At 36.4% G+C, this 72,089-nt stretch overlaps 1 protein-coding gene across 1 annotated transcript; it reads left to right on the plus strand.

The window, feature by feature from the left end:
* The first annotated feature begins 21,296 nt into the window (after positions 1–21,296).
* Positions 21,297–53,888, plus strand: ZC3H12C (zinc finger CCCH-type containing 12C). Its single transcript, XM_044669209.1, has 6 exons — positions 21,297–21,320; positions 30,491–31,254; positions 46,973–47,112; positions 50,203–50,437; positions 51,691–51,797; positions 52,492–53,888. Exons 1-6 carry the CDS (start codon positions 21,297–21,299, stop codon positions 53,886–53,888), a joined length of 2,667 nt encoding a protein of 888 aa, XP_044525144.1.
* Positions 53,889–72,089: the final 18,201 nt, after the last annotated feature.

Here is a 72,089-nt window from a genome sequence, read left to right on the forward strand (position 1 = left end):
GGACCTCCCATCTCTAGGCCTGGCTCTCAATCCACTGAGCTACCCAGCTGCCCCAAACACCACAATTTTTAAAATGTAATTTCGTGAGAGCTGTACAGTTCTCACAGTGCGCGCTCCTGTAACAGCGCCTGAAAAAAAATTGACTTTATGGCTCCTGCAGAAAGAGCCATATGTTGCCGACCCCTGATTTAGTTTCTACATCTCCAATAATATCCCCATCAGCCAACCTGCTTATTTTAGATGAAGAAACTAATAACCAAAGATGTCACAGAGACAGGACCAGAAGCTCCTACAGGTAGCCTGACTCCTGATCCAATGTCAAGAAATTTATGAATGTAAAAATACATGACAAGTTTAAGCACATTCCAATTAAGTCATTATAGTAGACATAAAATTGGAGATTATTGATCTGAAGAACCTAAAGTAGAAGATGCATCTCTGTTGCTAGCATTTGATTCTACCCCTCTCAGGCCTCCTTTACTAAATTGTAAAATATTTTAGGGCAGGGAATCTGAGGCTCTTATCAGATGTTTATTTAGGAAAGCAAGAAGCAAAAAGTTGTCACCCTATAAATTAATGCAGTATAGTAAACCAGTTAATTTTATTTAGGTCAAAGAAAGCAAATCTCTTTGGAGAGTTAGTAGTTAAGTAGATTAATTATATACTAAGTTCATCACCACATGCTAATTGGATTTTGTGTATTTGGAGCATCCTACTCTCCCTTTTTCTCATCACAGATTTGGAGTCAGAGGACCAGGGTTCAAATCTTGGCATGACCTTAAGCAAATCACTTAACTTCTTGTCCTCAGTTTCCTCATCTCTAAAGTGAAATGGTTCATTCCAGTTCTAAATCTATAATCCTTTTATATGTGTTACTTCACAAAACTAGTGTCCTTGCTTTTTCCCAGATTGCTTTGAAGATCTCAGTCAATCAGTGAACCCATCTCTTAAGTACCTACTATGTATCCCACTATGAAGCACCAGGGTTATAAAAAAAGAGACAAAAGGCAGTCCCATGCCATAAGGTTCTTATATTCTAATCTCATCACGCTCCAAGTGCTCCACAACACTTGCTTTAGCTGCCTCCATGACTGTTGAAACAAATTGTTCTTATCCACCCATTCCAACTGGGGGGACATCTTCACTTGAGTAGACACCCCTAACTCACCCAGAGGTCTGAGGCCTGTCAGTTGCCCCCAGCCTAGTTTAGCCCATCTGCTGAGACCATCCAGGTGTGACCACTGCATGCTTTTGGAACCACAAGAAAGTTGGGTGAAAGGTGGATGAATAGCACTGAAAAGGGCTATCAAGCCAGCACACCAGCACTGTGTTTTCTCCCTGGATACCCCCATACACCTCAGAAATGGGAAATAATTAACAGAGGAAAGACCCTGGAATTAAGAGGGGTTGGGGAAAGCTTCCTGTAAAGATAGGATTTATAGTCAGGGCTTAAAGGGAGTCAGGGAGGGCAGAAGTTGGAAAAGAGGAGGGAAAGTGGAGGCTTATTTCAGGCAGAGGGGATAGCCAAAGAGAAAGCTGGGAGTTGAGAAATAGTCTGGAAGCTGGGGTTACCATATCTAAGAGTACATGTGGAAGAGTAAGAAAATTGGAAAGGTAGGAGGGAGCTAGGTTAAGGACTTTGAATGCCAAACAGATCCTGGAGGCAATAGGGAGTCACTGAGGTTTAGGCAGTTAAGGAGTGACATGATCAGTGCTTTGGAAAAATCACTTTAGTGGTTGACTGGAAAATGGATTAGAGTTGGAGTAGGGAAAAGACCTGAAACAGGCAGACCCACCATCAGGCTAATATTGGAATAATCTGCGTATATGAGGTGGTGAAGGCCTATACCAGAGTGGTGGCCATGTCAAAGAAAAAGGGACATATAGACAAGAGAAAGTGAAAAAGGTGAAATCAGCAGATTTTTTAAAAAATTTTATTTAATTGATAGAATTTTTCCATGGTTACATAATTCATGTTCTTTCCCTCTCCTCCTCCCACCCCCCTCCTTTAGCCATTGAGCAATTCCACTGGGTTTTACATGTGTCATTGATCAAGACCTATTTCCAGATTATTGATATTTGCACTAGGGTGCTCATCTAGAGTCTACATCCCCAATCATATCCCCATTGACCCATGTGATCAAGCAGTTGTTTTTCTTCTGTGTTTCTGCTCCCACAATTCTTCCTCTGAATGTGGATGGCATTCTTTCTCATAGATCCCTCAGAAATGTCTTGGATCATTGCATTGCTGCTAGTAAAGAAGTCCATTACTTTCAGAAATCAGTAGATCTTCACATCAGGGTGGATATGGGGTTTAAGAAGGAAATTTATATATATATATATATACATATATATATATATTTAAGGTGTGGTCACCAGGAATCAATCAGATCTAGATTGATTCCATAATTAAAATAGACCCAAGTCAGGATGGGTTTTATGGTAGTTTATTTACAATTAGGAAGGTTGAAGGTAGGGAAAGAGAAGGAGAAAAACTCTGGTCCGAACCAGCAGAGGTCCGGACCTGGTGAGAGTTAAAAGATTAATTAAATTAGGCTACTAGCCACAAGGCCTTAGCAATTAGAGAGGCAAAGAAGCCTTGAGGTAGAGACTCTAGAAAGGCCAAGGTAAGTGAAAGGAAGTCAGCCTAACTTACCCATGTGACAATTCAGAGGGGAAGCTGCCTGAGGTCTCAGCAAAGATCCTTCAGCCCCAAGTTCAAAGCACGAACTGCCTCAACAGGAAGTTACCATCATATTTGAAGGGCAGCAGCTTTCGTCACTTCCTGGAGGTCCACCTCTAATTCAAGTGGACACATGGCAGCCTCTACACTGATTTGGACTGCCCAAAGGACAGTCCCTTGCTCTTGATTTGTTACTTATTGTCACGTGTGGGTAACTCATCTCCCCTCCCCACTAAGGGAAGTGGGGATGACATTATCTCTGGTGGCTAGAGTTTTAACTATGAATGGGCTTGAGCTAATTCCATTTACACAATCCCCCCTGGTGATCAATTTGGGTGCCTAGTCACCCCAAGTGATCATTTTACATAATCCTCTTATACCCACAAAGGTCTTCTAACTACAATAGTTAGAGATAAGAGGAGAATGGAAGAGAGAAAAGGCAAAACCAATGTTTGCTAAGCGCATTGACAAGAAACCAATTGGGGGCAGTCCCCTATTGGCATAAAATGTATGTTCAAAGTAACTGTTCAAACCCCATTAGTTCAATCAGTTGTACCCCAAAGTTCATTCTGGATCTCTTGATGCAACAAACCCCATCAGTTCAATCAATTGTACCCCAAAGTTCATTCTAGGGGAGCCTATAGTAGATCTCAAATACCCTCACTGCCCTTCCATTGTAGTGTGTCCTAGATAAAGTACAGTGATATAACATGATGCTAAACAATTTGAATGCCAGTTGAATTAGAATTTCCCCTCTCCTATAACTTGAAAAATATTGACTCAATAATTTTAATGGAAAATGCAATCTTGAGTAGTCCTATTAAATTTTATTTTTCTAATTATATAAAAAAATAATTTTCCGGCACTTCTGATGTTTTGAAATTTAGGTTCTCTTCCTCCCTTCCTTCCCCATTCTCCAACGAGGCTGTCTAATATAGGTTATACCAGTGCTTTCACATAATACGTATTTCCATATTCTCCCTATAATGAATGAAGACATATAATACATATACAATTAAAAACTTATGAAAGAAGATACTTTGATCTGCATAATAGTTCCTTCTTTTAAATAACCATATCTACAAGAAATGATCCATGCTTTTATATATTGTGGTGCTCATTCGTATTATTTCTAGGTGATATAGCCATCTATTGCTGACATTCTCAGTAGGCATTATTTTTTTTAAACCCTAACTTTATGTCTTTGACTTAATACTGTGTATTGGTTCCAAGGCAAAAGAGTGGTAAGGGATAGGCAGTGGGGGTTAAGTGACACATCTAGGAAGTGTCTGAGGCCAGATTTCAACCCAGGACTTCTCAGCTCTAGTCCTGGCTCTCAATCTTCTCTGCCCCAGCATTAGTTTTAGAGTGAGGCAGTTCAGCCTTTATCAAGGACAGATTAAAAATGCAGATAGGCTGCTTTCAGCCCAATAGAGGAGTGTACTGGGCATCCAGTTCAAGATGCCTGAAAGTCATTTGTAGTAAGAGAGTTTGATACAAGATAGGTAGAGTTGAGAATCATCAGAATAGCTATTAAATATAGAATATGGAGATACTAGTCTACCACCCCTCAAGCTATGAAATGATTGTACTGTTGTGGAAAACAATTGGGAATTATACAAAAAAGTTATTAAATTGTTCATGTCTTTTGGAAATTTATACTTCTGGGACCTTATCCCAAGGATGCTGTTGATGGCAAAATTGTTCATATCATTATTTGTAATAGCAAAAAATATGGAAAAAATATGTCAATGATTTGGGAAATAGCTGAACAAATTATTATATATGAATGTAAATTGAATATTTCTGTGCAATTCAAAGTGATTGAATTTGAAGTGCTCTGATTGGATAAAGCCCTAGGTCATTACTGATGCTTCTGAATAAGAGTTTAGCTTAACTGTATACAAAGGGAAAAAAACAAGTGGGTGAAGAAAGCCTATTCTCCAGGCTGAAATTTATAAAGTTGGATGGACCATTCATAGAACTGGTCCAGTAATACAAATGTCTTGTATAGTTGAGCCCAGAATTGAACAGGAGGAACAGAAGAAGCTTATTTACCCTTGGGAATTGTGCATCACTTTTTTTTTTTTTTTTTTTTTTTTTTTTTTTTTTTTTTTAACCCTTGTACTTCGGTGTATTGTCTCATAGGTGGAAGATTGGTAAGGGTGGGCAATGGGGGTCAAGTGACTTGCCCAGGGTCACACAGCTGGGAAGCGGCTGAGGCCGGGTTTGAACCTAGGACCTCCTGTCTCTAGGCCTGACTCTCACTCCACTGAGCTACCCAGCTGCCCTGTGCATCACTTTTAATGACTCCAAAGCAAAGGCTTCTCTTTTTAATATCAGTATTTGTGCAGGGATGCTATATGACTGTATAATGTAATACTACAGACTCTAAAGAATTAAAACTGTGCCCACACAAAGGGCAGTGGTGAGGGGCACAATAGGTACGAACATGTTACAACATTACCAACATATTATGCAAGTTATCACAGAGAGGTAATGGAAGGAGGAGCTGAATAGAGCTGATGTGATGGATAATTAATGCACCATAGTATCCTTGTAATTTTAAGATACCTTGAGAAAGGCCCCGATCACATTGGGATGGATTCCCTTTTGTGACAAGAGTCAACCAGGATGGGGGCAGCTAGATGACTCAGTGGACTGAGAGCCAGGCCTAGAGGCAGGAGGTCCTGCATTTAAATTGGCCTCAGACGCTTCCTAACTGTGTGACTCTGGGCAAGTCACTTTACCTCCATTGCCTAACCCTTACCATGCTTCTGAGAATCTTTGGAACCAATACACAGTCCTAATTCTAAAATAGACAGCATGGGTTTAAAAAAAAAGTTACCCAGGATGAGAAAGTATGGATGAGTTGCAAACTGTGCCATTGGAGTGAATGCCCACATTGAAACCATAGACCCTTCAGACCCAAGAGAGGCAGGACCCAATCAATGTCCAAGAGCCTTGGGAATAACATTGATCTTTCTAGGCTACTAATCCCTGCTTCTAGTCCAGGCCCTGTATAGCCATCATCCCTGGAAAAAACTCTTTTAGAAATAGACCTACCATTCCTACAATCTCTCAAGACCAGCAACTGACTGTATTTTATCCAAAGACAGGCAGAGATGCCAAGGCTAGGCAGCATTTATTTGCCAGGGAGACCAAATGATAGCCACCATCTCTTCTCAAATCCAGGTAGAAGTATCCCAGCATCCTTCATCTAAGAGTTATGAAATAGTACCACCCTCACAACCCCTTGCCACCTGCTCCCAGGCCAGGGAAGCAACTCCTATGATGACTGTCCAAATGTTGTTTCCCCTTTTTTGGAATCTGAACTTCTTGATTAGAAAAGGAACTACCTTGTTTTTCATTTGTATCCCCAACACTTAGCATAGTGCTTTTGTACATGCTTTTCTCATTTATTCATTTATAGGTCTCCGAAAATATCCAAGTATATACAGGCTCTTACATATGCCTTGCATATAGTAGATGCTTATTGAATATTATTATTTTTGTGGAATCCTCAGGAATACATTCTATAATTGAATAATTTTAATTATTATGAAGTTATTCTTCTATGTTAAGCTAAAATCTGCTTCCCTCCATCTATTGTAGTTGTATCCACTGTTGCCTGACAAGAACTCTAATCTGTTGCAGTAATAGCAGACATTCATAAAAACTCTTTAAGTTTGAAAAGCACTTTAAATTCATCTCGGTGAGGTAGGTTTTATTACTTTTATTTTAAAATTCCTTCAGTTTCTTCTCTTATTGCTATAGCTACCATTTCTAGTACAATATTGAATAGTAGCGGTGATAATGGGCACCCATTTCTTGATCCCTATGGGATATTTTTGGTAACTCAAAATCCTTCAGCAGTAAAGTGTTGGGGGCAGCTGGGTACTCAGTGGATTGAGAGCCAGACTTAGAGATGGGAGGTCCTAGATTCACATCTGGCCTCAGATACTTCCTAGCTGTGTGACCCTGGGCAAGTCACTTAACGCTCTACCCCCACCCATTTGCCTAGCCCTTACCACCCTTCTGCCTTGGAACCAATACGTAATATTGCTTCTAAGATGGAAGGTAAGGTTTTAAAGAAAAACCAATAAAGTGTTAGATATTTTATATAGTAAGTAATAGAAAAATAAATGTTTTTCATTTTAAAAAGAAGTGTTGACATGGTTGTAGAAATTTAATTTGACACCATAGAAAGGAAGGAAGGAAAGAAAGAGAAAGAGAAACCAAAAAAAGAAAGAAGGAAACAAAGAAAGTAGAGAAAAGAGGGAAATAAACAAAGAAAAGAAGAGAAAAGGAAAGGAAAGGAAAGGAAAGAAAAGACCAAGAAGAAAGCTCCTTAGCCTTAGTCCCTGGGGACTCTTATCTTCCATTGAGTAAAATCTCTTATCCATATGAACACCTTTCTTATATTTTAAAAGTGTTCGTATCTCCCCTAAACCTCCTTTTTGGGCTTTATATCTTATTTTTGTTAAGCTGATTCTTCAAATGCTATTGTTAAAAGTCTTCTTGCCATCCTGGTTGTCTTCATCTACAGTCCAATAATGCTTGGCCCTCAGTGTCACCAGAATTAAACTGTACACAAAGATTTTGTGATCAGAGAAATATTATAATGGGGATATTATTTTCCTTAATTTGGACACTATACATTTATTATCACATTGTTTTTTGACTACCAAATTGACCGAGCTTGCTCTTACTTTCCTATTCACCCCCACACACACACACACACATTCCCCCCTACCCCCATGGCTGATGTGTATTTTCACTGGTTTTAACATGTGTCATTGATTAAGACCTATTTCCAAATTGTTGATAGTTGCATTGGAGTGGTAGTTTCGAGTCTACATCCCCAATCATGTCTACCTCAACCCATGTGTTCAAGTAGTTGCTTTTCTTCTGTGTTTCGACTCCTGTAGTTCTTCCTCTGAATGTGGGTAGCATTCTTTTCCATAAATCCCTCAGAATTGACCTGGATCATTGCATTGCTGCTAATAGAAGTTCATTACATTCTATTTTACCACAGTGTATTGGTCTCTGTGTACAATGTTCTTCTGGCTCTGCTCCTTTCTGCATCAATTCCTGGAGGTCTTTCCAGTTCACCTGGAATTCCTCCAGTTTATTATTCCTTTGAGCACAATAGTATTCCATCACCAGCATATACCACAGTTTGTTCAGCCATTCCCCAATTCAAGGGCATACCCTCATTTTACAGTTTTTTGCCACCACAAAAAGCAAAGCTATGAATATTTTCGTACAAGTCTATTATCTATTATCTCTTTGGGGTACAAACCCAACAATGGTATGGGATTAAAGGGCAGGCATTCTTTTATAGCCCTTTGAGCATAGTTCCAAATTGCTAGCCTGAAAGATTAGATCAGTTCACAACTCCATCAGCAATGCATTAATGTCCCAGTTTTGCCACATCCCCTCCAGCATTCATTACTCTCCCCTTCTTTCATTTTAGACAATCTGCTAGGTGTGAGGTGATACCTCAGAGTTGTTTTGATTTGCATTTCTCTAATTATTAGAGATTTAGAACACTTTCTCATGTGCTTATTGATGCTTTTGATTTCTTTACCTGAAAATTGCCTATTCATGTCTCTTGCCCATTTATCAATTGGGGAATGGCTTGATTTTTTTATACAATTGATTTAACTCCTTGTATATTTGAGTACTTAGACCCCTGTCAGAGTTTTTCGTTATAAAGATTTTTTCCCAATTTGTTGTTTCCCTTCTGATTTTGGCTGCATTGTTTTTGTTTGTACAAAAGCTTTTTAGTTTGATATAATCAAAGTCATTTATATTATATTTTGTATTTTTCTCTAATTCTTCCTTGGTTTTTAAATCTTTCCTTTCCCAGAGATCTGACAAGTATACACTTTTGTGTTCACTTAACTTATTTATAGTTTTCCTCTTTATATTCAAGTCACTCACCCATTCTGAATTTATCTTGGTGTAAGGTGTGAGATGTTGATCTGAACCTAATCTCTCCCATATTGTTTTCCAAATTTCCCAGCAGTTTTTGTCAAATAGTAGATTCATGTCCCAAAAGTTGGGCTCTTCAGGTTTATCATACACTGTCTTGCTGACGTCACTTACTCCAAGTCTATTCCACTGATCCTCCCTTCTAAGGTCTTTTAGCCAGTACCATACCATTTTGATGACCTCTGCTTTATAGTACAGTTTAATATCTGGTACTGTTAGGCCACCTTCCTTCATATTTTTTTCATTATTTCTCTTGATATTCTTAATCTTTTGTTATTCCAAATGAGCTTTGTTAGAGTTTTTTTCTAATTCGGTAAAAAAGGTTTTTGGTAATTTGATAGGTATGGCGCTAAATAGGTAAATTAATTTGGGTAGAAAGGTCATTTTTATAGTGTTAGCTCGTCCTACCCATGAGCAATCAATGTTTTTCCAATTGTTTAGATCTAGTTTTAATTGTTTGGAAAGTGTTTTGTAGTTGTTTTCGTATAATTCCTGTGTTTGTTTTGGTAGATAGATTCCCAAGTATTTTATATTGTCTAGGGTGATTTTAAATGGTGTTTCTCTTTCTACCTCTTGCTGCTGTGATGTGTTGGAAATATGTAGAGATGCTGATTATTTATGTGCATTTATTTTGTACCCTGCAACTTTGCTAAAGTTGTTGATTATTTCTACAAGCTTCTTAGTTGATTCTCTAGGATTTTTTAAGTAGACCATCATATCACCTGCAAAGAGTGATAGCTTAGGCTCCTCATTGCCTATTTTGATACCTTCAATTTCTTTTTCTTCTCTAATTGCTACTGCTAGTGTTTCTAGTACAATGTTAAATAATAGAGGTGACAATGGGCCAGTTCATCCCATTCACATTCAGAGTTATAATTATCAGTTGTGTATTCTCCAACATTTTGGTATCCTCTCCTAGTTCTATCCCTTCTTCTTACACTATTTCCTTTTAAACCAGTGGTTTGCTTTATGCCAGTAACCCTTGTCCCCTCCCTTGATTTACTTCCCTTTCTACCCCCTCCCTTATTATTCCCCTCGTTTTATTTTTAAGGCCTAATGATTTCCCTCCCCATTCTTCTCCCCTTCCTTTTTTGACCTCCCCACTCCCTTGCTGCCCTTGGTTTATTCCTTCTGACTTTCTCAGTAGGGTTAGATAGAGTTTTATATACCAATGGATATAGCTACTCTTCCCTCTCAGGGTTAATTACACTGAGAGTAAGGTTTAAATATTACCTCTTCATGCTCTCTTCCTCTCCTTCTTATAATAGTATTTATCTCCTCCCATTCCCAAGACCTCTTTCTTTGTGTGTAATAGAATATCCTATTTTTCTTATTCATTCAAGTTTCTCTTGGTGTCCTCTACTATTCCCTCTTTCCCACTCCCCATATCATCTTAGACTATTTAGTGCTTGAACTTCTCCCTATGAATAATTCTTCTAATTACTATAATAATGAATACTATAATAGTCAATAGAATTCACTACAGAGAATTACACATAACATTTTTCCTTATAGGAATACAGATAATTAGATATTATTGAAGCCCTTAAAGAGGCAAATTTAAAAATAAGAGTTTTCTTTCTTTCCCCTCTGTTTCTTATTTACCTTTTCATGTGTCTCTTGTTTTTTGTGGTTGGATATGGAACTTTCCATTTAGTACTGGTCTTTTCTGTGCCAATACTTGGAAATCTTCTATCTTGTATGCCCATACTTTGCCCTGCATGTATATAGTTAGTCTTGATGGGTAGGTGATCCTTGGTTGTAGACCCAGTTCTCTTACCTTTCTGAATATCATATTCCAAGCCTTGTGGTCTTTTAGTGTGGAGGCTGCCAGATCCTGTGTGATCCTGATTGGTGCTCCTTGATATCTGAATTATCTCTTTCTGGCTCCTTGCAAATTTTTTCTTTTACTTGGAAGCTCTTGAATTTGGCTATTATATTCCTGGGTGTTGTCTTTTCAGGGTTTTGTGTAAAGGGTAATCTATAGATCCTTTCAATATTTATATTGCCCTCTTGTTGTAGAACTTCAGGGCAGTTTTGCTGAGTAATTTCTTTTAGTGTGGAGTCCAAATTTTTATTAATTTCTACTTTTTCAGGAAGACCAGTGATTCTCAAATTGTCTCTTCTAGACCTGTTTTCTTGATCTGTCAATTTCTCAGTAAGATATTTCATGTTTCCTTCTATTTTATCAGTCTTTTGACTTTGCTTTATTTGTTCTTGCTATCTTGAGAGATCATTGGCTTCTACTTGCCCAATTCTGATCTTTAGAGATTGGTTTTCTGTTATAATCTAATGATTTTCCTTTTCAGATTGGTCCATCCTATTTTCCAGCTGTTTAATTTTGGTTTCCAATTGGGAATTTCTGTCTTTTAACCTGTTAATTTCCATTTGAGCTATTTCCCATTTCTCTCACCAAATCTCTTCCATATTTCTCTTGATCTCAGATTTGGACTCTTGAAGAACTTGTGACCAATTTTCATTTTTTTGAGAAGGTTTGGATATGTTTACTTGTTTGTTCTTCTCTGCTGTTTGCTCTGTTGTCTGGGTTTTTTCTGTGTAAAAGTTGTTGAGTGTTAAAGATTTCTTCTTGTTGATCTTTTTCTTTGGGGGTTCTTGTGACTGGCTTGCCATTGTGAGCCACATGCCCTTAGGTTTGTCCTCACGCCCAGGGTTTGTCTGTGCTCTTCAGGCTCCTGAGGTCTCAGGTCTAGTTGTTCTCAGGGTCAAGCCTCCTGGTCATCCCTTTGCTTGTTCCTCTGCCCGAAGCTCCTTTAATAGTCTCAGGGTCCTGCTTCCACAGTCGTGCACCCCTCTGCACTGGGTCCCCACTCAAGGTCTGTACCTGCACTCAGGATCTGAGTCCTTGCCTGAGCTCAAGGTCTGTGTTCAATGTCCTCGTGTTCTTTAGCCTCTTGGGGTCTTAAGTCTTGTTGCTCTCAGGAACAGGCCCTGGTGATCCCAGGTAGCTCCCAAGGACTTAATGGATGCCCCAAACTTGCTCTAACTCTTGTGAGCTGGCTTTGGCCCTGCAGTTGAGGGGGAGGGGGTTGTTCTGCTTGTGTTTTAGTGAGAGCCATTTCACCCCTTTATAGCATGAAAATGCCTCAATACCATGCTGCGCCCTGTTGTGGGATGTTTTTTCTGGATTTGTTTTTATGTCCCCTTGAGGAGTCCTATATGTGTTGTTTAGAAGAGGTTAAGCAACTGCTTTTTATTCTGCCACCATCTCAACCCAGGCTTTTTCATAATTTTTAAACTATTTTCATTACTACCTCAGAATCATTGATGACAGCAGTGGTTTACCATTCATCTTTTTTTTTTTTTTAACCCTTGTACTTCGGAGTATTGTCTCATAAGTGGAAGAGTGGTAAAGGTAGGCAATGGGGGTCAAGTGACTTACCCAGGGTCACATAGCTGGGAAGTGGCTGAGGTCAGGTTACCATTCATCTTTGAAGAACTATCCTTTTAAAAATATCTTGATATCAGATTTTCCCTTGTGTTTCCTTCATTGCAGACAAAAATTTTGAGAGTATGCTTTTCTGGTTATGTTTTTCCCATTGCTTTTTCCCCTCTGTATTAGGAATGTTAAGAAATGGGGATAATTGTGGTATGACTTGCTCATAGTCATGAAAAGATTACTAGACTAGAAAGCTAACACTTAACTGTATACCTTACACAGTCACTGTTAATTCCATATTGTTATTAGTTAAAAAAGCTTATTTAGTGCCTACTTTACTAGCTCATAGTGGTATGGTATATTGGAGAAGGATTAGAAACAAGGATGTTGAGGGAACTGAACCTACTAATAATATGAAATTTAATAGGCTTAAATCTTATACTTGGGTTTAAAAGATCAACTTTAAAAGACAGAGGAAACTAGAGAGCAGTTGATGTAGGAAAGATATGAGTCAGCAGTGTGATGTGGTATCCTAGAATAGCTATTACCAGTTTAAATTGCATTCATAAAATTAAAATTTAGTCCATAGCAAAAAAAGAGAGTCTGACTATACTCTGCCTTAGTCAGACTACATTTTACCTGGAAAAGAAAAAGTTTTTTTGGCAGGAGGGAATAGATGTTGGGAGAAGGGGAATATTAGAACATTATAGTTGCCTTCAGATAATTGAAGCTTTCCATGGAAGAAGGAATAGATTTGTTCTATGTGACTTTAGTTGGCAGACCTATGAGCAATGTATGGGAGTTGCGAAAGGAGAAGATTTATGCTGGATTTAAGTAAAAACCTTTAATAGTAGAAATGTACTGCCTTGGGAAATGAATTCCTCTTCAGTGAAAGTCTTTGAGCAAAAGCTGGATAACATTTGTATGATAGAAAAGATTATCGTTCTGTTTGGGACCTTTTAGATGTTCTAGATGGTCTTTTGGAAAATCTGAAATGTTGTCTGAGTTCCCTTTCAGATTTAATAATCTATGATTCTCTGAAAAATATCATAATGAACTTTGACTAGCCAGCCCATTCTTTTCACAACAACAAATAGTGGTTCACTATTACTGATTGAGTAAATTATACATTATTCAGCCTAGTTTTTAAGAGCCTAAATCTGAGCCCTTCTTTTTCTTTCCTTTTTTTTTTTTTTTTTTCAAATCCTTACCTTCCGTCTTAGAATAAATATGATGTATTGGTTCCAAGGCAGAAGAATGGCAAGGGCTAGGCAATGGGAGTTAAGTGACTTGCCCAGGATCACACAGCCAGGAAGTGTCTGAGGCCAGATCTGAACCCAGGACCTCCTGTCTCTAGGTCTGGCTCTCAATCTACTGAGCCACCCAGCTGCCACCTGAGCCCTCCTTTTTCTAATTATATTTTATACTCCCCTCCCAGTCTGTCCACATTCCAGCTATTTCTCAGTTTCACTCTCCTCTCTGCCATCTCCCATTATCTGGAAAGCACTCTCTTCATCTTGCCTTTTAAATCCTCTCTTAAAGGTCCAATCCAGGTGCCATCTCCATGACCTGTTTCTGTATTCTCTTTAAAATTGATCTCACCCAATTTTCTTGAGCATTTTGCCATAATCTTTTCATTGCCTCTCATTTTGTACTCTCGATTACACTTATATTTGTATGTTATATACTCATAATTAGATTGTAAACTCCATGCGATTAGGTTATTTTTAATATTTATAGTGTCTTACACTTAATAAAATTGTTCAAATTGAATTTTGAATGATGAAATTCCAGCTAAGAATTTAAATAAATTTATATAAATGTTTGGCTAAATTACTGTCTCCCATTTCCTGACCTCATGAGAATACTTGCTTAAATTATCAAAAATGAGTGATATCGAGGTCAGTAACCCAAATATTTAACTATTCTGTCTTGAAAGAGTTTAATATAATTATATATGCTCTACTTAATTTCTTTCCATTTAGAAATTGTGTCACATTTGAGGGGAAGGGGCAAAGAATTTAAAGAATTTCTTTCTGCATTTTTCTGGTTTCTTTTATTGGTTTTATTTTATATATTCTTTCTGTTAAATAGAACACACACTTATATTCCTTTATATGTGTATGTATATACATTGATTTTTTTACACAGGATCTTGTGTTATGACCTCTCTTATATAAAAACTCTGTGAGGATCTTTGTGTTACCATGACTAATTAGTTTTTTGTGTTTTGTTTTTTGCAGCTGTACTAACATTCTCTAAATGTCTTTAATGTTCTGTTTATTCTCTCTTCTAGATCACTAATAAAAGTCTGAATAAGCATCCTAGTAAAAGGTAGCATGACTAGATGCATTAACATAAGTATCACATATTTTAATGTAAATTTGTTTTATTACTCAAGGAAAGTTTTTGGTATGTTTGTTTTGAATAATTTTGAATTTTTTGCACAAATTTTATCATTTAAGTTATATTTACAGTTGTTGCTAGGTTGGAAATATCCCTGGATAAAGAAGAACCAGGATCACAGTGTTTTGGTCCTAGTTTGGTCATTAGCTAATGATCTCAGGCAAGTCATTGTGGTTAATTTTTCCCATGTAAAAAAGTGGGAGTGGAGTTAAGTTATCTCCAAAATTCTAATGAGCTCTGACATTCTACGATTCTACTGTTTTGTACATTGGAACTCCTAAGTACTATTTTATATTTTGCTTTTTTTTAAATCATCCCATTTCCTCAGAAGTTTTCTTAAAGTAAGCTATCATATTTGGACTTTGAATGTTATTTTACCTTCTCTAATATTACTTACTCTCAATAAATAAACAGTTTTGTAAAAATATATGGCTATCATCTGTTTTAGACTGGCTTTCATTACATTTTAAAAGATTTTTTTCCCAATTACATGTAATAACAATTTTCAACATACATTTTCTGAAATTATTCACATTGTCTCCCTCCGTCTTAGAGATGGTAAGCAATTTGAACTGGGTTGTATATGTCATTAAACATTTTTTTATAAATAAATTTAAACTTACAGATTAAAAAAAAAGTTCTTCCTGAAAGTGCTCCTCTTCTTTAAATATAATTAACATTGATCAGTAGTTGTACCCTATGGTAATGAAGTATTTTGACCTACAGAATGGAATTTAGCATTCCATTTTTTTTGCAGCCACTTTTTATTTGCCTTGGGATCCTAGAAGTATGGCTAGCTCCTATTTCTCTCTTTAAAGTCTTGGAATATCAACTCAGGAATTCCATTCCCTTTTTTCCCTCAAAAATGAAATTTCTCTTTTAGTTTCTACTTTAGTCATTTAATATAGAGTGTATTAAAGTGGTTATTTGACTAAGGAACCCTATCTATATGTTCCACATAACTATCAGTGTACATATTTAAAACAGGCTGAGGATCAACAGTACTGAAGTAGTCAATCTTGCAAAAAGCTAAGAAGGAAAAGAGAGGGAATAACTGGAGAATAAGGATCCATTTGATGATCACCTGTGACGGCTGTGAAATAGAAAAGTGAAGGCCTTTCTAGAACTAATGCCTGGTTAGGAGGAAAGAAGGTAATTTTTATAAAAATAGAAAGGGAGATTACTTGAGAGGGTAATATAGTATTTGATCCTAATTTTCTTTAGGGGGAAAATATATAACATTTAGGCCTTTTTTCATAAATATGGAAAAGTAACTCTAGACAATATTTTAATATTGTGATGATCGTTGTCCTTGACTCTTTTATATTTGCTCAGCCTTTTTATTTATCCTTTCTTGGCTATTTCAAATTCTCTTGCTTTTCTAAGCCATTGTGATTTCTTAATACTAATTCTAATCATTCTAGTATACTCTAGTTCTCTCCATTATGTTCTATTGAAAATCCTTTTTACCTCAACTTAGTTTTTGTAATGTCTTAGCTCTTTGCTCTTTGAATTTGAAAGCCAAAATGATGCAGGAAATTTAACATTCAAAAATATATGTTAGTTGCGGGCAGCTGGGTAGCTCAGTGGATTGAGAGTCAGGCCTAGAGACGGGAGGTCCTAGGTTCAAATCCAGCCTCAGCCACTTCCCAGCTGTGTGACCCTGGGCAAGTCACTTGACCCCTATTGCCCACCCTTACCACTCTTCCACCAAGGAGCCAAAACACAGAAGTTAAGGGTTTGAAAAAAATATATATCTGTGAGACGAAAAAAAAATTCTTCTTAGAGCAAGAAACAGCTTCATTTCTCTCCTATATCATTTAGAAGTCATTTCCTTTTATTATAGCTATTGTTTTGGCTACATGTCAGTGGCAGTTTTAACCTATTTTATTTTTTCTATTTGTATTTCAGTATTATGAGTGATAGAGATGGTTGGCTATGCTGGCCATCTTGTAGGATAGAAGTTTAGGAGCAAAGTGGCTCAGCCACTAGAGCATTGTTCTGTGCACTGCGTAGTTTGTTCATGCTATTACAGCCTATCACAAATGTGACAAGGGTTTCATATTGTTTCTGACCAAGGTTTTTGTCACCCTTCTTGATCTTTTATTATTCTTGATCTCAGTAGGAAATCTAGAGTATTTGTTAAAACTTTAATGTGAATACTTTTCTCTCCACATGAACATGTTTAATAAAATGGTGGCGACTCTTTAAAAAAAATAAGTTCTTAAGGAAGATGTAAGCAAAGTTATTAGTATAATGGTTATACTAATTACAGTGGTGGAGATGACATTTAAGTTTTATTTTTAATAAGTTGTTTTTTTAATGTGCATTTGGAAGATGGTATCTATTTAAGATGGGCTCTACATGTAGGTCACTATGCTGTTGAGTTTTCAGTATGCTCTCAGGGCCTGCATCCATCATAAATGGAGGATTGGAAGTGCTTTGAATGGGGGAGGGAAGAGCCAGAATAGGCAATGTGTGAGCAACTGACCTAATGGTGTAGTTGGAGGAAGGATCAGGGAGACACTTTTTCTTACTTGCTATGCTTTTCATATGATCTTTTTTAATTTAAGTGGAATCTCTAGAACCTTGTATCCTTAGTATCACTTGAAGGTAGTTTAAAAGTTAGTCTGATAAATTTTTCAAGTATTTTATTAAGGAGCAACAACCACATTTAATAGTTATTTTGATACCCATATTTGCCTTCTTATTAATATACAGACTTAGTGGTTAGAGATATCAACTTTTGCATTTTATATATGGTTCCTTGTATAATGTGTATGCAAAATAAATATTAAATGATTATTAAAAAAGTGAATTCCATTGATTTTTCTCCTCTCTTCCTCCTTTCCATCAAATACATACATTTCAAATGAATAAATTTTGGGAAATTTTCTACTTATAAAAATAATGAAAATTTTAAAGGTTTAGTTAAATCTTTTTAAAAATAAGATAAGCCTATATTATGTCTGCAGTTTCTTGGAATACGGCTACAATTGGATTTCATCATGACTGCATATTACCGTCATATTCTAAAAATACCATTTGTATTATTTAATTAAAAGAGAATGGATCCCTTAAGACTTTTATTGCAATAATAGTAACAAGGTGATGCTGCTTGCAGTTGTCATTCATGTTGCAATGAGAAAAGGTCAAGGACTGTATAACTCTGTATACCAGACTACTGCCCTGTTTCTCCTCCAGATGCTTTAATATGCTTAACATTATCCAATACTAGCAACTGAGGTAGTCTAAATACCACAGCAGGATCTGATTAGCTTTTTCAGATCACTGCCTTTCTTTGCTCTTTGCAAAGAAGCTTAATCCACTGCTGAAGATCAGACTTCCTGCTGGGCTCTTGGGTAGCTTTCTCTCATTCTTTGTATTCACAGTAGCAGGAATTAGTGAGAAGATTCCTCCTCCTTCTGAATTAAAAGTTTTAAAGTAGTAACTATAGAAGCTGCACATAAAAATAAGTAGAAAGCTGAATGAGAAAGTAAGGGAGACAACTCCTTCTGAAAAGTTTCCTTTTTGTGTTTTAAATGACACATATATCCATATACATGACAGGATATAGTTTTATAGCAAATGTACACATATAATCAATTAAAAAATTTAACCTCACTTATAATTCATGTATTGTGTTCAGAATAGATGCCATTAAACGTAATTACTATAAATGGATGTGTGGTATGTTCTTAATTTTTAACTTTAAATTCTAACTGAATATGTAAGATAATTAATTTAGCAAACTTTGATTGGTCACTTACTGTACCAACATAGTACCAAGCCCCTGAGATGATAAAAAGTTTAAACCAGACATAGTTTCATTCTTCATGGAGCTTACATTCTAGTATAATTAAATATGCCAGCCCCAAAAATGGTCCCTTCATTGTTCTTGATCTTGAGCTTGGAAATGCTAACTATGTTTTCTTGACCTTCAAAAAAGATTATTGTCTTCTATCATAATCCCTCTTTCTTTAGACATAAAATTGAAAAACTGTATTCGCACAATTGAAAATTAAGTAAAATTAAGTAAAACATAAGAAGTTGTATCTCATGTAAACTTTAAAGCATTTTAAGTTTCTATGAAAGTAGATTTACTATTAATTTCTCAAGTCTTCCATTACTTTCTCATTTATTCCCACTATTTCTCAACAGCTTTGTTGCTACAAACTCTAATGATTAGGAGAATTTTCCACCTGACTTGCAGCAGAAACTTCATCCATATTTTGATTCCTTCATGAGAATGTGAGTTCCTTGAGATTAGGGACTGTCTTACTTTTCTGTTTGTATACCTAGATCTTAGCACAGAGCTTTGTAGTTAATAAATGCTTTTTTTTTTTTTTTTCATGGAAATTATGTTGACTTTATTTTAAGGAAGCCTTCAGAACCACTTAGGGCATAAGCATTTTAGAACACATTTTTGACTGATTTTTAACTGTTTAAAATATTTTAGAACAATGTGTTATAACATACTTTTGAATGGAGGAGGGGGTTAACTCCTTAAATAATTAAACTATCATAATCCTTAAAACCAGTTCAGTTTCTCTTCTCTTTGGAAACAATGCTTGGTGTAAAGTATTGTTTAGAAAATGAGAAATGATGAAAGTTTTATTTAGGATCTGATAACTTTGAAACAGTGCAGAAATTCTTCTTGTAAAAGAAAGAAAATTCAATGCATTTGTTTTCCTGGTACAACAAAAATATGATCATGGGTCTTAAAGTAGCACAGTTTTTTTGTTTGTTTTTTACTAATACTAATGGGTCAAAAGTGAAATTATCTTCCATTTTCAGTTGGATGAATTTTTAAAATTGTTTCCAAAATTTGTAGTGCGCAGAACATAACATTTTTTTTTCTTTTTAATTTTTTTTTAAACCCTTGTACTTTGGTGTATTGTCTCATAGGTGGAAGATTGGTAAGAGTGGGCAATGGGGGTCAAGTGACTTGCCCAGCGTCACACAGCTGGGAAGTGGCTGAGGCCAGGTTTGAACCTAGGACCTCCTGTCTCTAGGCCTGACTCTCACTCCACTGAGCTACCCAGCTGCCCCCAGAACATAACATTTTAAAAATTTTAAATGTATAATGTTCTGCACCATAATCAGCCCTTGTCAAGAAATTGGAGAAGAATTTCTCCACCTTCCTTTCTTTAGTTCACATTAGAATTAATGGGAATTGCTTCTTTCTTTCTTTCTTTCTTTCTTTCTTTCTTTCTTTCTTTCTTTCTTTCTTTCTTTCTTTTTTGGTGTTGATTCAATTCATTCTAATTAGCATTTATTAAGCACCTACTATGTGCAAGGCCTTGAGCTGTACACTGAACATACAAAGACAAAAACAAATAGTTCCTGCCCTCAAGGAAAATTGATTCCACTGGAACAAAAGGAAGAGGAGTTGAGGATTTTTTTCTTTTCTTCCTAATAGAAAACATTTTTGAAGAATGTTTTAATGTTTGAATTCCTAGTGCATTTTTCTGTATTACTGCTGATGATTTTTTTTTAATGTCCCTAGGGGAGTTAATTCTTGTCAGAAACAAGTAGAGATTATAAATGCTATTCTTTTGGGAACTTTAAAACTATATTTTACACACTCAAGAGGCTTCTTTGTGTGTGTGTGTGTGTCTCTGTCTCTTATAGTATTTAAAGCAAAATAATAATCATTACCTTCTTTATCTTTAATAAAACCAACTTACATTTCATTAGAGAGATTCTGTTGAATCTGGCAGATGAGTAATGGAATGTGAAAGCTTTTGTAGATTTAACACTCATATAAAATTGTATCATAACATGCATTAAAGATATGCTTTTTAACCCCATTTTTAAAGTTTATAAATCATATTAATATAATTTTCCATGCCATTTGAAATAGGAAAGCAAAACAATTCTGATTCTAGTTAAATTTTTAAATAGTTTCATCATTTTTGAAGGGAGATTTCCCAAATTTAACACAAATTTAAATAGCTGTCATATATTAAGGGCAATACTTTAGTTGGGTTTCTGGTGGGCTAATTGGTTTTTTCTTTTTGATATGTCTTTTATTCTTTCTTGATTTTATTGAGTCACACGTTTTATGTATCACATTTATTTAATGTGGTGTTAGATGTGAGGCAACTTTTTAGATTTCTTAGAATTTTCTAAAATAAACATTTTATTGTAATAAGTACCTCCTTTTTATAGTAGCAACAACCTGTCTTATTATAACCGTGATTTATTTAATTATTTTTAGGGCAAAGGGAATGCAACTAATTAATTGCTTTTGTGATACACCTCATTTTCCTTTATTTCTTGAAATAGATGTGAAAAGTTTTTAATAACAGTAAAGCCTAACTTTTTTTTGAAACAAGCAACCTTTACTATTATAAAAATAATTCCTTTTCTTTGTTTCATGAATTAGAAACAATGAGGGAAAGCTGAAGTCTGCCCAAGCCAGGTGTTTCTTGTTGGCAGCCTGCTCCCTAATGACTCTGGCTCTCATACAGCAGCTGCCTGCTAGTCGTCTTTGTATGGCCTATTGTTGCTGCACACCCCTCGTTAATACACAGGCTGCCCTGGGCAGACCCTGAGAATGACATCAACTTGCTTATCTTAGAAACCTACAAACCTGACGCGGGGTGCTGAGGTTGCCTTGCATCTGCCTAGCCAACTAATTGTGAGCTTTCTGGCCTACGATTGGCTGCTATTCCACTCAGTAATAGGTTAAGCAAAGGCATTGCCATTCCATCTGTTCAACCATTCATTGTTCTTCTTGCCTTCCTGGAAGTCTGCAGCTAAAATTGGGTTAAGGAGTTACTGCTGAAGCTGATACAGAAACCAATGTCTTTGTATTTTCCTGCTAACGTGAGTATTTGGACTTACTGACTCTTTTAAATTAAACTTTACTAACTCTTTGGCACCTCAGTTTGAAGTTGAAAAAATGGCAAACGCTACTGATGAAAAGTTAAAATTTTTTCATACTAGTGTTTATATTCTTAGACTATATGTTGTGTGTATACATATGTGTGTGTATATACATACATGTATACATAAATACATGCATATAATCTCCCAAATACCCCAGACTGCATGCCTTTAAAATATCAAGTGTCTATATTTTGCACTATATCCTTGAGTGACTATTACACTATATGACATCATGATATTCTGTAGTGCTTTAGAAGTGGCAAGTGATCAGTAAAAATGATCCAAATTAGAAAACTTTAAAGATTCTTTGATATTTTGATTACAAGCTAAGAATTTTTAAATATGATAATCTTGCAAAGATTTTGATAACTCTTTTTAAGTATCCATATCATCTCTAGGTGCCTTACAAATTCTAATAACATTTCACAGGTATTTTTCCCCCTCGTGGTTTATAAGAGTCCAGGCTAAGAACCTGGATTGATTTAGGGAAGCCTGGCAATTTGTTGTTGTAGTGGTTAGATTAGTGGACTTTAAATAGGATCAGGTGGTAACAAGTTGTCTTCTAGTCTTGGTGATTTTGAAAACTCCTTTGTAACTGCTATTCTTGCGTGTATTCATATGTAAGTTTTATGGTTTTTTTCCTTCATTTGTTCATTGAAGAATTTCCTAAGTAATTCTCTATGAACCTCTGTCCTCAAGAACCTTCTCAAGGGTGGGAGGGGGAACCCCCCAAAGACTTTCATATATCATTTGGAAGGGAAAGAGAGGACATAAAGGGTTAAAAGGGGGTTTTCATTTCTACCACATGCCCTATTGTGTGAACATATGCATAAGTCTATTGAAAGTTTTCAGAAGATGGGCAGGCCACCAGTTGCTGGTCTCCTGCAGTTCCAGTAGACATCTGTTGCCCCAGAGCATTAACCAATCTGTTCAATGGGACATCCTCCCTTTGTTAGCTAGAGGGATGCAGACAACAGCACTCACTGAAACACAATGGTAATTAAATCCATAGAAACTACAGCAGTAGGTATTTATTACATATTCATTATTTTTTTTTGCATTGTCCTCTTACCATTACCATTTGGGTCACTAACCAGTGCCTACTTTCATGGCAGAGCTTTATATTACAGATAAATGTATTGTTTGAAGAAGTCTATATCATTGATAAATATTTTATTTAGGATATGAAAAATATATAAAAAGCATTTGACTGTAGTTTGACTCAACATTATATGTAATATTTTAACAAGCAATTTCTAAAAAGTGTTCATTGATAAAGAATTTTAGAACCATGCAAGAAGTTTTCTCCATCTATTAAATGTGTCAAAACCTCTCAGTTAACATTTTAAAAGTTTCTTAATGAAGGTCAGTTTTATGATAACAACAGTAACAATAGCTAGCATTAAAATGGCACTTTAAAGATTGTAAATCACTATATAAATCATTTGATTTATATATAGGTATATATATTTTATATATAGGTATTTATATATATATATAGGTATATTTATTTACATATAGGTATATATGCTTATATATAGGTGTATATATAATAGGTACCATATTAGCCCCATTTGCCCCTTTTAACAGATGAGAAAACCTGAGATAGACTACAATTACACCTAGGATCACCTAGCTAGCAAATGTCTAAGACAGGATTCAAACTCAGTAAAGAAGAATGATTTCTAATATATACCTACTTTTAAAAGCACATTAAAATTCTTCACTTTGATGTACTTTATCTGAAGAAACATGATATAATAGAGAAGCAGTTTATATTTTGATACTTAAATTTAGTCGAAGATCCCTTATATCTCTAAATCTGTGATGCCAAGGAATTTGTTTTTGAGAGAATAATATGTCAAAGCAAAAATGAGACTGAGAAATTAAGGTTAAAAATCTGTATTTCTTTTGAGATAAGTGTATGTGTGTATTTGAATGCACATGATCTGTGTTTCACACACTCAGACCTACATTGTTTGAGAATCGAAAAATGAATAAATCCTAAAGAGCTGTTGGTGGAGGTGTTATTTCTACATTACCAAATAAATAGGATTTGTTATTTAGCTTTTATTTTAAAGGTGACTAATGCACAAAAATTATTTTGTTTATCTACAAATATATTCCTAGAAATGTACTCAGGTTCAGGATTTTAAAAGGTTTATCTTCTCCCTACTGTGAGAACTGAGAATCTAGTTATTTTCCAATCAGCTTTTTTTCCTTCTAAATTGATTACTCATTTTCAGGTGTTTAAGTATGAATCATGGCCATATAAAAGTCTTAGAGTCTCTTAGGATTATTGCTTTTTAGAACTTTGTTGCTAATTTGTTTGCCCTTATTAGCAACAGGTTCTTTATGATTATAAAAATATGCTTTAGTAGTAAACTTTAAATGACTGACCATTTACTTTTTACTGAATGGTTTTAGAAAGGATATTCTCAAGAGCATGATTTTTGGATTTTTTTTAAGATGTCAAGGTTTTATGTTTTGCATGCTAGAAACTAGTTTTTAAGACACTGGAAGGAAACAAAAGTCCTTTGCCATTTATCTTAAGTAATATCTCTTCCAAAACTAGATTAAAATTTCTTTGTTGATGTAAAACATATATGTAGTACATTTTCCTAATAATATAACCTAGTTTACCATGTATGGCCTGTTTATTTTAATGGCTTATCTTTTTCCTAGCTCTAAAAACTCATGAGAATTACAAGAGCAGGTTTAATAAATTATGATGCTATTCTTTGAACAGATCTCTGAGAGTTATGGCATAAATAATTTAGAATATTGGAGGGATAAAAGACCTACAAAATTAGTGAATAAAAATCCAAGTTATAAATTATTTTAAATCAATTTTATTTTACTAGTTGCAAAGTTATAATAAAATAAGCAATGAACAGCCAGGAACTGTATGTAAAGAAAAGACATGTTTATACAAAAATTTAATTCCTGAAAAGACTTTGGAAAACAATATTGGTAACATTAAAATCACACATCATGTGCCACATCTTTTATTACAAATTATAGATGACTGTAGTTTTAATTGTATTGTAAATTCTATATTATATAGAAATATTTAGCTTCAGAAAAAAGAAAATTCTAAATTTCTTTATATTTTATCTTTAAGGATGGAGGAATTAATTTGTTGTAGTATAATGCCAGGTTTTGTTAATTTCACTGTCGATATATTTTCCTAATGAGTATTCTTTTTAAGATGACTAATAAATATAGCCTTTTCTATCTTAGCAATTTTTAGGGACATTTTTATTACATGTACACATTTAACAGAATATCACTTATCTTGCTAACTTAATATATTCTCTGCCACAGCCTTCTTGGTACTTTCTTCATACTTTGATATAGCTTCAAAGTAAAACACTTCAATATAAGGTTGGAATTTCACAGTAGAACACACCAATTGGAGCAGTGTTCCTTTATTTTGGGATTGTCCTCTATAGTAGGGTTTGCACCAACCCAAACTTTTCTGGGGAGATCAGAAATGTTGCCTATTAAATATACTTCCTCCAGTCAGAGCAGATTGTGGGGTTTACAGAACAATGATGTCGGAGCTTCCAGATTGGTTTGGCAGCTGCATTGTTCTCAGAGGGTAAACCAGACGCACTTAAGTCCCAGTCTCTTTCATAGGCTTTTGTTCATTCCAAATTATACTTTCACTGTGCTAGCATTCATGATGGCATGTTAAAGGAGTGCATCCTAGCAACAAGAGACTGGTTGCTAGGCAGCCTAGCTTCCAATAGGTTTTTCTTGTTTAAGATACTTTTGGTGGGAGCTCTGTGAAGGCCACAGGGCAGGTTTTCCTTTTTAACTGTAACCCTTTATTAGGATGCTGTTGTGAATTGTTACTGGCACTATGCTGTCAGTATATTACAGTAGTTAATAAATCACTGAGTATAAGGATTTGCTTTTAGAATTTCTTTGCATTAAACCTAAATTATTTTACTCATGTTCCTCAATTAAGTTAAGTGGGTGAGTATTGATGGTCAGGATATGTGTTTGTATAGATGTATACATGTATATCTATGGGTGTATATAAATTTATACATACAACATGTAATAATTTAAGACCCAGAACAAGTGTTGAGAACAGTTTGCTATATGTTTTAAACCAAAGATGGCAAATTACCAAGTAAAATAAGAATTACCCATCCACAACTTTATAAAAGTAAAGAAAAATGTCATACTTAAGGAATTATAAGTGTTTTTTAAATTAAACTAACAACTACATTTTTATCTGCATTTGTGTTAGTGTGACCCATTACATTTATGAAGAAATTCTTAATCTTACAAAATATAAATAACTGATTTTTCAAAAATGTAGGTATCAATTTATTTTAACCAAGTATAAAATAGTTATACTCTTGAGAATATTTGAGTCATTGTCCTATGATTATCTCAAATGAAATTGCAGTCTTATAAAATCCTACATATATGGCTGACATATTTTTTTAATATCCCCTGCTTTACTACTTTATTCTGGTAAACAACACAGTAATTACCTTAATAGCAGAACTAGAACAACTTACTACAGTGGGTTGCATGAGAAAGTAATTTGTCTTCAAAAACAAATTATTGGAAGAAATATCATTTCCATGAGGGGGGAAATGGACACAATGGATAATTTTAAAATGTTTTAAAGTAAAAAAAATATACCTTTGGGGAAAAAATAAGAAATGATAACGTACTGTGAATATTGTAGCAGTTAATTTTTCCAATACTGCCACAAAATTCAATTAAAAAGGGGGGACAGCTAGACAGCTCGGTGGATTGAGAGCCAGGCCTAGACACAGGTGATCCTGGGTTCATATCTGGCCTCAGATACTTCCTAAATTCATGACCCTGGACAAGTCACTTAATCCCCCCCTTCCCCCCATTGCCTAGCTCTTCTGCCATGGAACTAATACATAGTGTTGATTTTGAGATGGAAGGTAAAGGTTAAAAAAATTTTTTTTTGTTCAGTTAAGCAATATAGAATGGGGGCAGCTGGGTAGCTCAGTGGATTGAGAGCCAAGCCTAGAGACAGGAGGTCCTAGGTTCAAATATTACCTCAGACACTTCTCAGCTGTGATCCTGGGCAAGTCACTTGACCCCCATTGCCTACCCTTACTTAAAATTTCTCTCTCTCTCTCTCTCTCTCTGTCTGTCTCTCAAAGAGAGAGAGAAATTTTAAGTAAAGTAAAATAAATTATATTTCTGTCGATAATGCTATAATAGAAACATAGATTTAGAACTAGAAGGAACTTCAAGAAACATCTAGCCTTAACACTCTTGTTTTATATTTGAGAAAATTGAAGCTCAGAAAAATTAAAAGATTTGCCTACAGTCACACAGCTAATGCACTGGGTTTGAACCTTAAACCTTGAGCCTTAAACTCCAAACCTACCTTCTCTTTTAGGTACACCAGTGATTTTCCTAAAGTGTAATTCTGACCTTGCCATCTTCCTTCTTAGTTAAGCATTAGGGACTTCTTGTTACTTCCAGGATCAAATATAAAATCTTCAGTTTAACATTTAAAGTTCTTCACAACCTGACCCCCTTCCTACCTTTCCAGTCTTTAAAGTTCCTTCCACATATTTTGTAATCCAGCCACACAGACCCTCTTGCACATTCTCACACATGAAACTAAATCTCCTGATAGCATGTCTTCATATTGACTGCTTTTTCCCTCTTTCTCTCCAATACCGGGAATGCTTTTCTTTCTTTCAAAAAATTTTTTTTTCTTTTCAATTTATCAAGCATTCATTCCCCCCCTCCCCAATCTTTCTTTTATGACATGATCAGTATACTTGGTTCTCTGGAATCACAGTTGATCATTTAATTTAAAAGAGCTTTTAAGTATTTCAAAATTGCTCCTTTTTATAATATTAATGTTAGGTAAATTGTTCTTCGGATTCTGTTCACTTCACTCTGCATCAATTCATACATGTCTTTCCATTGCTCTTTAAAACCATCTTTTTTTCCCTCATGTCTTATACCATAGTAATATTCCTTTATATTTATATGCCAGTTTCTTCATCCATTCCCCTGAGTATGCTCTTAGCTTCTAGTTTTTCTGGTTATTTTTCTTTTACCATTATGAAAACAGCTACTATAAATATAAGACCATTTCCTTTTCCATTCCCTTTTCCTTCTTATGCTTTTGGTGTATAATTCCAAATTGTTTTCCAGAATGGTTGGACCAATTCACACCTGCACTAGCAACATGCAAATATACTTGTTTTTCCACAGATTCACCAATATTTTCCACTTTCTCTTTTTTGTGTTCAGCTCTGCCAGTCTAATGAGTATGATATAGAATCTCAGAATTATTTTAATTTGCATTTCTTTGATTATTAGTGATTTGAAGTATTTTTTCTATGACTGGATAGTTTGAGTTTCTTCCTGAAAGACTACCTATTTGTATCTTTAGACCACTTATTGATTAGAGCTCCAATTTTTAAAAATTTCCTTTTATATCTTAGAAATGATACTTTTGTCAGAAAAATGTGTAGGACGAAATTTTTCACATTTAGCCGTTTCCCTTCTAATCTTAGCTATACTGGTTTGCACAGAAACTTTTGAATTTTATGTAATCAAGTTGTCCGTTTTATCTTCTGTGATCCCTTTTTGTCCCTTGTTTGGTCATGAATTCTTCCCCTATCCATATATCCATACAAATCACCTGCACAGAAATATAACAAGTATTACGCCAGTGACAAACAGTAAGAAAAGATAGAATCAAAAATTCCATTTAAAATAATTACAGAATTTATAAAATACTTGGGAGCCTACAAAGATACAGACAAGAATTATATAATATAGAGAACGTTATTTAATTGGAGAAATGTTAATCATTCATGGATACACTAAACCAGTATAATAAAAAAATTTAAACTACATAGATTCATTTACTTCTTCAGTGCCATGATAATCAAACTGCCAAAGGATTGCTTTGTAGAATTTGAAAAAAATAATTCATACAGAGATACAAAATATCAAGAGTCTTATAGAAAATTATGGTAAAAGGTAAGAAGAAAGGACCTAGCATTGCCAGATCTCAAACTGTAATATAAATCAGTATTTCTTAAAACAATTTGATATGGCTTTCAAAAATAGATTGATTATGGAATAGATTCGAAATAAATATACAGAAGTAAGTAAATGTAGTACTCTGGACTTCGGTAAGCATGAAGACCTCAGTTACTAGGCTAAGGTTGTTATTTGATTAAAAAAACAGCAACAAAAAAACTGCTGAGAAGACTGGAAAGCAGTGTGGCAAAAATTAGGTTTAGACCAAAACTTCACATCTTATATTAATTCCAAGTGCTCTTCTTTCAAGATTTGGCTCAAATTCTACTTTCTTTAGGAAGCCTTTCCATGTCTTCCTGCCCATGTCCTCTCCACTCTCCTCAGTTGACTAATTAATGCTAATTATTCATATTGTTTTGTTCATATGACATAGGTGAAAGACGTTTTTATAGTTTTGTGTTATGCAGCCCTTTAAATCCTATCTTATTTCTGTTACAGTATTCATAAAATATTAATTTGTGGGAACCATACTCTTCAAGTGGAATAAAATTTATCTTGAAATTAATTTCTAGTCAGTTATTTAAACATGTGGCTTTTTTGTAGGAAGACCTAAGTTTTTTTCTGTCATATAGTGGGCACTATCATATGTTAGAAAAATGCTGGATATAGAGTCAGAAAAGATATGAGTTTCTATCCTGCCTCTGATACTTAGTATTTACTTATACTTAGGGAACAGAAGCAAATTATTTTACCTACAAGAGCCTCAGTTTCCTCATCTGTAAAGTGTAAGCTTTAAAGTTTCATGTCAGCTAATGATCAGGAATACTTAATAGTTTTTTAAAATGCAAGTAACATGGAACATTAATCATTTTATCTTTATTGGTTGATATTTGGCTTCCAGTTTGTGGGTTGTGCAGAATCTACTTTTTAAAACTTAAAGTAGATTGTTATTCCTTGCATTTAATTTCTTTAAAGAATCTGTTCATATGTATACTCTCACCACTAATGTCAGTCATGGCCTCTTCACTGAGCCCTATTCTGTTAACTCATCTTGTTGTGCCTGGACTTCTGGGTTTATAAGTAGTTCTATTTCTCAAAGTATATGGCAATGAAGGATGTGCTTTGGACCCTAGCGAGATGGAAAGGTGCTTTAAAGGCTTAATATATCTTCTGAGATAAATTTGGAAAGGGTTGAACATGAAGTGATTCTTTTTTAAAGTTAAAGAAACTTATTTCCTCTAAGAAAAAATACAACACTTGGGCTTTTAAAATCCTTCACAGAATGGTGATGACTAGTCTTTCCATCCTTACTGTATATTCTTCTTCAATGGCTGTATGGTTCACCTGAATGGGCCATCTTACTGGTCTTCACTTACAGCGTTCACATCTCATTGCCTTTGTATTAGTCATGCCACATGCCTTAAATAGACTTTCTCTTCACCTCTGCTTCTCAGAAGCTAAAGATTCTTTTAAGGCTTAGCTGAAATCGTATTTCCTTCATCAGACCTTTCCCCAGTCTACTCAGCTTTTTCTGAGTAGTGCCTTTTCTTCTTCAAAAAATTTTTTTTCTTTGTCACATCTCCCCTGATAGAATGTAATCTCCCAGAGAGCAGGGGTTGTTTCATTTTTGTCATTTGATTCCCAGCACCTAGCACGTAGTAAGCTCTTGATTAAATGCTTCCTCAGCTGATAAAGGAAAAAAGTAGTTAGTCTTTTGGTTTTGGTTATCTAGTAATATATTTTAATTTTTAAATTTTTAATATTTTATTTAATATTTTCAAATATTTTATTTTAATTAAATTATAATTTAATATTTTAAGAAATATATTAGAGAAAATGGAAAATATTTTTCACTAGCTTAATCTCAAAGCACAATTAATATGGTTCCTAAGCCTTTTTTGGTCATGAATATTCTGAGTGTTATTCCTAAACAGAATTTTGATGTATATGAATTATCATCTACTTTTTGAGGTATCTTGATAGAAGTTAAACTGCATTATGAATGTACAATTTTCAAGTATGTGAAACTAGTTGCCTAATATCTCAATTTGGTTGTTTTTGTTTTGTTTTGTTTTGTTTTCTAGGACTTCAGGACAGGTTATCTCCAGGAACAGAGAAAAAACAGCAAAGTGGAGTCAAGTACATGCAGCAGCTTCATGGGCTTGAAAGATCACTTGGGGCATGACCTAGGCCACCTTTATGTGGAGAGCACTGACACACACATAAGTGCTATTGTACCTTGGTCAATGGTGGAGAAACCAACAATGGATAAAGTTAACTCCAGGAAGGAAGATGTGGAAAAGGTGGTATCTGAAGAAACTGGAAGCTCCAGTTGTGACTCAGAAGAAAACACAAATTCTGATAATGAATCAGAACAATTGGGTAGCATTGCAGTAGAGCCATGCTTGTTTACCAAGTCTCATAGACAACTCTGTAGGTCTCCCTGTTTAGAGCCTCACATATTCAAATGCAATGAAATCTTGCAAGACCTAAAAACAGAAGAGAAACAGTCAACACCTAAAGAAGTGAAGAAGCCCCCAGATGTGGTGAAAGAATACCAAACCAAACTGGAGTTTGCACTTAAGTTAGGTTATTCTGAAGAACAAGTTCAGCTTGTGCTAAATAAACTTGGTACTGATGCTTTAATTAATGATATCTTAGGAGAACTTGTCAAACTTGGAAATAAAAGTGAAACTGATCCAACTGTTAGTACAATTAACAGTAGCATAATTCGAGAAACATCTTCCCTAGAATCTCAGAGGTCTGACTCTCCACTTCCAGAGATTGTGACAGATGATGGCGAGAATCTAAGACCAATAGTTATTGATGGCAGCAACGTGGCAATGAGGTACGTAGGATAGCTTTCTTGACTGACAGTTGCCAAAGTGGTTTCTTGGTTTGTGGCTGTTTATTCCATCATAATCATAACAAAATGAATTAAGTTCTTTCTTCATTCCTCTTGATCTAGAATGAGCTCATTTATTACTTATTTGAACTCTTTTTCCTTTCTAACATCGAATACATTCTCAAACTCGTCACTTTTATTTATTTCCTGATTCAAACACATACTTTCAGAATATCAGTTTTAGGGGGTACTTGGGTAGCTCAGTGGGTTGAGAGCCAGACCTAAAGATGGAAGGTCCTAGGTTCAGATCTGGCTTCAGACACTTCCCAGCCTTGTGACCCTGGGCAGATCACTTAACCCTCATTGGCTAGTCCTTAACACTCTTCTGCCTTGGAACCAATACTCAGTATTGATTCTAAGACAGAATGTAAAGGTTTTAAAAAAAAAAGAATATCAGTTTTAATCACTGATATGCTAGAAATGAATATTTTCTGAGATTATGCAACAACATGGAGTCAACTACCTATTTTTGAGAACTAGTAACCATTGGGGCAATCCTAATTCTTAGAAAATAAATTAGAAATTTTTCCTCAAGTGAGAGAAATAACTCTAGCTTTTAGTTTCCTAATCCATCTTTAAGAATTGTAGTTAAGGAACAGCATCTTTGGGAATTGGAAAAACTGAATAAATTAACAATTACCAAAGAAAAGGCATATTAATATTTGGATGGATTGATTTTATGAATTATTCATTTTAGATGAATTTCTTTGCACAGGGAAGTCATTCATATGTTCCTAGTTAATTGAGAAGTGACATGCAGATGTGAGAATATTTTGTCATCTAGTGTGTATTTTTATTAGAGGGCCAAGAAAAGTTCAGAAACTTCTTGGACTAAAATAATTGATGGTCAAAAGTTTAATGGCCAATGAACTACCAAGTAGCCATTTGGGAACTTTAAATTAGTCCATGGAAATACATTTTCATGGTTAGCTGTCCAGTCAGATACCACTGCCCACTGCAGTTCCAAATTAACTCAGCACGTTCTTGGACTATTGAAAATTCATATAAAACTATTAAGTCTTGTCTGTACCTTTTGATAAAACAAAAACAAAAACAAAAACATTTTCTATCCTGTCCACAGTAGTCTTTTGGTGTGGCCATGAATTTGGATAGGTTGGGCTTTTAAAAAAAATAGATGAACAATAAAGTCTGATAGCATTTTTCTCAAATAACTAAGAAAGCCAAAAAAGCCCTTCTCCTCTACCAACTAATAAAAGAAGCTAGCCTGATTTTTAACATCCAAAGAAAATTGAAAATAAGGATTTATCATTCTCTTCTACCACCAGAAAATATGTTTTGTCAGAGCTTCAGTACTTCACTTGAACTCTGGGTATTGTAGGAAAATAGGTATTTATTTTACTTACCTATATCACAACCCATTAATGTATTCTCATCCTGTGTAATCCTCTTCAGGATCTCTCATCTATCAAGGCCTCAACAAACATGCCAGAGAGTTGCTTTACTTTTTTATTTTTTACATTTAATATATAACAAAAAAAATCCATCTTTTTTCAAATAGCCGTACCAAATGACCAAACCAACCTCTCTGCCCAATCAGTCATTATTTTAAAGTTATCCTTTATCCTACCTCTTGCCTCTAGGTCCTCATGGAAAATGTTCTGAAGCTTACCTACACTTACTATATGTTCTTGCCTTTTCATTCATTGGAAAAAGAGTATTTCAATATTCATAACCATGCATCATTGCCAGAAGAATATTTGCATTTTAAAAAAAAAAAGGTTTTCTGCTGTGATAACAACTTGGGATTGTTAAAAACACAACACAATTTACCTAGTGTAATCTGACCCACTCTGTTCTTCCCATTCAGTTCTGAGCCATTCATTTGTTCATCCAAAATACTTGTTCCAGCTCTATTAACTCAGTTGACCAACCCTTCAGCTGCATCTTGGATATGCATGTCTGAGCAGTTGACATTTTTCACCCATTTAGTTTTCCCTTTATAATTCTACTGATGATCTTTTGGCTAATCATAAACCTTATAAAATAATGCCTACTAATGATCTATGAATTGATCTAATCAATACATTATAATCCATAAATGTGCATCTGGATGACTTCACCCTAAAATAAAGAATCCATATTCTCATTTTTATCTGTATGTGACTTCTCTGATGAAAAAACCATTAACAAAAGTAACTCTCAAAAAAATCCTTACAAATTCATGAGAGAGTCCTTTAAGACTGTATTCTGTAGAATCCATCTTTTTCCTGATTGCAGTAAAAACAATGCTATCTTGAGAAAGGTACACCTTTTTGTCAATTGTGTACTCAACTTTAAAGAATCATAGGTGAGTCTTCCTGTTCTCTTCTTATCATACACTTATCTATGTGTAGATAATACTCATAAAAGATGAAGTAGGTGCACAGATCTGTACTCACTAATATTCTTACCATTGTCTTTTTGTGTAAAGAATAGTCTGAGGTGTTTTTCCATTCTTTGGTATTTTACTTCTCCCTGAGGTACCTTGTAAAATAATTCCCTAGTGACTATTGCCTTTAGCAGGGTTCCTTAGTGTGTGCTTGGTCTGGCATCAGGAGTTTTTCCTGACTTCATCTTCTACACTGGGGCTGAGATGTTGGAGTCTAAACTAGTGGTAGTTCATCCTTCCCTTACCATAAAAAAAAATATCATTATGTAAACTTTGATAAATCCGCTGTCCTATGTAGAATTTTTTTGTGACTGTTCTTGGGGTGATGTAGCCCAGTTGGGTCTCATATCAAAATTTCTGAGGATTTGTTTCTATTTCCACTGATTTGTGTTGGTAAAACCGCTTACAATCTTCCACCAACTTCCTACATGAAGTTTTGCAAATGAATCAAGACTGCCCTTGGCTGCCCTATATCTCTGCTTGGCCAAAAGATGGAATGTTTGTGTTTGTCTTCTATTTATAGTGACTGCTTTTCTTGAGTTAAACTTTTATAGAAAATTATGGTAATCAAAGTCATATCTTTTTCTTTTCCCTTTTCCCAGTTTTTATGATCAGAAGCTTTATTTGAATAAGTCATGTTAAAATGTTACAAATGTCTCCCTAGTCTTCCTATAATTATATTTCATATCTAATGTTGATTTTGGCCTTTATTCTGACTAATCGATGGACTGATTTTAATAGGTCTCCCATGTCAGTAATTAGTCATTTCCTTGCTGTTGAAATAGTCCATTTATGTCTTGTGATGTTTTACAGTGTTTGCCATGTCCAGTACCCTCAAGTTCTCTTCTTTGAAGAAAATATTCATGGTATGTAGGCATATGGCTTCTGAGTAGTCTATAAGTTTATAGCCTCTTGTTTCTAAAACCTGAGCTGTATTTTCCAATATGTTTAAGGTAATATAATTATAGATTTGGAGCTGGAAGGGACCTTAGAGATTACCCTCTCCAACTCCTTTATTTTAAGGTAAACCAATTTGATTAGGAAACTGAGACCCAGAAGAATCATAAGTTGCCCGATGCTATTACAGACCAAAGTTGGGAGAGAAGCAGTTTCAAGTGATGTCATTTACCTTCAAGAATTAGAACAGATAGCATTTTCCTTCAAAAGACAATACTTTAAAAAAAAATGTTTATTGATGCTTTATTTTAACCTTATATTTATGTGTGTGTGTGTGTGTGCATGTGTATTATTTACCTATAACATACACCATAACCTCCATAGACCTCTTCATCTCCAGTGAAAGGAGAAAGATGTCTTTCTTATCTTTCGACCTAGGCCATGCTTGGTCATTCATTATAATTACATAGCCTTCTGTTTTGTTGTAGAATTTTTGTCATTTAGATTGTCATTATGTATATTGCTTTCCTCATTCTGCTTATTTTATTTTGCATGAATTCCTGTAAGTCTCCCATTCCAGTTAAATCTGAATATTTATTATTTGTTATCCTTTCCCATGTCCCCCTCCTGAGTAAACTCCCAGTATATCAAAGTACTCATTGACTTTATTTGGAAAATCTTACCAAATTTTATAGTTTCTCTCCCTCCTCTTCCCCTGTAGTAAATGTTGGCACTTTTACTTGCCACTAGTCTTTGTGATGGTTGCTTTGCTTGTGTATATTGTACACAGTTAGAAGATTTGGTTGGGCATTTCGTAAATGCTTTGGGGAGATTGATAAAATCAACTTCCAGCTCCCTTTTTTTTCCTCCTCCAAGGAAAACCTATGCACCATCATTCCATTTAACTATTATTTTCTTTTGCTTTATATTAAAAAACAACAATACTGACATGATGGAGTTATTCTAGTAGTATATTTGTCTTAATCACATTGGAAAAATTTAGGTTCACATCCATAAATTTAAAAAGAGCTGTAATTAGTAGGGATTCTTATGAAATATTTATATCTTGCTACCTATAAGACCTATATAAAGTGACATTCACTTTAATACCTATGATACATTGATTTTCTCAAAGTTTAAAAATCTTAGTTTTAAATATATGGCTAAAAAGTAAATACTTTTAGCATATGAATGTTCCATTTTAGTCAGTCATTCTTTTAAGCTAAATTATAATAACATTTTGATTTTAAAACAGGTCACATAATGTTTCTTTGAAAGAGACATTTACCATAGAGGGTCCATATGTATATAAAGTTTCCTTATATATGCACAAGCTTGATGTCCTCTTGGAGAGCCTGTTTTTAACTCAAAAAAGTCTTTCCCTGTAACTAATGATATGGGCAGTAGTACCAATCTTCACCTGGGGAAAATATCATCATACCATCCCACAATATGAATTTATTGTCTTCTATTACCATGAATGACACTTGTAAAAAGAAGTAAAATAAAAATACTATGAACTTCATAAGAGGAAAATTTCATGACAATAGTAATAGTAATAACTTACATTTATATAGCACATAGAGGTTTGCAAAGTATTTTCCAGTTATCTATTTTTTTTTCACTATTGGTAGGAAAATAAAATGTTTATGTATCAATGAAAGTTTGAATATAAGAGAGGTACACAAAGCACTGCAGAGTAAAGTCAACATTTTCTTGACTGTTACCGTTTGCAGAATTTTCAGTTCCAGATCTGGGTGACAGAATGAGTTTGGGGTTTTTTTTCTTCCCTTCATAACACAATTAAGGGAAAAAGACATAACTTGAAGCATATGAGAGAGTAGTGATGGATTTTTTTAAAGTCAAGGAGAATGTGATAAAACTCATAATTAGGAAACATGAACAGTTCCTGTTCTTTAGTATTTTTTCTACTAAAGTTGGGATAATAATGACTAACATTTATATAGTACTTGCTATGAGCAAGGCACTGTGCTAAGCAGCTTACAATTATCTTATTTGAAAAATCACAACCACCCTGGGAGATAGGTGTTACTAATAGCCCCATTTGATAGATGAGGAAACTGAGGCAAAAGAAGTTAAGTGATTTTCAAGGATTGCACAGCTAATAGGATTCTAAGGTTGCATTTGAAATCAGGTCTTCCTGACTGTAGGAAGACTATCCACTGTGCCACCTAACTGACCCAAGGCAGAAGAGCTTCTGATTAATTTACCTTTTTTGAAGTTCTAGAAAAAGACTTTTTTTGCTAGTTCGTTTTCTGTTACCTTGAAAGGTTGGAATAAGTAGCTATATTATATAACCTCCAAAACATTGTTTTAAATTCTACCACTGAACAGTATTCAGCAACTTTTGTTGTTGGAAAATGGATATTTATATGTATGTGTGTTTCATAATATAATGATTTGGAACCCCTATTCCTCCTATTCACTTTGAACTTCAGAGATATCTTTAGCTTGCCAAAACATAACTGGAATTTGCTTTTGACTGCAGCCACATGTCCACCAAAGCAAATGTCTCCCACCACAATAGATATTTCATTTAGCATTGATCTAGAAGGAAATAGAACATAAGTTCAATGATCATGAACAACCTATTGTCCTCTCCTTCCCTATTGGAATATAGGTAAACCAAGTACCAGTCATCTTAGTTCAAAGAACGTTGATTTTGTCTGTGAAACCACTCCCTTTTGTCACAGAGGACAGATTCTTGACCTCCTGGTAGACTTATTGAGCTGCCATGGCTGAAAAAAGTAATCACCCAATGTCCTACTTGTTGTGCTTTGCCTGATCCTTAGATGACCAATATACAGTTTCTCTACCTGAAGTCTTTCCCAATTGGGTGAGCCCTGCAAGATCTTATGTTTCTCTGGGTTAGTTGAGAACCCCACAGTGACTTGTGCACTGTGACAGCTCTGGTACCAATCTTTTTAGTGTCTCCTCTGACACGCCACAAAAATCTCTTTCAACCTCAGTTTTGTTATCTGTAAAATGGAGATAATTGTAGAAAAGGTTTTATAAATCTCAAAAATGCTAAATAAAGTTGAGACCATAAAAAAAGAATCAGGGCCCTTTTCTTCCTCAGCTTAATCATATCATTCCAGGTTTTCATTTTCCTGGCTGCAGAATGAATGATTTAACTATATGATCCTATGATTTTTTTTTCACTGTGGTGATTTTTTCATTGTTTAAAATAATTTTAAAATCTTTTCTTGGGAATCTTACTAGACAGTTAGGGGCTCCTTATTCCTCACTGTGGTTCTCACTGCCTGAAAAGGATGCTATAGAGAAATAATTGTCTCACTCAATAGAAACTCCCGTTTCCTTGAGCTTAGTTCCATTTCATTTCATAGTTCTAAAATAATAGTGATCTCTTAGTATTATATATTTCTTCTTAAAATTTACTTTTCAGGGTGAACTATAAGGTAATGAATTGAAATTAAGTTTGTTGTCTTTCTAACATTTCTATAGTATTTACTATGAGCAAGGCACTGAATTAAGAAATTTGCAGTGATCTCATTTGAAAAATCACAAATTGGGGCAGCTGGGTAGCTCAGTGAATTGAGAGTCAGGCCTAGAGACAGGAGGTCCTAGGTTCAAATCTGGCCTCAGACACTTCCCAGCTGTGTGACCCTGGGCAAGTCACTTGACCCCCATTGCCTACCCTTACCACTCTTCTACCTTGGAGCCAATACACAATATTGACTCCAAGACAGAAGGTAAGGGTTTAAAAAAATACAGAAAAATCAAAAATTGAAAAATGTACAAAATAATTGTTGTTCTAAAATCTGAACTTTTGTAGTAGTGGATGTAGACCTTAAGAGACTTTAGAGATTTTGAATTCCTCATTTTAATAGTTCAAAAGGCCACCACCTGTTGTCAAGTTCATTTGCTTCTTTTGGTTAAATTATTGTCTCTGTTGTATAACTCTGATCTTTGATCACTGACTATTTGATGTTTCTAGTCAGATAGCTCATGGGTATCGCCAACTCATTTCCTTTCCTCCTTCAGACTCATAACCAACTCCTCCACCAAACTTCCCCATGTTGAACAGAGAATGATTCTAGACTGTCTCCTCTCCATCACCTCCCATATCTATTCAGTTTCTATAAACTCTTTCATTCTGTTTGCATAAGATATCTTGTATTTATCCCTTCTTTACACTTATGCAACTTTCAGTTTAGTTCAGGCACTCATTTCCTTTCCCTTGGACTATTGCAGTAGTCTCTAGTACAGTGATAGCAAACCTTTTAGAGGCGGAGTGCTGTCCTCTCTGTGCCATTACCCCACACGGGAGGGAAAAAGTGCTCCCATTGGGTTGCTGGTCTGGACAGAGGGACGGGGGATGTGAAAAAATGTCACCAGGCACTGTGGAGAGGGGGAGGGGAGCACCTCTGCCTGAGTCCCTCTGCCTTTCTAGTAACCAACTCTGATGGAGGAATGACAAGGCACGCATGCCCACAAGAGAGCACTCTGTGTGCCCTCTGTGGCATGTGTGTCATTGGTTCACCATCATGACTCTAGTCCATCTTCCACAGAACTCCTTAAATCCTACTTCCTCGGAATTGTCAATGATTCCCCATTCCCTCTAGGTTAGATTAAAATTTCCTCAGGTCAGCATTTAAAGTCCTGAATGCTCTGTCTTCATCTTATATTTCCAGTCTTATTTCACATGTATTCCCTTCGCATATTCTACATTTCTGGCAAACTGGCATATGTGCTATTACCTGAACTTCATATTCTACTTCTCATGTCTGTGCTTTTGCATAGGCTATTGCTGATGCCTGAAATTCACTCCTTTTCTTTAACCCTCAATACAGTTTTCTACCTCAAATTATTGTGTATATACTTCTCTGTTTACATACATGTGTACTCTAGAATGTAAGCCCTTTGATGTTAGGAACTGTTTTTCAATTTTTCTTTTTTCCCCAGTTGCTAGCACAACTCCTTTTGGCACAGAGCAGGCATTCAGCAAATGCTTATTAGATTGTAGTGGGTTCAAAAATTATTTTTGTAATTTGGTTTTAGATGAGCTCTTTTAGAATACCACAAACAAACAACGTGTCATTTTGGAGCAGGTGCTTTAGTAACTGTGAAAAAATCAAATTGGAAAAAAATTCAAAGAGCGTTTCTGCCTGTCCTCTTCTACAATATCATTGCCATGAGAAATATTAGAAACCTTGATATCTTTCTCATTCACAGATTTCTTCATTCTCTATGTCTGAATAACTATTCCTTTATTGAATATTTTGCCTAGGCTTTTCAAATTGCTTTTCAATCAATAATCCTTACCTACCACATTTTGAAGTGGTATTTCCCATTATAGGAAAATAATAGGGTATAAATGAAAGGAAGACTTAGCTGTAAATATTGTACGACATTTTTGTCTTAAAAGTAGTCCTATTGGGAGCATGGTCATTTTTCAATATGAGATCCACATGGTCCTAGTAACCTTTTTTTGAAAATGATTCCAAAACATGAGAGTCCTCAAATTTCTCTTCCCCTAGTAAAATGTTCGCCTTTGTCTTGTGCCCTTCCTAGGACCCTTAGTATTGTAGTAAATTAATAAACTAAAAAGTAAATTTTTATTGTAAATCTACTTTTATTCTTCATGTGCTGATATGCATTAGGACATGTACATTACTCATACAATTATGAGAGCTGTTTTCAAAATATCCCTCAGTAGTTACTAATAAAACAGAAATCTAGATTTCATGTACAGCTAACAGTTCTAACTACCAGAGCAAGACAGGATGGCAACTGCTGCTTTAGTGGCTTAATTTTTTTTTTAATTTATTTATTTTAAACCTTTAACTTCTGTGTATTGGCTCCTAGGTGGAAGAGTGGTCAGGGTGGGCAATGGGGGTCAAGTGACTTGCCCAGGGTCACACAGCTGGGAAGTGTCTGAGGCTGGATTTGAACCTAGGACCTCCTGTCTCTAGGCCTCACTCCCAATCCACTGAGCTACCCAGCTGCCCCTTTAGTGGCTTAATTTAAGATAGTTTTGACTCCCTTCTCTTGAGTCAGAGTGAATTTTCAGTATAATTTTAAGGTTGTTGAAATACAATAGAACTATATTTATTAGACTTGATGGGAATATATGTTAACCTTTCCTGACACTGTCATTTTGAGGGTTAAAACTAAGCTATCCCCAGATTCTTGATTATACATAAATTAATAGAGCAATAAGTAATAATTCATTATGAACCTTAAAGAGCTATGTGTCAGCTATTATTGTTAAGTGCTTTATTTTCATTGTCTCATTTGACCTTAGCACTGAGAAGTATATACTGCAGGTTTTAGTATCCCTATTTTACAAATGAGGAGATCCCATTTCAGGATGACTCAATAACTTCCCCATGATAAAATACCTAATGAGCATTGAAGTAGGATTTGGACACATGTCTTTGCTAACTTGAAGTATAATACTTATTTCATTGTATGTAGTCAGTTTCTCTTCTTTCTCCTTTCTTTCTCTTCTTCTTCCATTCTCTCTCTCTCTCTCTCTCACACACACACACAATCAGTAGCACATTCCAACCCCAGTTCCGCCAACTCCAAATGGTGTTTGACCTAGCTTTCAGATCTTTACATACTATTTGTGGTACCAGTTAGCCTAGATTTTGGTCAAGACTATAGATCATTAGTCACTGATTTACATGGAATATTTCAGAGTTCTCCTGACTTCAGCCAGTCTGACTCCAACCTGTTGATCATACCACTTCTCCTCCCATTTCAGTCTGTGTAAAGGAGGGCCTGGACACTGCATTTCAATTATTTGCAGTTAGCAGTGCCTAACTACATGCTCTCCAAATGACAACTTTTGTTACTATGTTCTGCCGACAAAGCAAAGTGGAGGAAGAGTGTAGTAGTGATGTGTGCAGCAGCAAAACCCATTCATTCTTTTACTCCCTGCCAAACAAATGTGGAGAAAGAGGGCTCCAGATGAGGGTGAAGTAGGCATGGTGCCTAGAAAACCCCATTTTAAATTTCTCAACATGCTTAACCTTGAGTATTTTGACATGAAAGATCAACCTTGTTGGAACAGAGACTTTGATGGGGAGAGGACAGCCTCAGTGAGCCGGGTCTCTAAGACCAGCCAAGGTGTCTCAGAAAGGTAGAAGAGTATATGACATAGTTTGTCTGCTTCACAAAAAGGCTTATGCTGAAGTGGAAAGATCACACTGTAGCTGACTAAAACCATGTGGCAGTTACCATTCTGAAGACATTTATACATGTTTTTAAAAAGAAGGTTTTAAAAGCCTTTCCTGCCATAATATTTTTGTGACAACGTATGTGAAAGTGCATTGTGAATTATAAAACCACTGTACAAATATGTTGTTAGCATCATCATCACCATCATTATTATTATTTTATTCAAGATTCTTCATCCCCAAAAAGATCAGGACTATTGGGTAGGGATGCAAATCCTAGGTTCCCCTAATTCATCCTTGTCTCTTTAGCCCAGAATTGCCTATTTCCATTCATCTTATGATCTACCCATTTAATTTGTGCCTTCCATTCAAACATTGTGTGAAGTACCAACTCATGTAGGATTGAAGAGATCTGTGTTCCCTCCTGAACTCCTAGTTTCCTTCTTACTTCATTTTATACTGAACTCCTAGAGATCTATGATTTCATCAATGTGATAATGATTCCACTGGTACAGACTGAAACTTGTCCTGACCTTTTCATCCTGTGGAATTCTTATCTGAGTCTTCCTCTCAGTTTTCCCCATTACTCTACCTTAAGATCTTAGGATCTTCTAGATCTCTTGACATTGTTTAAATTGCTTAAATTGAAGAACACAGGTTTCCTATTAGTTTATATCTTATGTTCACTACATAACCTTTTGTTCACAAACTCCTGGTATTTGAAAATTTTCACCATTGTTATTGTTCTTTAGGAATGAAACATTGAATAGGAGTTACTACATAGTTTCATATTTTCATAATGTAATAAAACATGAAAACTTTGTTATTAAATACTATTTGCAAGAAAAGAATCCTGGCAACAGTCAATTTTCAGGAAAGACAATAAAGAGTTGAGGCAGTGTAGAATGAATCAGAAAAATATATGTTCAGGCCCTCCTGTGACACACACTAGCTTTGTGACCATTGACAAGTCACCTAGTGCCTCTGGCAACTCTATAAATTACAGCGTATACATTATTAAATTGCCAAAGATTATCAGAGGTTATAAGGGATAAGCATTTATATATCACCTACCATGTGCCTGGTACTATGCTGAATCCCTTTTTACAGATATTTCATTTATCACCACTATTTTACAGTTGAGGAAATGAAGACAAACAGTGATTAATGACTTCCCCAAGGTCACACAACTAGTTAAATGTCTGAAGTTGGATTTGAACTTGGGTCTTCCTGACTCTGTGCCCAGCACACTATCTACTGTCAAAATTTCAGTATGGGGAGTCTCCACATGAATGATGCTATAAAACCAAATTCCTCTCTTTTTCCTCTCTCACCTACAAAATAACCTAGGTAAATAATTCAGCTTCTCCTTCCCAAACCCTCTACATACCAAACTAGATTTCAATGTTCTACTCACAGTCTAGATGTTATGAATTTTTGGCAAATTAATTTTATATCCAGAAGAACATTTTGGATGTTAGTAGTCTTGGAAGGGCAGGCATACTACTGAAGGCAAGGAAAATGTGCCTTCACGTGTTAAGTATATACTGATGTTTAAGTATGTGCGTCAAACACTATTAAAATCTCTGGGATTAAAGTAAATCTACACGTATCATTCATGAAGCTTCTGTATATGAATGCACATTAAGTGGGGTAAAGTAAAATGACCACCCACCCAAATTAGAATTATAAATCTGGAGTCAGAGAGTGGATAGTATAAGAAGCAGTCTTTATTCTTTCTCATGAGAAAGGGGACCATTGCCTTAATAGCAATGCCCAATGCATGAGTACAGATTAGAAGCATTTCATAGATTCCTGACATAAGACCCCCCACCCTTCTGTCTGATACCCCATGTCTAGGGGCCAAACTTACAATCTAGGTGTGAAAGTCTACCCAATCAGAAAAGAACAGGTTACGTAGCATGAGCTCATCATGAGCTTCCACCAGGGAGGAGAAAGGTTTTGGAGAGATAGTCACGTTCTCAGGAGGGACTCTTCTGGCTCCTAAAGGCCTGAGGAGATAAGGAAGTAGGATAATCTAATGGTTCTCTTCCTTGAGCTAAGAGGTCTTCCAACTCACTGGGCCTATGGCAATAATGAAACTTCCTTGAGGTTTTATTCTATAACCCTAAACAGGCTTTCATTTCCTAATGGGGTCTAGGATGGAAGTCCACCCTGAGAAGAACATATTAATTCTTTTCACTCCATACAACATGATGAATATTAAGTAAGTGTGTCCTTGATTCCCGTATTTTTTATGGAATGAGATGGAAAGGAATTTAACTGCTTATTATCTGCCAAGTACAGTGCTTTTATTTTAACATAATACTTTAAAAGTATTGACATTAATGTTTATAAAATACTTTTCCTCCACAACATCTTATGAAAGAGTGCTGACGGTTTTATTATGCCCATTTTGCAGATGAGGAAACAGATTCCCAGAAGCCCTACTTGCCTAGTGTCACACAAGCTCCTGAGTACCAGTGCAAGTACTGAATAGTAGTTGTTCTCCCTTAAAGTTATTCAGACAGTGGCCAGCCAGTGGTCTCCTCTAGTTAAAATGTTTGATCATCCTCACTTTGACATTCTGGCAAAAGAACAGTAACAAAAGAGCTGATGGAGTTATAAAGAGCTTTGTTCTCTAAGGAGTCCTTAGACCTCTGAGTTCTGTTTTGCCATAGATGATCTTGTGACCTCGGGCAAATCATTTCACCTCTCTTCTTCAGTGGCCTTCTTTGTAAAATGGTCAAAGATTTTGGAGCTGTAATGATCTTAGAGGTCATCTGGTCTAACTCCCACTCTCATTTTATAGATGAAAGACTTGAGGTGCAAAGAGATGAAATCCTTTCTCCTAGTCAGTGGCAGAGCCACATTCAGACCCAGGTCCTCTCCCTCAGTAGCTGTCCACTCTACTGCAGTATCACCCAGCTCCCTTACAGCTCCAGGCTTCTTTTTTACAGCTTTTTTATACCTCTACTTCTTTTTTCCAGAGGGTTCTATATAAATACTAACTCTCCCCTTGGACACTAAATGTTTAGTCATTATCTGCTTCTAGAAGGCACCATTCCTTGCCCTCAACTCATGCTCCTGGATCTTAGAATGATTCTGGGGACCTTTCAACTCTATATTTACTAGCATCTTGTAGATTTGGTTGGCTTTTTGCTAGAAAGTTCTGGTGTCCCCTCCTTAGAGTAAATTACAGTTAGAACATTAGAGTATCACTAGAATAATCTCCAAAATGGTACATTAAACTCTTAAAATAGGGCCTGGATCATTACACACTAAACAAGTGTCTTTGATTTGAAAAACATTACATCTTTTTACCTTTGAAACTTTTGATTAAAGGAAAAGGTTTTTCTTAGTCTTTAGACTTATGGCAATTCATAAACATAGCTTATAGTTAGTGCTAAAGAAATGCTTAAACGAATAAATATATCACATATCTGCTAGTTTTCTGGCCTTAGAGGATAGGGTCTAAGATCAATAATTAGAAGTTACAAAGAAGTAATTTAGAATTGATTGAATTTGCAAAGAGGTAATTTAAACTTGATTCATGGAAAAACTTCCAAATAATCAGAGCTACCCAAAAAGAACATGGACAGCATTGAGAGGTAGGTTTTCCCTGAATAACCATTGATTGGGTATGTTGTGGAGAAAGTTCTTGTTCAGGTATAGTTTAGACTACAAGGGCCTTTCCAACTTCAACATTCTTTTCATTTATACTGATCATTCTTTGAACAAAGTTTTTTCTTTTTTTTTTTTTTTTCTTTTTCTTTTTTTTGCTAGCTAATACAATTCAAGATATCCTTTTATTAATGGTAAACTTCATCTAAAATTATATTGCTAAGCAGAAACCCTGTGTTTTAGGGGACAGCTAAAAGTATATTTCTCTTATGTAATTTAATTCCCCAAGAGTGTAAACCTATCTCTTGGTGATTCTATATATGGTGTATTTCCATACATGTTAACATTAATCTCAGACTCATAAGATGACTCCAGGATACCTTAAGATTTCTGAAAATGGAAGATTCCCCAGCTTTTCTTTTCCATTATTTTGCATTTTTTTTACCAAGGGGGAAATCTTACCCAAAGTAAACCTAAATTCTTTATGTTGCAATTTAACTCCATTTTCTATGATTTTGTCTTGAGTGATGATGGAGAAAAGCTAGTCTTCTATCTTTGAGAGGTCAAACAAAGCATGAAAAAGGAAGGATTTGTTCTAGCAGAGTAGGGAAAGGAAAGTAGAGGTCATGGAGAATATGACACCAGAATAGAGCCTTAATAAAAAGAAGGATTTCAATATGCAGAGATGTGGATGACATAAAAATTATGTTCCTAGCTTTATTTTAGCTGGATACAGCATTTATTATGCACATACTGTGTGCCAAGAACTGTGTGCTAAGCATTAGGAGCATAATACAAGCAAAAAAGAAAAACAATTCCTGCCTTAAGGAGTTCACATTCTAATAGAGGAGGACAATATGTTAAAGGAAACAGAACTTTAGAGGAGGTTGGGGGGTGAGGTGCCCAGGGCATAGTAGAAAAGTTTAAGAGATTATGGAGCAGGGTTAGGAGAAAAGTGAACATGTCTAGCCTGGGCATGTCCTTAAATGGCCTGGCAGGAACCTGCCAAACAAAAGGGGGACACACAGGCAGAGGCCTCTTCAGAGTGAGAAGACTGCTGGGGCAGGCAGAGTTAGACTAGAGTTTGGGGTAGAACCAGTCAAAAAGTTACTTTCCTCCCTCAACCCTATATTCCAGCTAAATTGAGCAGCTTGCCATTCCAACATACTTTCCTCCTTCTGTGCATTTATACTCTTTCATGTACTTAGTGCCAGCTCCCACCTTCATCGCCACCAATTGAAATTCATTTCAATTTATTAAGGACTACTGTGTGTCAGGTGCTGTGTTAGGTGCTAGAGGTACAAAAGAAAAACAGAGTTCTCTGTCCTTGAAGACCAGTCAAATGCTACCTCTTCCAAGTAACCTTCCTATTTCTTTCATCTAGAAGTAATTCCTCCCCAAGATGGTCTCTCATTATAGTTTACTTATACCTCTAATGTACTTTACATTTGTGTATTTAGTATTCTCTTAGATTCAGTAATCCTTGAGGGGATAGGCTATTTTATTTATTTCTGTATACCCCTCATAGCCTGGAAGGATATGAAATATTTGTTGACTTCAGTTCTGAAATAATATCTTTCAGCCATGGGAACAAAGAAGTATTTTCCTGCCGTGGAATAAAATTGGCAGTTGATTGGTTTTTGGAAAGAGGCCACAAAGATATTACAGTGTTTGTTCCTGCCTGGAGAAAAGAGCAGTCAAGACCTGATGCTCTCATCACAGGTAAGCTCTGGCGTAGTGTGGGTTGGTCAAACTCTGTGATTTCTTCTGGGTAGTTAAGTCATAATTGGAAACTCTCCACTGATGAAGAGCCACAACTATCATCCTAGAGTTACTCAGGTAACTGAAAGGTTAGGTAACTTGCTAGTAGTCAGGCAACCAGTATGCATGTGTCAGATGCAGGACTTGAGCCAAGATGTTCTGATTCCAAGGTTGACCCTCTAGCTATTATGCCATGTTGCCTCTAAAGCTGTTATTTCACCATTTTTACTTCCAGTAGAGAAGAAGGATATATCTTTCATTGTCTTATACTGGATAATTGACTGATCTGGCTGCTATGTTTTAATAATGAAAAAAAGCCTGCATTTGGTAGGTGTGTGATTTGTGCTTACTTTCCTCTGTTAACTAGAGAAGTAAATCTTGCTTAATAGGATTGTAAAACCTTTTGACTAACTCTATAAGATCCCCCTTTAACACACAGGAGGAGATAACCTAACATATGGTACCAGCACCTGGTTCTTTTTCCTCTGACTGACTTGTTGGGTGATGGTGCTTGCAAGGCACTTAATTTCCCTGGGCCTGAAATTGTTTGAGAAATGAAGGAATTGGGTTAGTTAATCTCTAAAGAATCCCTTCAGCTCTAAAATTCTGTGATACTATTCTAATCACCATAGGTCACAAAAATACCTACAGGATGAAGTTTGGGCTAATATTAAGTTTAAGAGTAGGAAACAAAGAGAGCTAAGAATGTTGTTTGATACCAAATAAAATAAACTGAATCAGTCCTCATAAAGTAAACTTGTACCATGTATTTTATTTTATAAAACATGAAAGACTTATGTAAAATTGATATGAGATCCACTACAGTTTGGAATATATATTTTAACTTGAAATATTTAGGAACTTTGATCAGCATAGTAGAACTAATTACTCCAGAGGATTTGTGAGGAAACACACAGTCCACATCCAGATAGGGAAATGATAAACAGAGTACAGATTAAATTTTTTTGGACTTGGTTAAGGTAGGAATTTGTCTTGGTTACCTACATATTTGTATTTTTTTCTTGCTTTCTGAATAGGTGAAGGGTAAAGAGAATTCAGAAGTAAAAATAATAAAAATGATTTTTTAAGAATCTAAAAACATAGCATGTTTCATTTGTTAAAAAAAATACATTGTAGGCCAAGAGTTGTAGAAAGCATCAAGATCTATATGATATGTTGTCAAATGTATATAATGATATCTATGTGATGCCAGACAGATCACTCAGCCTCTCTGTTTCCTAATCTGTAAGGAAAAGGGGTTATATTAGATCATTACTAAGAGTCCCTTCCCAAATTGTGGGAGCTGTGATCTGGGGTATCAGACTGGGTCCTAAGATGCATGTCCAGGGCATCATTTTTTTCCTGATCTGAATCCCAGACCACAAGTATAGGAAATATACCCAGTGGGATCAGTCTAACCACTCTGGGCACTAGAGAGTTAAAAGAAACTTTTAATTACAGTGAACAGATCCTACTTTTGAATGTCTTCAGTAAAGAAGAGTTTGAACTCCTTGAAGTCACTTCAACCTGGAGTCCTACAGTGCTATTATTACTACATACTACTATTCATTCGTGAAAAGTTATTTTTCCATGCCAAGGACACTGAGTATCACAGGAAGAAAGTTTGAGGTCTTCTTGAAGAATGACCTTTGCCCTCTCAATCCTAGCCTCAAATAGTCCTTAGTCCATCATCCGTCTGGCCCAGAGACACTACTGTACAACACATCAACAGAACATACACAGATAACACCCTATACAGCATTATGGAGTACATTCAGTTCAATAAACAAGCATTTCTGAAGTGCCAGCCACTATAAGTGCTGAGATTTAAAAAAAAAAAAAAAAAAAAAAAAAGGAAAAAGACAGTTTTTGCCCTCAAGGAGCTCAATTTGAATGGGGGAAACTAGATGCAAATTACTATAATACAGTGATATAGGTAAACATATTTGTACTCTGCAAATGGTAATCTCAGAAGCCAGGCACTACAAGCAGTGGAGATCATAATAGGCCTTCTGCAGAAGGAGGGACTTGATCTGGGAAGCTAGGAGGGAGAGTATTCCAGGCATGGAGATTGGCCAGTGTAGAGTGAGTGGAGGAGAATAAAATACAAGGATACTGGAAAAGTAGGAGGGGGAAAAGTTATGAAGGGCTTTAAATACCAAAAGGAAGAGGCAGATCAGGGATTTAATAATCCCAGGAATAATTAGCTATAGGTGACACAGAAGTAATGATTAGAAAAAAGAAAATCTCTAAATTGCCATTGTAAGCACTTCTTGGTTTGGTCTTTTCCTTCTTTTTTTTCTCCACCACCCACTCAGTTTCACTTGAGATAATTGCTTCTTGTCCTACATTTACTAAATCACAAACAAGAATAAAGGTAGTGTATACTAACAGGTATACTGTTAAATTCAAATTAACAGGTATACTGTTAAAGGGTAAAAAAAAAGCCATCTTCCTGTGTACCTGTAATCCTACTCTAGACTCTTTCCTTGAACTTAATTGTCCCACTGCTAAGGTCGATATGGGGAAGCCCATCTTCCATTGTCTTTTGAGACATTCCTTTCTGGTTACCTTTCTTCCTTCATTAATTTCCCATTAGTGAGAAAACAGGCACATTCAGGCAAGAAAAATAATCCCGACTCCTTGTTCTCATAGAAGATAGCAGTGGTTCTTTTAAAGCAATGATAGTGTTTTTCCCTCTCTCAACTTAAATTTTGTGAGGTCATTCTTTCATATTATTACCTATTTATTCCTAGGAAAATAATAATAAAAATGCAAAGTTGTATTTTTATTTATTTCATTTCACACACAGTTTAAATAGTAGAACCTTACTAAAAAGAATGGACTTTTTAAAAGCATAGCTTGATAAATATTTGTCCAGCAAAAAGGACTATTTAAAAAGATCCAACTTTTGATGTATACATTGGAGAATACCATTTACATACACACATATATATTTTTTAACAAATATATACATTTAAATGCATACATACATACATATATATTTCCCCCCACCTTGTTACTAAAATTTTGTTTGCCATATGTTTCCAGATCAAGAAATTTTGCGTAAGTTGGAGAAGGAGAAAATTCTGGTGTTCACTCCATCCCGACGTGTTCAGGGAAGAAGAGTAGTATGTTACGATGACAGATTCATTGTAAAACTGGCTTTTGAGTCTGATGGTATCATTGTGTCCAATGATAACTACAGGGACCTGGCTAATGAAAAGCCAGAATGGAAGAAGTTTATAGATGAGCGATTGCTGATGTATTCCTTCGTCAATGACAAGTAAGTAATTGAATTTTGAACTTCTTGGACAAAAACAAAAAAGCTATGGTAGAACACTGCTAACTTATTAGGGACTCAAATTGTTTTACAGTTTTAAAAGTAAACTAACAAAAACAAAAAGCATAGTCAAGTTCAGAGCCTAATTTGTCCCTCCTTATTTTAAGATCAGGACCAACTAAAAGAATGTCAGAATCCTCTTAAAAAGAAAGTTTCAATCTTAGTTATACCTGTGAACTCTGTTCTTAACAAATATTCCCATTTTAGAGTTGAAGAAATTGAGATGTAGTTAAATGATTTACTTTGTTCGTTCTAAGGTCAAACAGACCTTAGACAAAGCTAGAATTAGACCTGAGTACTAATTTTCACCTGATTATGCAGGTTAAAAGAGTCACACTATATCCTTTCTATCCTCCTTTTTTGAGAGTTTACTCAAAGAAATTGGGCAATTGAAATATTTTCCCCAATCTTAGCTTTCCTTGACTTGGGATATCAGGGGGTGTAGGAATAAGAAAGCAGAAACAATCTAATTTAGGGCCCAAGTTTTAACTGTTTCATCATCAATATAGACCAAATATTTTAGTATATATAACCCTTTTTAAAATTTTTATTTTCAGTCCTCCCAATGTTTCCAAGAATTTTTTCAGATAAATTTCCCTCCACTCTCTACAGCTAGTAGTACCTTGTTGTGTTATTTCATAATCTTAAGGTCTCTTTGTGGGTCAGCAACTCATTGAGTTGTTCTCCAAATCATTTTCTTTGTTTGGAAAAAGGAGTTTATACTTGCCAGTTATGTATTTCACAATGCTAATGTTTATAAAGATCTTTTGAAAAAATATACACACGTGATATTCTTCTGAAGACAGATGGGAGTATAAGTTCACTCCTATAGGAGCCTTCCTGTGAAATTAAGCATTGAGCCAAAACACTTTATTCTGAGCCAAGATACTCTTCAGTTGCATGTTTACAAAACATCAGAAAAACCAAGAGGGAGGAGGCAATGGGTAATTGGAAGATCTTATCTCAAATAACATTTGGAGGAAAACAAACTTAAGTACATCTTGATGACTTAAGTTTGTTTTGCATATGAAAACTGTGTTTAGGATACTAAATATTTGCCTTTCAAAATTTTAAGCAAAATAGGTTGGATTAAATCTTGAATTAAAATTCCATGGAGTGACTTTAAGAATAGCTACAGTTGTAATTAAGATATTCACTTCTTTGTTAATTGAAAGTCTTCCCCCTTTTTGTTCTAGGTTCATGCCCCCTGATGATCCTCTTGGCCGGCATGGTCCAAGCTTGGATAACTTTCTAAGGAAAAAGCCTATTGTTCCAGAACATAAGAAACAGCCATGTCCCTATGGTAATTTGCATTATGTAGACTTCAGTTTTGTTAACTATATAACTATTGATAATTTCTTTTTATTATAAAAGTAATACAGTATAACTGAGAGTAGTCCATAGTTTCTTGGTTGTGATGAGATTTTAAAATGTTTTAGTATCTTGGTTCAGCCCCTCATTGAGTTGATCTTTGTCAGAGAAAGAGTTTTATACTTGGCAGCTACCTATTTATTAATGTGGTGTTGGATAGAGTAACTCATGAAGAAATTTGCCAAATTAAAATGTGGTTCCAAAAGTCAAATATGTGTTCCATGTGAGATTAGTTTTCATCTGGTAGCTTTCTTTTTTTCTCTCTTTTTAAAAAAAGAGTTGAATTTGTGTCTTAGGCCAAAGTACAACTCAAGTAAACATGATTATCCCATTAAAGAGTGGTTGTTTCTGCCTGATGTATAAAACCTGACTGGGAGAGGACCAAGCTGGCGTGAGACAGGATTGCAGTATTATAGCCAAACACTGGAGAAGTGTTTAAATCATGTTCTCAGATTAGCCTTCATGATAGGAAAAAATGATGTGTGAATTCTCTCCAGAGGAAAGATACTTCCTAATACATATTAAATTTCCTTCCTTTATTTCTCTCATATTAAATTTGAATGTTCACTTGGATTTTAAAGACCTTTTTTTATACTTCCTAGTTCACTTTGTTTTGTTTTTTCTAGGAAAGAAATGTACCTATGGACACAAGTGCAAATATTACCATCCTGAGAGGGGGAGTCAGCCGCAGAGATCAGTGGCTGATGAACTTCGTGCCATGTCTAGAAATACAGCAGCCAAAACTGCAAATGAAGGAGGACTGGTGAAAAGCAACAGTGTTCCTTGTAGCACTAAAACTGATAGCCCTGCCGATGTCAAGCGGGCTACTCCAAAGAGGCAATCAGATCCTAGCATAAGAACTCAAGTCTATCAAGACTTAGAGGAAAAGCTTCCCACCAAAAACAAATTGGAAACCAGGTCTGTTCCTTCCTTAGTTAGTATACCACCTTCCTCTGCCGCCAAACCCCAAAGTACAACACCATTAAGCAATGGCCTTCCGTCTGGAGTTCATTTCCCACCTCAGGATCAAAGACCCCAGGGTCAGTATCCTCCAATGATGATGGCAACCAAAAATCATGGAACGCCAATGCCTTATGAACAGTATCCAAAATGTGATTCACCAGTTGACATTGGATATTATTCCATGTTGAATGCATACTCAAATCTTAGTGTCTCCGGCCCCAGGAGCCCTGAAAGGCGTTTCTCTTTAGACACGGATTACAGAATCAGTTCTGTAGCCTCTGACTGCAGTAGTGAAGGGAGCATGAGTTGTGGGAGCAGCGATTCTTATATGGGCTACAACGACAGGTCATACGTAAGTTCTCCTGACCCACAACTGGAAGAAAACTTAAAGTGTCAACACATGCACCCACACAGCCGCCTTAATTCCCAGCCCTTTCTACAAAGTTTCCATGATCCCTTAACCAGAGTGCAAAGTTATAGTCATGAAGAACCAAAGCATCATCATAAGCCTCCAATTCCCTACATGGCTGTGCACTTGCAGCACCCAGCTGTGGGGGCTCGGTCCAGCTGCCCCGGCGATTATCCCTCCCCGCAGAATTCAGCCCACTCGAAGACGCTACACCTGGGGAGATCGTTGGTGTCCACAAGGATAGACAGCATTTCAGACTCTCGGCTCTACGACAATTCCCCTTCTAGACAAAGGAAGCCTTATTCCCGCCAAGAGGGCCTCGGGAGCTGGGAGAGGCAGAACTACGGCATCGACGCCTACGGCTACCGTCAGACGTACTCACTGCCTGACAACACCACCCAGCCGTGCTACGAGCCGTTCACTTTCCAAAGCTTACCCGAGCAGCAGGACCAGACGTGGCGGGTCCCTTTCTGCGGCCTGCCACAAGATGCCCCGAGATACCAGGACAACCGAGAGAAGGTGTACATCAACCTGTGCAACATCTTCCCGTCCGACCTCGTGAGAGTTGTCATGAAAAGAAACCCACACATGACCGACGCTCAGCAACTCGCTGCAGCTATCCTGGTGGAGAAATCACAGCTGGGTTACTGAGCAATGACACATCTTTGAGGTGTTCAGTCATTGTTTGTTCAGCTCTGATGCTGAGGGAGGTTTGCTACAGTAGCATTTGTGATCTCCTTCTCGGCAAGGAGGTTCTCTAGTAATCCCTTTATGTGAAATCCTGTATCATGGTATCTGTATGTATAGCCCCATGCGTTGGAAGTATCACGGGATTCTTTTACCTTCAAACTTGACTTTTTTTTTAATGTTTCCTTTTTTTAAACTATATTCACAACTGGAAATTTTTCCAGGTTGGTTTGATAGATGTATCTGTGATCTTTGATAATAATTTTTGGTGCATCAGGGGTTTATATGCAGCACTTTTTAATCCTTATTTCGTGTTTTATTAACTGGGTGTTTGGCTATCATTTGCAAGAAATTACAATACCTTCAGAAAGTTGTGAGCATTTGACTAGATTAGCAAACTTTTGTCAAGCCAAGCTTAATTTGAGTCTTTTACAGCTTTTTTAAATTATTTTAATTTGGGGGAAGTGGGCTTTTTTGTGCTAGAATCATTATTTATAGAAAACAAAGATATAATACAGCACTGACTTTATCTTTTTAAAAAAAATGTAAGTTACCAGTTTTTATTGAAATGGGTAACGGTATATTAGAGTGACTTACAATACATGGCACTTTTTATTGTTTTTTTTGTTTTTATTTTGTTTTCTATTAGTTAAATAGTTGATTTAATGTGATTGATTTAAAGGACAGCAGATGCAATCAATGGAAAACAAATTAGTTTCCATTCCTTATGTATGGATAAGGCAAAAGCCTGAAAACTTTCGACTTATATCTGTGTCATTATCCAGCTCTTTTTACACATTCTAGACAACAGAAATGGAATTGAAATCCTAGATTCACATTAAGCTGTTGTTGTATGTGTGTGGGTGTGTCTCTTTTATTGGCACACAAGAATACTGGATAAAACACCCTTTCACAATATTTACCTATTTTTAAATGAATCTAATTATTCTCAATGCAACTTTTATATTTAATATACTGTTCAGTTTTCTTGCTATTTATCAAGGCTGACCTGAGATGAGTTTTTGTGTTGAGGATATGCAACATTTATTGATACTGCACTATAGGGACGGTGGTGGAGGAAATGTAAATGGTAACTTAAGTTTTTTGTAAGATACTGTATATTTTCTTGAAGGTAGTTTTTTGGCCTGTTATATTATTAGGGCCTGATTCTTGCCACAATAGTGTAGTTTTAGAAACAGACTAAAGTCTGTTCTAGTATTAGTAAGGGATATTTCTGGTTTCAAAGTCATGGGTTTTGCTGGCTCCATTTTGATGGGTTAGAAAGTAGGTTTTGCACTCAGCAGTATATACCGTTGATTGACATAACTTGGGCTATTGCCTAGAGTTGTAGAATTCTGCCTAGTATAATGGATTATTCATTCAAGTCAGTCTGCTTTGAGACAGTGCTATAGTTTGTGATTTACTGTTGATTATTCCACTTGCTGCAGTGTGGAGTAAAACCCTGAAAAACCAGAAAGTACCTTTTACTGTTGATACAAATTGTATCTTTTTAACTATAAGAACCATTTTTATTTGTAGTCGTAGTTAAAACACAAATGCGTAACTATGATTAGACTTTTGGGCAACATTTTATCCCTTATTTAATTTTTTTTTTAAAGTAGAATTGAGATCTAGAATAGGGTAGAAAAATAAAAGTAACAATTTGTTTAGGTAATTAAAAATGTCTGTCTCAATTTTATATAATATATAAGTATCTATTAAAATCACTCTATTGGCATTTTTCTTTCTCCTAAAACTTATCTAGTGTGAACGTAATGAAAAATAAAGGTAAAATGCTGCCTGAAATAACGTCCAAGCACCTTTGACTAGGATGACATTTTCACTACTTGTGCGACACTGTGTGTTGCATGGAGTAGGATTTGGGTATACTGTAAATGCTTCTAAAAGGCATTGTGCTTATTGACATATCCAATAATCTGAACCATGTTCAGCAAACCTAATTCAGGAACGTGTTCTTCTATACAGCTTTTACTGTTGTTTTTGAGGGTGGGATCTGCATTCATCTGTACTCAGTAATAACATAGGGGATGCTACGTGAACTCTCCCGAGTGCCGTCTGGGAGACACACACCTTATGCACTCGTGGAAATTTTTCTCCTTGAATTTGTCGGTCACTATCTGTAGAACATGTTTTAATGTAGAGGCTAATTCAGTGCCAATAACAGGGTTATATATATAGATTTTTTTTGTCTTAGTTGTATGCTAATTTTGTTTAATGAAACTATTCCTCTTAAGTACTACACCATAGTGTAGGCATGACTAGCTTAGTGTAGCAGTGATTTTATTTGTGTTTTTGTTCCCATTATTCTTCATTTTAATTATTTATCTGTCTGCCAAACTTTCCCAGATTGCTTTGAATATTATATGAAGTGAAAGATAGATATATCACATTTCCATTGTGGTTTTCTGATGTTTTAACAGATTGGTTGTATATTAATGGCTACTTTAGTTTGGCCTCATGGTTTAAACTATAAGAAAGCACTAGTACAGCCCACAACAATGTCCTGAAATGAACAGATCTGGACTCCCTATGCCGATTTCTTCAATAACTAATTGTGAATAAGTTGCAGTATTCTCCTGTCAAGTGGAGCAGACCTTTTGTATTGAAGCATCAGAGTTACTTTGCAGGGTGTAAGAACAAGGGATATTTGGCAATATCTAGTTATTGTCAGTTCTTAATTATCTAAAATGGGGGGGGGGTTAGTTCAGGAAGAAATGAAATTCACACCTAACTCAGAGATTTCCCCCCCCCCATCAGATTTTCACGTGACCCAATTAATTAGTAGCAAACTTAAGTGAGATATTTCACTTTCTCTTACTTTCCCTGTCATAACCCTCTACAGGATATCCCAGAAGTCCTCGTGCACTTGCCAGCTTTACTAGCTAGGATTTCTGGAACACCCTGTAATGAGGTGCTAACTGAGTAGTGAAATGGCCCGGAGTGTTCACCATGAGGGGAAAGGAGAAGTCTACACTGGTTAGTCATCCCCTGAATAATTGAGAATTGACTATATTGTGCAATGATGTGCTAGTTCATAGTTTTTGTTTAGTGTGGAGGATGTACCCAGACTGGCCCTAAGTGTTTCCTCATTTTTAGTATATGCTGTGTGCAGTATCATTTTTATGATCTTGAAATCCTGATGGAGTTCATTGTAGATCTTAAACATTTGAAGGAGAGACGCACCTGTACAAAATGTTCAGTACTTGTAGAATCTCGAGCTGTGTGTTTTTATGTAAATTCATTAATGAAAAATTATAATATAACTTAAAGAAGTGTGAGTACAGATAATATATATATACATATATATATATACAGAGAGATATATTCTAAAATTAAAGAAGGGAAAAATTACTATTGATTGCCAAACGTTGCTCTGATCGAGCTATGTGGCATTAGGTGACCATGCTTGATGATGACTTTTATGGCCACAGTTGAAAGGAGAACAACACTTCTGATTTTGTTCCCAGTATTTTTAGAGAATTATTTTGATAATTTTAGCAGAAACTGTAATTTTAAAACACAAAGAATGCTTAAAATTTTATTGATTATAAAAATAATTATTTAACATGGCTTGTGAGTGTATCTATATGTACATATACAGTAATATATATACATATATATATATAATATTCAAACTAACAAACACACCTCAGAGTTTTGTGTGATAGTTAACTGCTTTTTTTTTTAAGACCTCTAACAGTTTTCCTGAATGGAGGAAAACCTACAAGGCTATTTTGTGAAGTTTTTTCTAACATGTATTTGACCTTTATCATTTTATATGCTTAATCTTAGTTTCATAACTTCTGGTCAATTTCCCTGTCCAAGATGAAGATATTAAATACAAGTAAATGTGTATTTTTCTAATCATTTCATTCTATTGCCTTGAGGTCTGACCCTATAAGAATTTCTGAATGAAGTGAGCCACAAAAGAGTATTTATATTCTATTTATATTCCAGACAAACCGACAGAATGTCATTTTTAATTAACCCTTTGAGGTAAGTGCCAACAAATAAATTGGAAGGAACAATACACAGAAGAAAGGAAGGTGTTGGTGAAAATAGAGAACTCTACACCAAGGCTTTTAGATTGGCATCTGTCCCTAACAGGGAATCAGAAATAATAAGGAAATTAGGCATGGAACTCTGGATGCGTTGTTAAGAAGAAAGAATTCTATTTCTAGTGCCACTAAAAAGTACCAAAACTTGTTATAGTTGCTGACTTTAATTTCAACAAGAAGATTTTAATGCAGTGTAAGTCACAACTGATCTACTTCCTTTGGCTGGTCAGACTGAATTATCAGATCTATTTCAAGGTTGTTTTAGTGTATGCATTTTTAACTAGCAGAAGTTAAAAGCACTGAAAGTGCTTTGTGTAGAGATTTCAAAAAAAAATACTAAAAATATTTTGGATGTTTGAAGCATCTTGATAAGCATGCTAGCTTTAATAGTGATGAATGGGAATAGCTTTTTTCTCCTTTGATTTTTAATAGGCCAAATTCAGCTTTTTAAATAAAGTAACATCTACTCAGTTTTTTATGATTATTAAAGGAACTATGATGATAAGTCACATTCATGTCCTGTTTTGCACCTTGCATAAACAGCAGATCTTTAAGGAAAAACATTTTTTGAGGAAAACAAATCCATTGTTGAAGTTGCACATACTATAGATTTTTTTCTCTAAGATGTGAAAATTGTGACTAGTGTAACTGTAGCTATAATATGAGTGTATTGGTTACATGTGTACTTTTTTCTTGGAAATGAAGCATACCTAAGCTTGTCCCTGTTCTAGGTCTTTAATATAGACTGTGCTTGTGGTCCTTGGTGAGTGGTTCTCCTATATGGTCATGAGTAATTTTGAGTGCATTAGCACTAAACACATGCTAGAAAATATTCTCATTCTCAGTGCTTTATAAATTGTGCTGCATTGTATGACATTATTTTCATACAAATATTAAAATTGCTTATCCATATAAGTTAATAGTTACAAGTGAGTACTGGTACAGGACTTTTAGTTTTTCAACAATGCTATTGATTATTTGTACAGTGATCACCTGATTATTTTTCCTCTAATATTGTCTGTTACCCTCAATGTTTGCTACTTATTTAAAAAAACAAAAAACAATGTTCTTGCTCGTTTAAAGCATAAAAGACTTTTTTTCTCCTTAAGCTCCTCATTGTTTGGGTTCAGAAAATCAAACTCTTTTAGTCTTGGTTGACACAGTTTTTTAAAGTTTTTACTTCTTTAAAACTATGTACCAAATTTTCCCATGCTCTGTCCAGGTATTTCAAAATGAATAACAAAATGTTGTTCATTAAAACCTGTGCCACCTTTCCTAAAGCAGGTTGTCTTGAGAGAGAGCTGTTTTTGTTTGTTTTTACAATGTCTGTGTTGGATTTATCCCAACCATTTAAAATGTGCAAATATATGTCAACCACCAAATGCAAAACACCCCAAACAAACGCCTGCAGACTGTATAAAGGAGGCCTGTTTCAGGTTGTTAATTTCATTTTATCCCTTCTTTGTTTTCCCCCAAGACATAATTGTGTGCTTACAAGTAGAATTTAAGGTTTTCTTGTTCAAATTTCTTTAAATGGGAAAATAAGTCAAAGAAGGTATTGAGATGAACTGCCTGACAAACTGGTGTTATGAATTATCTTGCTTTATTTAAGATGTTCTGTATTCTTTTTGTGATGGGATATCTCCAAAAAGCAGTATTTAGATTTAATGAAAATCTTTACCAAACATGGATGTGATTCTGGCATTGACAAAAAAAAAATATTAAAAAAAAACATACATTTTCCTTATGTTGGTTGTTTCTGTTTCTTTAAAAAAGTTGACCGATTCCATAAAAGAACATAATGAAGTTGTTCTGTATAAAATCAGCATAGTGTGCCTGACCTTCGTATAATTTATGATGTTAAAAGGGGCATTTTTGGAGACTCATGTTCACTTAATGGAGTGTACTATTTTCTTAAGGTCATCATTATCACAAGTGAAGCAAATGCTGAGAAGAACCAGTTGTATTGTAAGATAGGACAAAATCATTTTCTTTCTAATATTGTGCGTATGTTTTGTCCGCTCATCCAATTTGATAAACTTAAACATGAGACCTCGTCCAGTCAGGCTTATGCGGAATGCCTGATGACAATGACATCCTTCTTTCATCAACATATAAGAGATGGAGACAGGCTAAGATTTGTTTAGTTGTAGTGGCAGCAAAATGGCATTATTTGAAAGAAGTGCCCTGCTCCAATTAAACATGGAATAAAAAGGTATTTGAACATTATCTGAGCAGACCTTCAAGAACAAAAATAGAAAGCTACAGTTAACACTGACATTTGGAACTGATTTAAGTTAGAACTCACAGCTTCTGAAGATGACGAACCCCCGCGTTAGAGCTCATCTACGGGCAACTCCCAGTTATTCCAAGGCTGGTCATCTCCTCTGTTTCTACTCCCTCCTACCCGTCTGGGCCATCACGCTACTTCCTAGCACCTCTCAATAAGCAGCTTTTATCCTGCTGAGCCTGGGCATAGCCTTATCTTCCATAAGGATTCTGAAATACAAGGCAATGATTATGCTTAAGTGTTTGCCTTCATCCATATCTGTAGAGGAGAAAAATCACCAACTTGTTTTATTAAGGTAGAAATATTTCTCACATGTGTTTTAGGTACACAGATAAAAGGAAGCAGGTAAAAGAAGAGAGCCACAGATACAAATCTGCATCATGAGGTGTAAGCTGCCGGGAGCCACTGAAAGGCATTCTCAAATAAAACAGGAAATTTAACCTTCGAGCTGCTATTCTTAGGAATGCCCTCCCCACGCCATTTACACTAAGAATTCTTGGCTATTTGACCTACACACTACTCCACTTGTCTCTAAACTGACACCATCAGGTCCTTCCTTATTTACTACACACTTAATTCTTTATATGGGAACCTGAAAACTATGTTCACTTTTCCCAGACCCCTTATTTAAAAAAAAAGAAAGTTTTCTGTGCATCCTAAAGCCTGAAAACAGTGTATCATATTCTCATTTTATGGTATTGGGGATTGTGTGTGTGTGTGTGTAAGAGATTCACCAGAGACCAGAGGTGGTTGTGAGGTAACTTGCCCTTGATACAATTACATTTTGAAATGACAAGATTCTAAAGTGTGGTCAGGAAATACGATGACCTTTGTGGTTAACGTAGATGATAATACTATAAAACAGCACAAGATTTGGAACCACAGGGCTTGAGTTCAAAACCTTGTCCTGGGCTGACTGAACATCATTGAAGGAATCACCACTCCCTGGAAACACCATTGAAGAAATTCCACTCCCTGGAAACTCAATTTCCTCATCCATTAAAAAAAAAAAAAAAAAAAAAAAGTTGATTCTAAGTCTTTCCAGCTCTAAATTCAATTAGCAAGCCCTCAATTAATTGAAAATCTGTCAGAACTTCCATTTCTTTTGCTTCTCATTAATCCTTCAGGCTACCATGTACCTGTGCTTTTATAAACCTTAAAATGCTAAATTGATGAGGTATTATGCTTTTGCATTCCCAACAAAATATAAGTAGGTTAGACTTAAGTTCATTCACAAAAATAGATTAAATTGTGTAGTTTATACTAATATCTAGTGAAATGATCAATTATGTCTGCATAAACTACATTAGTGTCTCCTAACTTGTGGTGCTTCCATTCCCAGAGGCAGGGAAGGGACAAAACCCTTAGAAAATAGATGTTTTCAATTATTTTTTAAAACTCTTACCTTCCATCTTAGAATCAATACCAGGTAAAAGGTCCCAAGGCGGAAGAGTGGTAAGAGCTAGGCAATGGGGATCAAGTGACTTGCCCAGGGTCACACACCTAAGTGTCTGAGGCCAGATGTGAACCTAGGACCACCCATCTCTAGGTCTGGTTCTCAATCCACTGAGCTACCCAGCTGCCCCCTTTCAATTTATTTTTAACATCCCCACTTGGATATGGTGACCTTTCCTCCCTCCAATTAAAACTTCTTTGCAAAAAGGAAGAGTTTATTATTTAGGATATCTTGGTTATAATACAAATTAACTAAATTCCTGGAGACTGAGAGACAGATCCATAACTCAATATGCCCTTTTTTCTTAGAATCAATCAATTTGCAACACTTGCATTTATTTTTTGAGGATATTTCTAAGGATATCAGGAAGTAATATATTTTCTAATATTTCTGCTTGTTGACCTTATAAATAACACAGCACACAATGTTAAGTGCTTGGAGGAGGTATAGATTCTTGGTTTTGTGTAGCCCCAAAGCTACTCTTTATAAATCCCCTTTCCACAGTAGAACAAAATACCTTTTTTTAAAAGATAACTAGAATGAATAAACAGTTGTTTCTAGAGTTTCACTAGATGGAATATTCAAATCCTCATGTCTTCTCAGTTAAATTTTGGCATTGATTCTTACTGGTATACTTTAATATATTTTCAATTGTGTGAACTAGGCAGTTTCATACATGTTTCATTTTTTAAAAAAATATTTAAATGTTTCATTTAAGTATCATTTCTACAATGTTAGGGGTAACTTTGTTGATACTATATACCATGAACAATATAAAATGCAGGTTGGATATGGATCCTTTTTTACAATGGGCTTATAGCAGGGACAAGAAACAAATTGTGATCAGTCACTTAGTGGATATTGAACTACCATTTCTTGTATTTTTTTTTTTTGTCTAAAAAAATAGTGTATTGAGGAAGGGTTTTATGTAACTATACAAATGTATATATTAGGTAAAAAGTTCTAAAAGGAAATTTTATAATAGGCCCTAACATGAGTCCTGGCATTTTGTTTCTCCTTGAAATAAATGCAAGTGATATCTTTTTTATAAATTAATTGTTAAGCATTTAACTAGATTATAAAGGTTCAAGATGAAAGGAAAAGTCATTAGGTAAGGTTTCCTGGGCAGAACCTCCCTAAATGATAATAATGGTTGCTGAATTATGGTTCTCTCTCTCTCTCTCTCTCTCTCTCTCTCTATCTATCTATCTATCTATCTATCTATCTATCTATCTATCTATCTCTCTCTCTCAACTTCAGTCCCTTCATCAACTCTTCATACCCACAATATTCAATCAGTTTCCAGATCTCGTCATTTCTTTCTCCAAGCCGCCTTTCATGTGTCCCCTAGGCTGACAGCCCAGCCCCCTTCCATCAGGCCCTGCCCCCCCTCCCCCTGGAGTAATGCAGTTGTCTCTGGTTCTCCAGCTCTCCAGGCTCTTCCCACTCCAATAGTCTTCCACACAGTTGTCAAAGTGATTTTCAGAAAGAGTAGGAAATATGACCCAGGCCTGTAATCTCTAAAATCAAATGTAAATTATTCAGCATTTAAAACCCTTCTTGGCTGCTACCTCTCTTTCTTGCCTTCCTAACACCTTCCTTTCCACACATTGTAGCCATAATACCCTACTCACATGCCATGCCAACTCCCATTTCTCTATTTTGCACTGGTTGTGCCTGGGATCCCTCATGCCTGGGATGTTCTCTCTCCTCAATTCTACCTTTTAGAATCTCTGGCTGACTTTCTTCAAGACTCAACAAAAGGGGGCAGCTGGGTTGCTCAGTGGAAGCCAGACCTAGAGGTGGGAGGTCCTAGGTTCAAACCTGGCCTCAGATACTTCCTAGCTGTGTGACCCTGGGCAAATCACTTAACCCCCATTGCCTACCCTTACCTCTCTTCTGCATTAGAACCAATATACAGTATTGATTCTAAGATGGGAGGTAAGGGTTAAAAAAAAAAAAAAAAAAAGACAACTAAAATTCCACCTTTCCAAGGAGGGCTTCCCTAGCCTGTTCACCCCAAGGGTAGTTGCTAATGCGTTCCCCTATAAAGTTATAGGTACAGTGTAAGTATCTTATTTACATATATACACACATTTGTTTTACACATATAAATATATTTATGTATATTTACTTATCTTTATATAAGTTTTACGTATATTAATATTTTATATCAACATACATACATACATAAACCAATATGTAAGATCCTTGAGAGAAGGGAGTATTATCCTTTTTTCTTTGCACACCTCTTTGCTTAGTTCGGGAAATAGTAAGAATACTTAATAAATTCAAATTTATTAAAAAATAAACCTTGGTCACGTATCTCCATTCTGATCAAAACTAAGATTGTTTTTGGAAATATACTCACCCTAACCTAAAAGCTAAACCTGCCACCATTTTTGTCTCTTCCAAAGTATACTTTTCCCTTTCATTGGTTAATCTGTTTGTTACTGGGTTTTGTTGGGGCTTGGGGGGGTAGAGAAAGTATTTTTTTAATAAAATTTTATTGCTATCTTGTATTTATGTCAACCATATTTCCCATTGTATATCTTACCCCAAGCCTTCCCACCAGGACATCTATAATAATAAAAAGAAAGAGGAGAGATAAATAGTTGCACAAATCTTACCCAACCTATTAGGAAAAAAAAAATCTGACATTGTGCAGTGTTCCATCCCTTGTTCCTCAAAGAAACAGGGGGAGGCATGTTCTCATCTCCTGTCTTTGCGGCCAAGCTTTGACATTATAATTGTACAATATTCAGTTTCAAATGTTTTGTTCTTTCCATTTGCAGTGTAACCACTGTAGATGTTTTCCTAGTTCCTAGTAAATGTTATTTATCTTTGTGTCTGTTTAGGTCTTCCTATGCCTCCCTGTTGTTATCATGTTCATTATTTTTCATTCCATCACCTTCCTTTTCCACTGTCTATGCCCATTTCCCCCACCTATACCTTAAAAGAAATTAGTAGGGACCAGCTACATGGCTCCATGGTGGTTAGGAGCAATTGGTTTCTTTCCCTAGTAACTTAGAAAAAAAAAATCCTTATCTTCAGTCTTAAAATCAATTCTAAATATCAGTTCCAAGGCAGAAGAATGGTAAGGACTAGGCAACTGAGGTTAAGTAACTTGCCCAGGGTCACACAGCTAAGAAGTATCTTTGGTCAAATTTGAACCCAGGAGCTCCTATCTCCATACCTTTCTAACCAGTGAACCACCTAGCTGCTCCCTTTCCCTGGCATTTCAGAATATATTTTTGCTGCTTTCTGAGTAGAAGTTCTATTCTTTAGCAGAGCTTCATGTAGCACAAAAGGTCATACCACTACAGCATTGTGTCCCATTCTCAACCTCATACTTTCGAGTCACCGTGGACAAACTACAGTTGCCCAGAGGAAAGTGATGGGGAGGGATAGTGGTTCTGGAAGCCTTGGTCAAATGAGAAATAGTGGAGAGAGGCTAGTAATAGATAGGGGAGATGTTTATCTTGGATAGAAGACATGAGGAGATGGCAGAGGGAAATGATAACACGAACAGGCATTGGGTAAAGGATAGCGACATCTTCAATAATTGGCATGCTCCTCTAAGACCAGTTTGGGGGAGTTGCAGGTAACCTCTTTGGGTTTATTATAATGAAAATATTAATTACAGCAATGGAAAGAGAAATAGACTTAAGTCAAACGATCTGGCTCTGCCACTTAAAATCCTAGGATTTAAAGCATAAAGACCTTAAAAACCATATTGTTCCACCCTCTTTTTTTTTTTTTTAGTAGATATAGAAATCTGAGTCCTAGAGAGGTTTAAGAGATTTGCCCTAACCTGCATGATCCCGAAGTAAATGGCAATGCATTTTGTTTTTAAATATTAGGTTGCAATGCATTTTATTTTTTTAAACTTGTTTTCTGCTGTTAGGCTCTCCACTTAAATTTCTCTGAGACTCCATTTTGTCATCTGTGACAAATTAGACTCACTAATTTTGTAGTCTCTATGTAAATAAGGACTGCCATCATCTCATAAGGTAAAGAAGTGGGCACTGAAAGTATTCAAAGAAGCCAAAATGGAGGTAGTGGCTCCGGTGCACACTGGGCTAGATGATCTGAATTCCTTTCTGATTTCAGAATCTAGAAACCTTGTGGACAATCTTCATTGGAAATGCTGTTGAAATCTGAGGAGGAAAAACTTGGATGAAAAATATTTTCTGTCTAGATTAGGTCATTTAATTGTGTAAACAGATACTGCACAGCAGCAGTGAGCTACAGCATTGACAAGAACTACAGAGTATTTGATTTCACTGGGAAATGAGGCACTGTTCCGACTAGACCCCATGCTTCTCCCCATCCCCAAACCCTGTTTTTAATACCAGTGCTGTGAGCTACCGTGTGATTATTGGATTGCAATTGGAGCCACTTTGTAATCCTGAAGTTGTGGGATGACAAAAAAGGCAATGCAGTTACTTATGACACATCGACAGAGACTGCCATGTATCTGCCCAAAAACTGTGCAAGAAGGGACCTTAAAAGATAGCAAGGGAATTTTGGTCAGGAGAGATGCTTCTAACATTTAGGAAGAGGAAGGGAAAATAGATGGATAGACCAAGTAGTGTTCTAATATGTGTAAACCATAACAATATAACTCCTTGGGGAGATCCCAATGGGTGGGAAATCTTTATGAGCAAACTGAGAAAGAATGGATGGAATAAAATCACCAGTGGAAGGACTATGCATGAGATCATGGATCCTACTGATACGGAAATTATAGAAGGGAAATCTTATACTGAATCATAAGAGGGTCTTTAAGATCCCTTCCATCTATGATGATTCAGTACTTATTGCAGAATTAAGATCAAGAGAAGCAGACAAATTAGGTTAAGTAAAAATAAAAAAAAAAAGTTATGGGTAATCTAGAATAAGAAGTATCTTGTCCAGAAGTAATATTTGATTGTTGGAAGCAGAGCCCAATATGGGAATGAGCATAGGATCTTTTATCATAATCAAATGGCTCAATCCATTTGCTCTTAAATGTTTTCTCTCCTGTTGAACTGACATCCTATATGAGGTCTTGGCCAATTTCCCTTCCTCAACCCCGCCCCCCAGTAGCTAGTGCCTGATCCCTGGAGATGAATTTAGATTGACTTTGTATTATATGTATGCATTGTTTCCTCCAGAATAGAAGTATCTGTTGATAACAAAAGAGGTACTCTCTTTCTTTAAAAAAACAAAAACAAAAACAAAAAACAGCAACAAAACCTTGCCTCCCTCTTGGAATCAATACTGTGTATCATTCCAAGGCAGAAGAGCAGTGAGGAGGAGTAGACAATAAGGGTTAAGTGACTTGCCCAGGGTCACACAGGTAGGACCTATTTGAGGGCAGATTTGAACCCAGGATCTCCCATCTCTGAGCCTGACTCAATCTACTGAGTCACCTGGCTGCCCTCTCAAAAGGGGTCATTTTCACTTTCTTCTTGAATTGGGGGGGACGAAGGGGGGAAGAGGGTATCTGACAATTAGTAGGTACGTTAAGTATGTTTATGTGTTGATTGAGCAACATTGATCGGGCCCACATTCCCAACCCCACTAAAGCTTTTTTCTTTAAGCTCCGCCTTTCCAAACGGCCATCTTAGCAGACACCAAGCACTGGCGGTGGGTGTAAAGGCTTTGAGGCCAGATCCCAGCGACATCCTTTAGCCCCGAAGTAAGTAACCAATAAAAGATGAGAGATGACAGGCTCCACCAGAAGGCCGGGCTTGGGCTGAGAATTCTTTAGTCCCCGCACAGGCACACTGACCTAAGGGCCCTTCCTCAGGAATGCTGGAGGTGCTCCATGGAGAGGACGGTGGGAGCGAACCCTGAGCGTTTGAGGGCCAGGTTGCATGCATGGAAATGCTGATCTTGATAGGCTTATCTACTGGCTCAAGGGGCGCAGCTACTTATTAGACCGTCAATAAGCTTCCACAGTTATATAGTCTAGTGAGTCAACAAGCACTGAAGGCTTATTATGCAAAGCATCCAAGCCCTTTCCTGGCAGGAGATACATACAAGGGCCAAAGCTGGGTTCTTGCCCTCCGGAGCTCACATTCTAATGGAGAGACAACATACCCATCGCTATGTACACAAAAGGAACCTTAGAAGCTGAACGTAGTTTCTGGGGGGGGAGGGAGGGAGGGAGCAACGTGTTCTGGGCACGATGAGCTGGCACAGAAAAGGCGCAGAGATGGGATACGGAGTGGGAAGTAGAGGCAGCATCGCTATGCGGGCCAGGGTAGCTGAATGAAAAGAGAGGAAGGGGCCAAGTTCTAAAGAGCTCTGGCTGCCCGAGGGCTTCCTACTTGGCCCTGGAAGGGAGAGGAAACCGCTGTGGTTTACTGAGAGCGGATCTGGGTGCATGACGCGGCCAGCTGTGGGGAAGGAAGATGGATTGGAAACGAGGCAGACCAGGCAAGAAGCTCCACCACATGGCCTGGAAGCTAGTCAGCCCCGAGGTGACGGGGACTTTGCCTAGGGTGGCCATACGTGGGAGATGTTGTGAAGGGAGAAGAAACGAGACTTGTGAAAGGATGAGTGAGTGACGCGAGGACGGCAGGGCTACTAGTGTGGGTGACAGGGAGGATGAGAGTACCCCGGAGAGTAACAGGAAAGTTGGGAGACCGGGTTTGAGGGAGAAAACAAATTCTGGCTTGGACCTGTTACAGGGAATTGCCTACTTCCCCGTCTGCCAGGCTCTGCCCACATAACAATTGATTGTCAACCCTATGCTAGAAAGAACTATTTGGGGAGCATTCAGTTTGGCCCCGAAGAATGGAAGGCAAGAGGACGATAATTTTCAGTGATCCGCAGTTATTGCCAATGACTTCTTCTAGATTTTGAAGAGCTTTCTGGCCCTTCCTAAAGCCAGCCAGTGCCCCCCAACCCCTCTGTGTTGAAATCAGATGTTAACTGTATTCCCAGCACTTCCTTAATGGCACAGATTCAACTTGAAATTAAAAGTGCTTGTTTAATTAAGTCACTGAATATGTATGAATACACACACACACACACATATCCAACTCAGTCTCTCTGGGGGAAATTCTACTTCAAGAAAATAAGCTAATGCACTAGAAATGGGAAAGGGCAGGAAGTGTTCAAAGGGTCCCACCTGGGGAATACTCTTCAGGTCTCTGCCTTCTCGAAATTAAATTGAGTAGTGAGTGGAATGCATGGCCCCGACCCAATCACACCACCCTGGCTGCTGCCTTGGGCTCAGTCCTGTAGGCTAAAGGATCTCTGTAGGAGCAGATGCTGATTTCTCAGGGTCTCAAAAGCTGACACTTTCCAAATCCTTCCCCTACCCCTTCAATGCCTGCGCTTTATTTGTATGATAGTTCCAAATAGATATCTGAAAAAATTGGGGATGGGGGAAGCTCACCGGAAATAAGCATTTATTGCCAATGTCTACTATGTGACATGTACTGTTCAGCACTAAACACACATATCTCATTCGATCTTCTCTATGACCCTGGGAGGTAGGTCCTATTATTGTCCCCATTCTACAGTTGGGAAAACTGAGGAAGACAGTGGCTAAAGTGACTTCACCCAGATATCAAGTGACTGAAGCCAGATTTAACTTGGGTCTTCCTGACTCCAGGACTCAAATTCTATCCAAATATACCACCAGCTTCAGGAGGGGGTGGGGGTAAGGTGGGGGGAGCAAGGGAGAACCAAACAAAACTTGGTAGCTGAACAGTCATCACATTCTATAAACTCCAACAAGGGTTCATGGACTTGTTTTATTAATCAAATAATTTGGTTAATAAGGCAAGGACAAACTGGTATTGTATGGGCATGAATTCACTGATAAACAGATAACTTACAAGTAAAGCAAAATCATGTTGCAACAATCCCAGTTCTACATATGCCACATGTTTAGTGAAGCTGTAATAAAAGGAGCAGCTGCCTGGGGAGTGGGTAGGAGTGTAGGCCAAAGGGGATAATTTGGGGGAGGGGGGGACTAAGAGACAGAATGGCTAAAGTCTCTTGCCATAGTCCAGGAAATGCCAACTCTCTCTCTTGCCTTCATCAGTCCCAACATCATTTCCTGGTTCCTGAATTATCAGGGAAGGCAAGGATTCCAGGTCCTCAACTACTGGCCCATTCATTCCCAGCCTGAGGCTGCCCAGGACACTGTGGTTAAATATTCTGAACTGGAGCAGGTTCCAAGAATAAACCAACAGATCTCTTAGGATCCTTTATGGCTTCACTCAATTCATTCCATAACACTTTACTAAATTAATAGCAGGAAGTGATCCCTGGTGCATTAATTTACTGTCATGGGGTTGATGGAATGAAGTGGTGTGGGAATTATCCATAGCCACAAGCTTTGAATAAAGTTCTAAGAAAAATATTTTATATAGTTTGGGCAACGCCCCCTTTTAAGAGCCGGGTGAATAAACAGGAAGATCAAGGGGAGAGCCCAGCCCTGTCCTAAAAGAGGAGTGGAAGTGACCTTCCTAATTTGTTGACTTTTGTATTCGTGGTATTTTTCCTGGTACATTTGTTAATATAATCAACCTGGAAGGGAAATCACTAGACTAGTTCTCTTGCCTTAAGAAATTCTCTCAACCCCCCTAATATTGCCCCTTTCTCTCCTTAGATCTGGTGGTGGTCAGTAATTGTATTTTTATTTTATGTGACCCCATCCAGAAATCTTTGTCTCTCAGGAGCCCCCACCAGTCTGTATTTAACTAGGTAGAACAAAACTGGAGCAATATTAGGAGAGGCATTTTTTTCTGACCACAAAACAGGCATAAAGTGATCACAGTTGCTGCAAGGGTTAGTGCCTGTTAGAAAGTGGCTTCTTACACTCCAGATGTCCTCTAAGTGGCTTATTCTCTTTCAGACCACCCACGCTGAATTCCCACCAGTCTATATTCCAATAGCTGATTCATAGGGTCTTAAGTGATGGTGAGGTTCAATGTCAGTTATTTTTCCAAGGGAATTAAACTATGATGAAAGCATGAGGCACCGGCAGAAAAAGTCACTTCCGAATCAATATCCAGCAAGAGGACTCAGTACACTGAGGAGAAGAGAGTTGAGGGAAATATTTTTCCCAGAGGTAAAAGGTTCCCCACTCTCACCCACATTACAAATGCAGGTATATATCCTAGATAGACTCCAGCCATTTGGATTAAAGGAGAGACCATGACAATAACTTGAAGTCCTCGTTCTGGACCAGGGCCAGCCTGAGATGGGTGAGGCCAGGAAAGTCCCCTGCCAGGTTACTGTGCCTCTATTTTGAAGCCTAAGCCTTGGAGATTACTATCAGCAAAAAGAGACAATTAATCTCTGTCTCCAAATCACTCTATGTGGGAGATCTGTTGAGGGACTTTATTGATTCTTCTAGACCCTGGAGATAAGGCGTAATACCCCAAAGCATTCCTTTATGAATATGTCTGGTGGTCTCAAATTTCTATTTAATTTCCCAAAACTTTATCTTATTCCCCAAAAAGGATCTTGCTCAAACCTTATCCAGCTCTGAACAGGCACTAAGTGCCAAACCCAGGCCTACTAGGGAAGGAGGGTGGGAGAGGGATGCTATGAGCTCTTTGAGGGCATAAACCATCTGACGATTATGACAGGACAAATGTGAGCACCATATGGTTTGCCAACTTTAGATCACTCTCATAAAGGATATTCTCCTTTCAACCTGTCCTAAAGTCTTGGACATCTTTGGCTCATCCTCTCTACCGCCTGGGCATGAAGTCTTCCTTTATTAGAACATAAATTCCTTGAGGGCAGTCCCTGCCCTTCTTTTTGCTCGAATTTAAATTCCCAGCACTTAACATTGTGCCTGGAACGTGGTTAACTACTTCATAAGTATTCTATCTACTTATTTATAACCTATCTTTCCTGGGTCTCCATCATATGTGGATGAATATGGCCAAAGAGCACACATACCTTTCACCTGAATTGTTCTCTTCAGCTAGCATTTTAGGTTACACTTCAATTAAATCTAAAGGGCACAGAGCACTTATATTTAAGGTGCGTTTTTGGTCTCCCTTTTAGAGAGGTACATATGGCATCACCTATATCTAACTGCCTCATGTGATTATTATAGAAAGAAATTCAGCCTGGGTTCATTGTTGTCTGTGGTTTTCGCTTTGATCAACCCTAGGAGGAGTCTTTCCAATCTTATGACACCCTTTTTAAAACCCTTACCTTCCATCTTAGAATCAATACCAAGTATTGGTTCCAAGGCAGTAGGCAATAGGGTTAAGTGACTTGCTCAGGGTCATACAGCTAAGTATCTGAGGCTAGATTTGAACCCAGGACCTCCCATCTCTAGACCTGGCCCTCCATCCACTAAAGCTGTC

Source organism: Gracilinanus agilis, chromosome 3 (genome assembly GCF_016433145.1).
Source record: "Gracilinanus agilis isolate LMUSP501 chromosome 3, AgileGrace, whole genome shotgun sequence".
NCBI classification, from domain to species: domain Eukaryota; kingdom Metazoa; phylum Chordata; class Mammalia; order Didelphimorphia; family Didelphidae; genus Gracilinanus; species Gracilinanus agilis.

What these genes read in the sequence shown, in the direction of transcription:
- ZC3H12C (XM_044669209.1), top strand. Translation starts at nt 21,297, where the DNA reads ATGTCTTTGTATTTTCCTGCTAAC. An exon ending in CTTTGTATTTTCCTGCTAAC is followed by an intron (nt 21,321 to 30,490) that starts GTGAGTATTTGG and finishes TTTGTTTTCTAG; the next exon opens with GACTTCAGGACAGGTTATCT. An exon ending in TATTCCTTCGTCAATGACAA is followed by an intron (nt 50,438 to 51,690) that starts GTAAGTAATTGA and finishes TTTTTGTTCTAG; the next exon opens with GTTCATGCCCCCTGATGATC.